Genomic DNA, 72089 nt, shown 5'->3' with positions numbered 1-72089 from the left:
GTTGATGGTTGATGGCAGGGTGGGGAAAGGAGGTAGGAGACAGATTCCTGGAAGGCATCTTCAGGCATTATTTTTGTGGGTTGACAACTCTAATTTGAATTTGTTTCCTCTTTATAGTTCATGTGACCTGAGCAAGGGGGTGAGAGAAGAAAAATAGCTCATGGCAGTCTCTGCTCTGTGAGTTGTGCACAATTCATCAAGCCCAGAGAGATGAGAGTCTAGGACTTCAGTCTCACTCCACACCTGTGCCCAGGGTCAATGGTTTAAAGCTATTATGTGTTGCTGGGCACAGTGGTTCATGCCTGTAATCCCAGCACTTTGGGAGGCCGAGCCGGGTGGATCCTGAGGTCAAGAGATCGAGACCATCCTGGTCAACAGGGTGAAACCCCATCCCTACTAAAAATACAAAAATTAGCCAGGTGTGGTTGCAGGTGCCTGTAGTCCCAGCTACTCAGGAGGCTGAGGCAGGAGAATGGCATGAACTCGGGAGGCAGAGGTTGCAGTGAGCTGAAAAAGTGCCACTGCACTCCAGCCTGGTGACAGAGTAAGACTCCGTCTCAAAAAAAAAAAAAAAAAAAAAGAGATGTTATGTGTTATGTGCGTCCGTATAAGAGACCACCTGGGCAGGCTTACTGTGAGCAACAAGGCTGTTTATTCACTCAGGTGCGAGTGAGCTGAGTCCAGAAAGGGAGTCAGCAAAGGGTGGTGTTAGTGGAACTGGTTTTATAGGTTTGGGGTAGATAGTGGAAAGTTACAGTTAGGGCAGTTTTTTCAGGCAGGGGAAGAATGTCACAAGGTGCCTAGTCAGGAGGTAGGGGGAGGTTACAAGGCATGATATCACAAAGTCGATTGATTAGTTAGGGTAGGGCAGGAACATATCACAATGGTGGAATGTTGCAAGGTTGGTTAATCAGTTAAGGCAGGAACTAGCTGTTTCTTCTTCTTTAGTGGTTCTCCTGTTGCTACAGCCTTTGTGACTCCAGGAGGCCTGTACATGTGGGTCACAGAGGTCACAATGGCTCCACCATGGTGTAGCCTGTTCAGAGGACCTTACATTGTGTTTCTGACTGGCTGTCTCACCTATTATTTCTTTTTTCTGAAATTTGTAAAATAAAGAAAAATAGCCAATCAATAGCTTATGTATTTTAATGTAAATTTTTGGTAAACCACTTTAGAACTGCCTTCTCATTTTCATAGAAATACCTGCTTGTAATGGCTGCTAATCAGAATATATATTCACAGCAATTTAAATCTATCCTTATGGAGGTGATCCTCAATATGTGACCTTGAATAAATTTGTTTCAAATTTGATTCTGAACCTTTTGATTATTTTAAGTTAACTAGGGGCTGGCCTGGAACATTCTCCTGGGTATAATAGCCCAACCATGAGCCACCTGCTCAGTGAAGGAAACGAATCAACATCAGGGCCCAGCATAGGTCAAACACACATGCAGTGGGAAGCTCTCTGGGGCCTGGCTCCTAATTGCAAAGACAGTCACACTGATGCCCCTGAATGTATGGCCAGCCTGCCCTTTCTGGACCCAACTCCCCCCACCAGCTTTTTTAAGCACACCTGACCTTTTGTTGGTCTGTTCTCTGAGGTGAAAACTCATCTTCAGGGTTGTCTCCAACAGGAGAGAAATATCAGGTTACTAAAACCTCAGGAACAGAGATTACAGATTGGTTTAAGAGTGTGCCCAGGCCGAGCATGGTGGCTCATGCCTGTAATCCCAGCACTTTGGGAGAGGTGGGCAGATCACTTGGGGTCAGGAGTTCAAGACCAGCCTGGCTGACATGGTGAAACCCCATCTCTACTAAAAATACAAAAAATTAGCTGGGTGTGGTGGCGGGTGCCTATAATCCCAACTACTTGGGAGGCTGAGGTGGGAGAATCACTGGAACTCAGGAGGTGGAGGTTGTAGTCAGCTGAGTTCGGGCCACTGCACTCCAGCCTGGAGACAGAGCAAGACTCCATCTCAAATAAAAGAGCATGCCCTTTCCTAAGGATGGTATGCATGGAAAGACAGAAAGCAATTTCAGAAGGATATCAAAAAAACTTCCCCTAATGTGTACTTTAAGTAGTCAGGCTGGGACGGAGGAGCTTTTCAATGATATGCCTCTTTTTTGAACAATTTATCTATTCATTTAAATGGTATAAGGTACTATTTTTACTTTTACAAAGGCAAGATAGCTCCTCTAACATCCCAGGAGATAAGGGGTTAAGCTGAAAGTTTTAACTCTCTATTACAGGATTGGTTTTTATGGCAACCAATCCCCATCCTGAGGCTGTCCAGAAGCCCCTGGAAAGCAGTAATCTCATTAGCATGCAAAAGACATTTCTCATATCAGACATTCCAAAGATTTTAAGGGCTGCATACAAAAAAACTGAGACAGAATATAACCACATTCTCACACTGATAGAAGCCTCCAGGCCTGGCTCAGCTCTGGCTCTCCCTGGGAAGCTTTGTTCTACCCACCTCATTTTAACTAGAGCCCACCCCCATTAGCCCTGTGCACACACATTCTTTATAGCAGCAGCATGTCCTGGCACTTCACATTCTCTGAAATGATCTTGGGGTTTGTTGTTTACTTCTTTATGTCTTTGCCCCTGGGAGCTGTGTCTAGTTTACCGCTATGTTCCTAGTGCCAATCACAGTGCTTGGTCCATGGCAGGTGCTCAAAGAGTAGTTTTTTTGTTTTTGTTTTTGACAGAGTCTTGCTCCATCACCCAACTGGAGTGCAGTGGCGCGATCTTGGCTCACTGCAACCTCCACCTCCCGGGTTCAAGCAATTCTTCTTCCTCAGTCTCCCAAGTAGCTGAGACTACAGGCATGTGCCACCACACCCAGCTAATTTTTGTATTTTTAGTAGAGACAGGGTTTCACCATGTTGGCCAGGATGATCTTGATCTCCTGACCTTGTGATCCACCTGCCTCAGCCTCCCAAAGTGCTAGGATTATAGGCGTGTGCCACCGTGTCCGGCCAAGAGTAGTTTTTTTAGTCAATGAATTATAGCACTCTCTATTCAAGAGAAGCAGAGAGGAGTAGGTCAGAGCACACCTTAGCTCAACCACTCCCTACATGGGTGGCCTTGGACAAGTCCCTGAATTTTTTTTCCTTCAGTCACTTGTCTGTGACATGGGGAATAATTAAACTTACAGAGTTTTTGCTGATGAGGATTTAATGAGCAAAAATATTTAAAATGCTTTGAAACACAGGCTGGCAAAGCAAGAGTGCTCCACACATTAGCTGTTTGCATTATCATGCCCGTGGTTGTTGGGCCTTATTTTTACTCATCATTTAGCTCTTGAATGTTTGTTCAACTCATTGCATATAAGTAAAATACATTTTGAACTGTGTTTAGTATTTCACACTGAAGTTATTTAAAATATCCATATTTAGGCAGGGCATGGTTGCTAATGCCTGTAGTTTCAGCACTTTGGGAAGCCTAGGCAGGCGGGTTGCTTGAGCTCAGGAGTTCGAGTTCAGCCTGGGAAACATGGCGAAACCTCATTTCTACAAAAAAGTACATAAAATTAGCTGGGTGTGGTATCATACACCTGTAGTGTCAGCTAATTAAGAGGCTGGGATGGGAGAATCACCTGAGCCCAGGGGGTTGAGGCTGCAGTGAGCCATGATCAAGCCACTGCACTCCAGCCTGGGTAATGGAGTGAGACCCTGTCTCAAAAAAGTAAATATAAACAGTTGATATTTATATATAATTTCTCTATGCTGCATAAATCTTATAGCACTGAGTTGTTTTTTAGATTTAGTATTTTTTAGATAATGTACATTATCTGCATTTTTCAGTGATACTTTTTGTATTTAAAAAGTGTTCTCTTTATCTGTGCAAATGAATGTATTCTCTCTTATTTTTAGCTAATAACCTCATCCACATATTTTTAAAATATTTTCTTAAATTATCTGGAAGAGTTGATACAATCTTATTTTATAATTTCTGAGGGAACATATAAGTATCTGGACACTATGTAATAAAGTAACTTTCATAATACATTTAAGTGCTTCTTTTATCAGATGCTATTCATTTTAAATCCATTCTTTTTTTATACATTCTATGAATGGATAAAGAATAGATAGATGTCATATAAAATATGTGTAGGTAAATGTAGATGCGAAAACACATCTATTGAGACGATTCCCGCTTTCAGAATCATAGAGAATGGTCACTTTTTAAACTTTTCATGTAATTAAACAACACATTTTCCATCTTTAATTGCACTGACATTCTAATACAATACATATATATACAACATATTATTTTTAATACATTTCTGGATTCCATTTATTATTTTATTAGAACTTCTGTACCTATTTTGACATGAGATTAACTTTAAAATGTATTTTGCTGTATTTGCTCAGTTATTTCAAGTAATACTAAAGAAGGAATCATGAATTTTACAAGTGTAATCAAAGACAACCAAGAAATTTTTATTTTTTCCTTCAAAAGCTAAGTGTAGTGTAGCCCCCCCACAAAGTCTAAGTTAGAGAAGAATACTAACTGCCTGTTTTTCCTTCTGTGCTCAGAGAGCATTATCTGTACTCACCAGTTTCACATTCCTTGAGGCTCAGTGAGTTTCTGCTTCACCTCCCTAGCGCAGCTGCAGTTACAAGGTTGGTAAGCATATGTTACAGAAACATGGTTTCCCAAGGATGTGGAACACATAGTATAGATAAATGTAAAAGACTGATCAACTGCCTCTGTTCTCGCTTCTGTAAGTATGCTTCCTGCATCACGTAGCTCCCGGCTGCTGACTGCTTAAAAGGTGGCTGCTTTCTTTGTCTGGGGCTCACTTTCCTGGACTCTAGTCCTACTGAGCCACGTGATCACCTTAATAAAGGCTTTCCTGAACTCTGTTCGGTCTCTCCCATCTCTGATTGTCCCACAACAATACTACATCATGGGAACACATTGCTGCCTTTCTATATTACGTTATTCATCAATTTCTAAAACCTAAAAATTATCTTATGTTGAATTTTTTATGGAAATAGAATAGTCTTCACTAAGGATATTCTATTAGTACTATAGTACTAATGCAGCTTAAAGTCAGGAAAGCTAAGCTTTTTTTTTTCTTTCTGGTCATATTATCTATACTATATGGTATTTTGTTATTTTTATTTATTTGAATTTTCTTTCTTTTTTTTTTGTTGTGTTTTGTTTTTTTGAGATGGAGTTTAGCTCTTGTTACCCAGACTGGAGTACAATGGTGCAATCTTGGCTCACTGAAACCTCCGCCTTCCAGGTTCAAGTGATTCTTCTGCCTCAGCCTCCAGAGTAGCTAGGATTACAGGCATGTGCCACCACACCCAGCTAATTTTTTCTTTTTTTTTTTTTCCTTTTTTTTTTTGAGATGGAGTCTTGCTCTGTCCCCCAGGCTGGAGTGCAGTGGCACAATTTTGGCTTACTGCAATTTCTGCCTCCCAGGTTCAAGCAATTCTCCTGCCTCACCCTCCTGAGTAGCTGAGATTACAGGTGTGTGCCACCATGCCTGGCTAATTTTGTATTTTTAGTAGAGACGGGATTTCACCATATTGGTCAGGCTGGTCTCGGAACTCCTGACCTCATGAACTGCCTGCCTTGGGCTCCCAAAGTGCTGGGATTACAGGCGTGAGCCACCGTGCCTGGCTAATGCTATTTTTATATTTTGATATAAAAATAAAACCTCTGTCTGCATGTAGTGGCTCATGCCTGTAATCCTAGCCCTGTGTGGTAGAAGTTATTAAGAAATTATTTTACGTGGATTAGAGGAAAATAGGTCCTTGGGAAGTTTTCATTGTTTAAAGTATCTCTGGAAAAGTTTCTTTTAAAGCCCCGGCTCTTAGAGCCAGGCTGGCAACTTTTGATATACAAATGCAGGCCCTTAGAAACTTGGTCCACCCAATTTGGTGATTCCCTTGTGGCCTTCTTGCCCTTGCACCAAATGTTCCTGGCAACATGGCCACCCCCACATATCTCCACGTGTGTAGAACATCCATGGCGCCCTGCCTTTGCATATTAAAAGGCTAAAGTAGGAGGGCCAGCTTTTTCAAGGGCTATGTGAATGACATGCGAGACCAGCCTATGCTACATAGGGAGAGCTTATCTCTACGAAAAGAAAAATGGGAGATTAGCTGAGCATGGTGGCACATGCCTGGGGTCTCTGCTGCTCAGAGGCTGAGGTAGCAAAAGTGCTTGAGCCTAGATTGTTGAGGCTGCAATGATCTGTGATCATGCCACTGCGCTCCACCCTGAGTGACAGAGATAGTCTCTCTCAAGAAAAAGGAAAAAAAAAAAGAAAAGAAAACCACAGAGATTAAATGATAAAATATTTGTTTAATGTTTGTAAAGCTCTAATTGCATAGCAGATTTCTAGAAGTCAGTTGCCAAGGCTAATGCCTATGTATTGAGACAGCCAAGTAAAAATGAGTCCTCAGAGAATCTCAAACCGGCCTATGCACTGGGTGGATGCGGCAGAGCTCAGGAAGTTCACACCGTCTGCAGGAGGAGTTTCCTGGCCTCTCCCGTTCCTGTATGGGGACCTGGAATTCAATCGGTGAGGTGGAGAGCTTGTTAGCAGGACCCCATCTCACTTTATTGAGTTGTTTTTTCTTTTTCCTTTTTGCCTAATAAATTCTGCTCCTCGCCCCTCTATGTGTCTGTGAACCTAATATTTCCTGGTAATTTTACAAGAAACTGTTTTTTTTCCTATAACATTTTTGGTTTCCAGACGTGGGGCTTGAGGAAGGGTGAGTACCATACAAACTCAAAAACCTTTCCTTTTATTTCTAAGCCTTTTTCTCTTCAGACCTCCTTTGAGAGTGCACACCACCCCACCCCAATGGCTGCAGGTATGTGGAGGATGGACCAGGGAATGGCAGCTTCCCCACACCACTCCCAACTAGGGCTGGAGTGCATGGTTACAGGGTGCCCGATGCCAGGCTGGCCAGCACTCCCTGCCATGCATCCATAGAGGCCTCCCCTCCCCCAGCCAAAAGATCCCACTTTATTAGAGAGCAATGAAATTTCTCTCTCTGGTAGAGAAGCCCATTTGCATAAGAATAAGACGTTCTTCCCCAGGCATCTTTTCTTTTTTTTCTACCTTGTCAGGGTTGACTTTTCTTTTTTTTTTTTTTTTGAGATAGAGTTTCACTTATGTTACCTAGGCTGGAGTGCAGTGGTGTGATCTTGGCTCACTGCAACTTCTGCTTCCCGAGTTCAAGTGATTCTCCTGCCTCAGCCTCCATGAGTAGCTGGGATACAGGTGTGCATCACCACGCCTGGCTAATTTTTGTATTTTTAGTACAGACAGACAGGGTTTTGCCATGTTGGCCAGGCTGGTCTCAAACTCCTGACCTCAGGTGAGCCACCCACCTTGGCCTCCCAAAGTGCTGGGATTACAGGCATGAGCCACGCACATAGCCAGCAGTTGACTTTTAAGCGTGTTTTCTTTTTTTTCTCTTTGGAGTACATTCTGTTGATCCAGGAATGATGAACATCACTGTTTATATCTTCTGTAGAGTTTTTATTGTAGGAAAAATTTGTGAGCTTGATCTTAAGTAGCCAATCTGGTGTGCTTTGTGTGCTGTATGGTCTGTAGCAAACTTTGCTGCAGGCCTCCATCCGGTTTTAAGTCTTTGGGAACAAGACCCATCACCACATGGTTGTCACGCACGTCTGTGTGAAGAGACCACCAAACAGGCTTTGTGTGAGCAATAAAGCGCTTTAATCATCTGGGTGCAAGCGGGCTGAGTCCGAAAAGAGAGTCAGTGAAGGGACATAGGTGTGGGGCCTCTTTATAGGATTTGGGTAGGTAGTGGAAAGTTACAGTCAAAGGGGGTTGTTCTCTGGCGGGCAGCGGCGGGGGTCACAAGGTGCTCAGTGGGGGAGCTTCTGAGCCAGGAGAAGGAATTTCACAAGGTAATGTCATCAGTTAAGGCAGGAACTGTCCATTTTCATTTCTTTTATGATTCTTCACTTGCTTCAGGCCATCTGGATGTATATGTGCAGGTCACAGGGGATATGATGGCTTAGCTTGGGCTCAGAGGCCTGACGATGATAATGTTTTGTTCTAGCCTTTGCGATTTTACAATGGTTGTCTGGGGTTTAATCCTGGCTTAGAAAATGAGTTCTTTCTGGTTTGATGTCTGTGTGACTTTTGCTTTTTGCTAATTCTTTTTTCCTTTATGAACTGCCTTCGATTCTCCTTTCTCTGAACCTCTAATAAAATTTGGAAGCCAGAAATAATGGCTGCTTGGCATGGCTAAAGTTAAGTAATAAGGGAGTTAAAAGAATTTTCTTAAAGAGCGATCAGCTTAATTAAAAGTGGACATCCAAGTTATAAGTATATTTAAAAGGCCTTGCGGATGTATCACCTGAGGTCAGGAGTTTGAGACCAGCCTGACCAATATGGTGAAACCCCATCTCTACTAAAAATACAAAAAAATTAGCCGGGTGTGGTGGCATGCACCTGTAGTCCCAGCTACTCAGGAGGCTGAGATAGGAGAATTGCTTGAATCCAGGAGGCAGAGGTTGCAGTGAGCCAAGATTGTGCCACTGCACTCCAGCCTGGGTGACACAGTGAGACTCTGTCTCAAAAAAAAAAAAAAACAAAAAAACAAAAAAAAACAAGGCCTTAATGTTTTTCTTTCTTGGATGTTGTTTTGTTGGAAGGTTTTTTTCTCAGTGGACTGAAGTATTTTTCTTGATTTTTGTCACACCTCTGAGCCCAAGCTAAGCCATCATATCCCCTGTGACCTGCATGTATATATCCAGATGGCCTGAAGCAAGTGAAGAATCACAAAAGAAGTGAAAATGGCCTGTTCCTGCCTTAACTGATGACATTACCTTGTGAAATTCCTTCTCCTGGCTCAGAACCTCCCCCATTGAGAACCTTGTGACCCCCACCCCTGACCGCCAGAGAACAACCCCCTTTGACTATAATTTTCCACTACCTACCCAAATCCTGTAAAACAGCCCCACCCCTATCTCCCTTCGCTGACTCTCTTTTTGGACTCAGCCCGCCTGTTCCCAAGTGAAATAAACAGCCTTGCTGCTCACACAAAGACTGTTTGGTGGTCTCTTTACACAGATGCACGTGACATTTGGTGCCGAAGACCCAGGATAGGAGGACTCCTTTGGGAGACCGGTCCCCTGTCCTCGCCCTCACTCCATAAGGAGATCCACCTACAACCTCGGGTCCTCAGACCAACCAGCCCAAGCAACATCTCACCAATTTCAAATTGGGTAAGCAGTCTTTTCACTCTCTTCTCCAGCCTCTCTTGCTACCCTTCAATCTCCCTGTCCTTCCAATTCCATTTCTTTTTCCTGGCTAGTAGAGACAAAGGAGACACTTTTATCCATGGACCCAAAACTCCAGCGCCGGTCACAGACTCGGGAAGACAGTCTTCCCTTGGTGTTTAATCACTGCTGGGATGCCTGCCTGATTATTCACCCACACTCCATTTGTGTCTGATCACCACTGGGATCCCTGCCTTGGTCATTCACCCACATTTCCTTAGTGGCAAGTCAATTGTGGGGATGCCTGCGTTGGCTGCTCACCCACATTGCAGCCCAGGGCTGCTCACTACCCACCCCTTGCCCGTGTCTCTACCCTCTCTTTTCTCTGGGCTTGCCTCCTTCACTATGGGCAACCTTCCACCCTCCATTCCCCTTTCTTCTCCCTTATCCTATGTTCTCAAAAACTTAAAACCTCTTCAATTCTCACCTGACCTAAAACCTAAGCCTTTTATTTTCTTCTGCAACACTGTTTGGCCCCAATACAAACTTGATAATGGTTCTAAATAGCCAGAAAGTGGTACTTTTGATTTCTCCATTTTACAAGACCTGGATGATTTTTGTCAAAAAATGGGCAAATGATCTGAGGTGCCTGACGTCCAGGCATTCTTTTACACATCGGTCCCTCCCTAGTCTCCGCTCCCAATGCAACTCATCCCAAATCCTCCTTCTTTCCCTCCCACCTGTCCCTTCAGTCCCAACCCCAAGTGTCACTGAGTCTTTTGAATCCTTTTCTACAGACCCATCTGACCTCTCCTCCCCAGACTGCTCCTTGCCAGGCCGAGTCAGGTCCTGATTCTTCCTCAGCCTCTCTTCCCCGACCCTATAATCCTTTATCACCTCCCCTCCTCACACCTGGTCTGGCTTACAGTTTTGTTTTGTGACTAGCTCTCCCCCACCTGCCCAGCAATTTCCTCTTAAAAAGGTGGCTGGAGCTAAAGGCATAGTCAAGGTTAATGCTCCTTTTTCTTTATCTGACCTCTCCCAAATCAGTTAGCGTTTAGGCTCTTTATCATCAAATATAAAAACACAGCCCAGTTCATGGCCTGTTTGGCAACAACCCTTAGACACTTTACAGCCCTAGACCCTGAAGTGTCAGAAGGCCATCTTGTTCTCAATATGCATTTTATTACCCAATCTGCTCCCAACATTAAATAAAACTCCAAAAATTATATTCTGGCCCTCAAACCCCACAACAGGACTTAATTAACCTCACCTTCAAGGTGTACGATAATAGAGAAGAGTTGCAATTACTTGCCTCTGCTGTGAGAGAAACCCCAGCCACATCTCCAGCACACAAGAACTTCAAAACGCCTAAGCCACAGCAGTCAGGTGTTCCTTCAGGACCTCCTCCCCCAGGATCTTACTTCAAGTGCTGGAAATCTCGCCACTGGGCCAAGGAATGCCCACAGCCCGGGATTCCTCCTAAGCCATGTCCCATCTGTGCGGGACCCCACTGGAAATTGGACTGTCCAATTGGCCCAAGGCTCTGACTGACTCTTTCCCATATCTTCTCGGCTTAGCAGCTGAAGACTGATGCTGCTCTGATCACCTTGGAAGCCTCCTGGACCATCATAGACACTTTGAGTAACTCTTACAGTGGAGGTTAAGTCCTTCCCCTTCTTAATCAATACGGAGGCTGCCCATTCCATATTACCTTCTTTTCAAGGCCCTGTTTCCCTTGCCTCCATAACTGTTGTGGGTATTGATGGCCAGGCTTCTAAACCTCTTAAAACTCCCCAACTCTGGTGCCAACTTGGACAATATTCTTTTATGCACTCCTTTTTAGTTATCCCCACCTGCCCAGTTCCCTTATCAGGTCTAGGCATTTTAACTAAATTATTTGCTTCCCTGACTATTCCTAGGCTACAGCCACACCTCATTGCCACCCTTTTCCCCAGTTCAAAGCCTCCTTTGCCTCCTCCCCTTGTTTCTCCCCACCTTAATCCACAAGTGTAGGACACCTCTACTCCTTCCTTGGCAACCGATCATGCACCCCTTACCATCCCGTTAAAACCTAACCACCCTTATGCCACTGAATGCCAATATCCCATCCCACAGAACTCTTTAAAAAGATTAAAGCCTGTTATCACTCACCTGTTACAGCATGGTCTTTTAAAGCCTATAAACTCTTCTTACAATTCCCCCATTTTACCTGTCCAAAAACTGGGCAAGTCTTACAAGTTAGTTCAGGATCTGCACCTTATCAACCAAATTGTTTTGCCTGTCCACTCCGTGGAGCCAAACCCGTATACTCTCCTATCCTCAATACCTCCCTCCACAACCCCTCCACAACCCGTTATTCTGTTCTGGATCTCAAACATGCTTTCTTTACTATTCCTTTGCACCCTTCATCCCAGCCTCTCTTTGCTTTCATTTGGACTGACCCTGACACCCACTGGGCTCAGCAAATTACCTGGGCTGTACTGCCGCAAGGCTTCACGGACAGCCCCCATTACTTAAGTCAAGCCCAAATTTATTCCTCATCTGTTACCTATCTCAGCATAATTCTTCATGAAAACACACAAGCTCTCCCTGCTAATCATGTCTGGCTGATCTCCTGAACCCCAACCCCTTCTATAAAACAACAACTCCTTTCCTTCTTAGGCATGGTTAGGTACTTCTGCCTTTGGATACCTAGTTTTACCATCCTGACTAAACGATTATATAAACTCAGAAAAGCAAACCTAGCTTACCCCATAGATCCTAAATCCTTTCCCCACTCCACTTTCCATTCCTTGAAAAACAGCTCCCACACTAGCTCTCCCTAACTCATCACTCCCTTTTCATTAAACACAGCTGAAGTGCAGGGCTGTGTGGTCAGAGTTCTTACAGAAGAGCTGGGACTGCGCCCTGTAGCCTTTCTGTCCAAACAACTTGACCTTACTGTTTTAGCCTAGCCCTCATGTCTGTGTGCTGTGGCTGCCGCTGCTTTAATATTTTAGAGGCCCTCAAAATCACAAACTATGCTCAACTCACTCTCTACAGTTCTCATAACTTCCAAAATCTATTTTCTTCCTTACAGCTAACACATATACTTTCTGCTCCCCAGCTCCTTCAGCTATACTCACTCTTTGTTGAGCCTCCCACAATTACCACTGTTCCTGGCCCAGACTTCAATCCAGTCTCCCACATTATTCCAGATACCACACCTGACCCCCATGACTATATCTCTCTGATCCACCTGACATTCACTCCATTTCCCCATATTTCCTTCTTTCTTGTTGCTCACTCTAATCATACTTGGTTTATCAATGGCAGTTCCACCAGGCCTACTTGCCACTCATCAGCAAAGGCAGGCTATGCTGTAGTATCTTCCACATCTATCATTGAGGCTACCACTCTGCCCCCTCCACCAGCTCTCAGCAAGTCGAACTCATTGCCTTAACTTGAACCCTCACTCTCACAAATATTGATGATGTGTCAATATTCATACTGACTCTAAATATACCTTCCATATCCTGCACCACCATGTTGTTATATGGGCTGAAAAAGGTTTCCTCGCTATGCAAGGGTCCTCCATCTTTAATGCCTCTTTAATAAAAACTCTTCTCAAGGCTGCTTTACTTCCAAAGGAAGCTGGAGTCATTCACTGCAAGGGCCATCAGAAGACATCAGATCTCATAGCTCAGAACAACGCTTATGCTGCTGAGGTAGCTAAAGAAGCAGCTAGCATTCCAACTTCTATCCTTCATGGCCAGTTTTTCTCCTTCTCATCAGTCACTCCCACCTACTCCCCCACTGAAACTTCCACCTATGAATCTCTTCCCACACAAGGCAAATGGTTCTTAGACCAAGGAAAATATGTCCATGTCCTTCCAGCCTCACAGGCCTATTCTATTCCATCATCATTTCATAACCTCTTCCATGTAGGTTACAAGCCACTAGCCCACCTCTTAGAACCTCTCATTTCCTTTCCATTGTGGAAATCTGTCCTCAAGGAAATCACCTCTCAGTGTTCCATCTGCTATTCTACTACTCCTCAGGGATTTTTCAGGTCCCCTCCCTTCCATACACATCAGGCTCAGGGATTTACCCCTGCCCAGGACTGGCAAATTGACTTTACTTACATGTCTCGAGTCAGGAAACTAAAATACCTCTTGGTCTGGGTAGACACTTTCACTGGTTAGGTAGAGGCCTTTCCCACAGGGTCTGAAAAGGCCACCATGGTCATTTCTTCCCTTCTGTAAGACATAATTCCTTGGTTTGGCCTTCCCACCTCTATACAGTCCAATAACAGACTGGCCTTTATTAGTCAAATCACCCAAGCAGTTTTTCAGGCTCTTGGTATTCAGTGGAACCTTCATACCCCTTACCGTCCTCAATCTTCAGGAAGGGTAGAACAGACTAATGGTTTTTTAAAAACACACCTCAGCAAACTCAGCCTCCAACTTAAAAAGGAGGACTCTGTCAAGGATAGAGCTCAAAAACTTGCCAGCAAAGCAAGTAATTATGCTGAACCCCCTTGGACACTCTCTGATTGGATGTCCTGGGTCCGCCCAATTCTTAGTCCTTTAATACCTATTTTTCTCCTTCTCTTATTCAGACCTTGTGTCTTCTGTTTAGTTTTTCAATTCATACAAAACTGCATCCAGGCCATCACCAATCATTAGATATGACAAATGCTCCTTCTAGCAACCCCACAATGTCACCCCTTACCACAAAATCTTCCTTCAGCTTAATCTCTCCCACTCTAGGTTCCCACGCTGCCCCTAATCCCGCTCAAAGCAGCCCTGAGAAACATCGCCCATTATCTCTCCATACCACTCCCAAAAATTTTCACTGCCCCAACACTTCAACACTATTTTATTTTTCTTATTAATATAAGAAAATATTAATAAATGTCAGGCCTCTGAGCCCATGCCTGCACATATTCATCCAGATGGCCTGAAGCAAGTGAAGAATCACAGAAGTGAAAATGGCCAGTTCCTGCCTTAACTGATGACATTACTTTGTGAAATTCCTTCTCCTGGCTCATCCTGGCTCAAAAGCTCCCCCACTGAGCACTTTGTGACCCCCCACCCCTGCTAACCAGAGAACAACCCTTTGACTGTAATTTTCCATTACCTACCCGAATCCTATAAAATGGCCCTACCCCTATCTCCCTTCACTGACTTTCTTTTCAGACTCAGCCCACCTGCACCCAGGTGATTAAAAAGCTTTATTGCTCACACAAAGCCTGTTTGGTGGTCTCTTCACATGGACGTGTGTGAAAAAAATGTACCCCACTAGTTACCCAAAGTGGGCTAATTGGTGCTGTAGTTATTTCCTTTGGGTCAGGTTTCTCATCAGTATAGTCCCTTTATAGTTTGCCAAAAAGCTGTTCTGGAAAGGGCTTTTGATTCACACCCCAAGAAAGGGTTCTTGGATCTCATGCAAGAAAGAAAGAAGTCAAGGTGAGTCCATGCAGTAAAGTGAAACCAAGTTTATTAGAGAAGTAAAGAAACAAAAAGATGGCTGCTCCATAGGCAGAGCAGCTAATAAGATTTATGTCTCTTAAATTGGCTTTGACCATAGGAGAGACTGAGACAATTCTGTAAGCCCAGCACCTAGGTGATGTGACTTTTCATCTTTTGCTTAGACCCTGTGCACAAAAGGAAGAGTGGCTTATCACTGGGCCTCACACACAGGTGACGTAACTGTCAGGCCTCTGAGCCCAAGCTAAGCCATGATATCCCCTGTGACCTGCAGGAATACATGCGGATGGCCTGAAGCAAGTGAAGAATCACAAAAGAAGTGAAAATTGCCGGTTCCTGCCTTAACTGATGACATTCCACCATTGTGATTTGTTCCTGCCCCACCTTAACTGAGCCATTAATGTTGTGAAATTCCTTCTTCTGGCTCAGAACCTCCCTCACTGAGCATCTTGTGACCCCCACCCCTGCCTGCAAGAGAAAAACCTCCTTTGACTGTAATTTTCCACTACCCACCCAAATCCTTTAAAACGGCCCCACCCCTATCTCCCTTCGCTGACTCTTTTTTTGGACTCAGCCCGCTTGCACCCAGGTGATTAAAAAGCTTTATTGCTCACACAAAGCCTGTTTGGTGGTCTCTTCACGCGGTTGCGCATGACAGTAACACATATGCTTAGGGTAATTATGATATGTTCCTGTGCCCATCACCCAGATAATGTGACTCTTCTCTTTTCCTGGGACCTTCCTACAATGGAGATTGTGACATATTGCTTGGCCCAGTATCTATGTGATGTGATTCTCCTTTCATACCAGAGACTTGCCACCTGGGGTAGTTGTGACATATAGCTGGGCCCAGCCCCTAGGTTATGTGACTCTTTTGCTTATCCTCAGCTCTACCTACAAGAAGCACTGGGAAATATCTTTGGACCCCACGATTAGGTGATGTGATTCCCCTTCCTGGGCTCTTTCCTCAGGAGGTATTGTGACATATTCATGGACCAAGTACCTAGGTAATGTAACTCTTTTCTAGTGCTTGGACTTTACCCAAGGAGAGATTGTAATGTATCACTGGACCCAGCACCTAGGTTACATGACTTTCCTCTTTTGACTGAGTCTTGCATAAATTGTGTATTGTGACAAATAACTGAGTCTGAAACCTAGGTGATGAGACTCTTCTGAATGGACCTTGTCTACAGGGGTATTATGACATATCTTTTTTTATACTGCCTAGGTGATGTGACTTTGTGTGTGTGTGTGTGTCCCAGCCCTGCCAAAAGTGGGGATCATAACATATCACTAAACTTAGCACCAAGGTGTTATGACTCTCCTTGTTTGCCTGGGCCCTGCATATATTTGGTAATATGACGTATGGCTGAGACAAACACCTAGGGCGTGAGAGCCTCCCGCCTGGGTCCTGGCCACAAGGAGCCTTTTGGCTTATCTCTGCATCCATCAACCAGGAGATGTGACTCTTCTTTTCTGTCTGGGTTCTACAAAAACAAGTGATTGTGACATATTATCAAACCCAGCAACTAGATGATGTGATTTCTCTTCCCTGCTTGAACTCTGGATATGCTGTGTATTGTGACATATGGCTGGGTCCAACATTAAGGTAATGTGACTCTCCTGAATGGTCTCTGCCCACAAGAATATTATGACATATCTTCACATTTAACACCTTGGTTATGTGAATCTTTTTATCTCCCCTCTTGAATTAGGGATTGTGACATATCGCTGAACCTAGCACCTGGGTGATGTGACTTTGTTTTATTGCCTGTGTCCTGCATTTTTTAAGTATTGTGACATGCCCCTGGCCACAACATCTAAAGAATTGGGAGGTACCTGCTTGTACTCTGCCTACGGGGGGTGGGGGGGGGCATTGTGACATATCTCTGGGCCCATCAACTGCTTCATTTGACTCTCCTCTCCTACCCATGCTTTGTCAATAGGAGAGATTGTGACATATCTCTGGAACCAGAACCTTGGTAATGTGACTCTTCTCTCCTGCTGAAGCCATGCCCACACAAGGGAAAGTGACTTATCACTGGGCCCAGCACACAGGTGATGTAATTCTTCTGCCTGGTTTTTGTACCCAGGAGCCATTGTAATCTATCTCTGGGCCCATCATTTAAATGATGTGACTGTCATTTTCTTCCTGAGCCCTATTCACAGGGAAAATAGTGACACATCTGTGGGGTTCTCACCGAAATGATGTGACTCTCCTGCCTGGGCTCGCCTCTCAAGGGAATTGTGACATATTACTGGGCCAGCCACCTAGGTGATGTGGCTCTGACAAAGGAGAAATTGTGATGTACCACTGTTCCACACCTAAGAGATTTGACTCTCCTCTTTTCATGAGCCCTGCATTTATTGTGTATTGTGACATATGGCTTGGTCCAACACCTTGGTGATGTGACTCTCTACTTCTTCCTGAGCTATGCCAAAAAAGGAGATTGTGACATATCACTGGATCCAGCACCTAGATGATGTAAATCTTTTCTTTTGCTGAGCCATGCATATTTTTGGTATTGTGACATGTCGCTGGACCCAACACCTACAGGATTGGATCAGAGGCTACTGAATAAGCCCTGCCCATAGGCAGCCTTGTGACATATGTCTGCATCTATCGCCTAAGTGATGTGACTCTTTTTCTGCCTGCAGCCTGCACATAGAGAAGATCGTGACATATCGCTCTGCCCAGTAACCAGGTGATGTGTCTTTTCTGGCAGGTCTTTTCCCACAGGGAGCATTGTGAAACATCACTGGGCTCAGCCACCAGGTTATGTGACTCTTCTGCCTGTGCCCTGCTTCCAGAAAATATTGTGACATCCCTCATACAGCATCCAGGTGATGTGACTCTTCTGCTCATTTTCTACTTACAGGTGAGATTGTGACAAATATCCTGGCCCAACTCATAGGTGCTATGATGATACCTGGAATCAGCCAATAGGGGAGATAGTGTCTCTTGTAGTGTAGATTAGGAAACAAGACCCTGGGCCTTCTCTTTGTATGAATGTCATAATGAATTACCAATCTTTAGTGTGTTCTATAAACTTTTGGGTGCCACAAAGAGTGTCTTCACAGGGCTTAGCACACAGGTGAGATTGTTTCTACAATGCACAAACTGCCAACTGTTATGATTGTCACCCTCACACATGGCAACAGCCAACTGTTGAGGTCCTGAATCTTACAGATGGATACGGTTCAAAGTTGGAATTGTTACTGTCATATATTAACATCTGGCAACAATTAAGGTGGTGACTCTTTAATAAATCCAGTGCGCAGGCGGGTGACGACTCTCCAGTCTAGACCCTGCTGACTAGAGAGTGAGGACTCTCTAATTTGAACCCTGCCAACTATGCTCACACCTGAACTTAGGGTCACAGGTATGGCCATGGGTCTATAAAAGCAGAAAGGTCTCAGAGCAGACTGTGACTTTTATGCACACTGCATAAAGCCCTCAGGCGGTGCAGCATGTGTTCCAACAGAGCCCAGCACACAGGTGAGACTGTGCCACTCATATGCACACCCAGTCAACAGTAAAGACTGTCATTCTCTCTCATGAAACAGCCAGTGATTGAGCTTCTGAATCTCAGACTCGAAGGCAGTCAAAAGTTAGAAAATTGACTATCATACCTGGATCCCATTCACAGGTGGGATGGTGAGTCTCAGATTCAACACAAGTCTGAGGCTGTGACTTCACTAAGGAGAAGCAGGTCACAGGAGGGATTAAGGGTCTCATGGACAGATTATTCTACCACTTAGATTGTGACTCCTTTACTTAGGTCCAACATACATGAGCTGCTGAATTTTTTTTTTTTTTTTAGATGGAGCCTGACTCTTTTTCCCCAGGCTGGAGTGCAGTGGCAGATCTTGGCTCACTGCAACCTCCACCCCCTGGATTCAAGCAATTCTCCTGCCTCAGCCTCCTGAGTAGAGTAGCTGGGATTACAGACACCTGGCACCACACCTGGCTAATTTTTGTATTTTTAGTAGAGACAGAGTTTCACCTCATTGGCCATCTGAGGTCAAAATCTTGACCTCAAGTGATCTGTCTGCCTTGGCCTCCCAAAGTGCTGGGATTACAGGCGTGAGCCACTGTGCCTGGCCGGCTATTGAATCTTACACCTAGAACCTAGACATATATGGGATTGTTAATCACATACCTGGATATTCCTGCAGATATGATTGTGACATAGATTCTGCCCATCACCTGAGTGATTTAACTCTACTCCCTGGGCCCAGCCCACAGCTGAAATTATAAAATTTCACCAAAACCAACAATTAGGTGATGCAGCTGCATACTCCTGCCTTAGCGTTGCCAAAAGGGAACATTGTGACATATTGCTTGGCCTTGCATCCAGGTGATGTGAGTCTCTTCTGCCTTCATGCTGCCCACAGGGGGCACTGTCACATATCACTTGGCACCACATTCAGGTTATGTGAGTCCTCTGCCTGTGCCCTGCCCATATGGGCAATTTTGACATGCTGCTGGGTCCAATACCCAGGTGATGTAACTCTCCTGCCTGGTCCTGCCTACAAGGATTTTTGTGACATATCTATGCACCAATCAACTTTGTGTTTTGATAATCCTCTTCTACCAGTTTCTGCTCAAAAGAAGGATTTTGACAAATAATTGGGACCAGCACCTAGCTGACATTACTCTAATCTTCTTTCAAGGTTCAGTTTGCAGGAGATATTGTGACATGTCGCTGGGCTAACAGACAGGTGATATTCTTCTGCCTTGGCTCTTCCAAAATAAAGCATTTTCACATAGTGCTGTGCCCAGGACCACAGTGACTGAGTCTCCTGCCTAGACTCTGCCCACAGAAAGATTGTAACATATCTCTAGACCCATCAACTATTTGATGTGAGTCTCTTCTTTTACCTTGTCTTTTCCCACAAAAGAGATTGTGATATATCTCTGGGCCCAGCACCTAGGTGATGTGACTTCTTCTGCCTGGATCATGCCCATACAAGGGAGAGTAACTTAATACTGGGCCTACTACAAACATGCTGAGATACTTTTGCCTGTTGCTTGCCCACAGGATGCGTATGCCAGATTTCTGGGCCCATCACCTAGATGATGGGACTCTCCTCTTCTTTCTGGGACCAATACACAGTGGGAATTGTGATGCATCGTTTAGCTCAGCAGCTACATGTTGTGACTCTCTTCTCATGAGAACCCTCCCACTTGGGTAATTGCAACATATAATCTAGCCTAGTTTCTAGGTTACCTGACTCTTCTCTTATTCCTGAGCCTTACACAGAATCAGCAACATCTCTGGGCTTCTCACCTAGGTGAGGTTACACTCCTCCCTGATCTCTCCCTTCAGGGAATATTTTGACATATAGCTAGACCCAAAACCTGTGTGATAAGACTCTTCTATCTCTTGGGCTCTGTCCAAGAGGAAATTGGGATGTATTGCTAGGCTCAGTACCTAAGTTATGTGACTCTTCTCTCCTGCCTGGGCCCTGCATACATTGTGTATTTTGACACATCACAGGCTCCAACACCTAGGAAATTGGCGATTTCTACCTGTGGCCTGCCCATGGGAGGCCTTGTGATGTATCTCTGCATCATGACCTAAGAGATATGACCCTTGTTTTTAGCCTCCACTTTGCCCTCAGGGAAAATTGTGACATATCACTGGGCCCAGCAACAAGGTGATGAGTTTGTTTTGCCTACACCTTGCCCACAGTAAACAGTGGAACATAGCCCTTGGCCTAGCACTAAGGTGATATTTCTTTTATCCGTGGTCCCTGGCCTCAAAAATGACTGTGACATAACCCTTTCCCAGCACTCATGTGATGTGATCATCCTGCTCACTCTCTACTGACAAATGGGATTGCAACATACATCTTGGCCTGGCTAACAGGTGCAATAATAACTCTCATAACAGTCACCGGAAGAGATACTGTCTCTTGTAGCTAAGCTTAGAGAAATGGGTAAGATCCTGAGTCTCCTTTTTGTAGAAAGGTCATAGAGAATTTCCACTCCCTCACATACTGTATAAAGCCCTCAGGTGATACAGAGAGTGTCTTCACAGTGCCCAACACACAGGTGAGATTGTTTATCTTGTGTGTACACCCCACCAATTATTAGGATTATTGCATTCATGCAAGGACACGATTTACTGGTGAGGTCTTGAACTTCATACACGGACGCAGTTTACAGTTGGAATTGTGACTGTCATATGTAAACATCCAACCACAATTGAGATGGCGACTCATTTCTAAAGCCATCTCATAGGCAGTTGAGGAATCTCCTATCTGGACCAAGTCAATTAAAGAGATGTTGAGTCTCATACATGAGCTTAGGGCCACGGGTGACAATCATGGGTTCATACTAGCATGGAGGTCTCAGAGCAAATTCTAACTCTCATGCATAGCATATACAGCCCTTGAATGGTAGAGAAAGTGTCCTTACAGCACCCGGCACACAGGTAATATTGTGACACTCTTATGCACAGGTAGCCAATAGCAAATATTGTCATCCTTTCACATGAGCACAGCCCGCTGTTGAGGCTCTGAATCTCCCAACCAGAGGCAATGGGAAGTTGAATAATTAACTCTTATATGTGGATCTGATCCATAAGTGGGTTGGTTACTCTCAGACCAAGATTCCTCACGGCTGTGAGGCTGTGGCTTCAATAAGGGGACACAGTCTTCAGGAGGGATTGGGTCTTTTGTGTACAAATCCCGTCCATTGATGAAACTGTGACTCAGGTACTTAAACCAAACCTACAGAAGGTGTTGACTCTTATACCTGAAACTGGGACATGTGTGGGATTGTTAATTTCATTTAAGGACCTTCCTGCTGGTGTGATTCTGATGTATGCTTCTGCCCAGAATCTGAGCGATTTGACTTCCCAGCCTCGGTCCAGCCCCCAGTAGGGATTATGACGTATCACTTGGCCAAGCACTTAGCTGATGTGACCTATTCTCCTGCCTTGGCTCTGCCCATAGAGGACACTGTGATGCACTGTCAGGCCCTGCACCCAGGTTATGTGATTTCTGCCTGTGCCCTGACCACATTGGCTATTTTGACATATTGCACTGTCCAACACTCAAGTGATGTTACACTTCTTCCTGTGCCCTTCCTGCAGTGGACATTATGAAATATCTCTGTGCCCATCATCCATGTATGTTGACTCTCTTCTGCATGCATTCTGCTCACAGGGGGATTGGGACATATCTGGGCTCAGCACTCTGCTGATGTGATGCTTCTCTCTCTCTCTTTTTTTTTTTTTTTTTTTTGAGATGGAGTCTTGCTCCATCACCCAGGCTGAAGTGCAGTGGCACGATCTCGGCTCACTGCAATATCTGCCTTCTGGGTTCAAGCAATTCTTCTGTCTCAGCCTCCTGAGCAGCTGGGACTACAGGCACCTGCCATCACACTTGGTGTATTTTGTATTTTTAGTAGAGACAGGGCTTCACCTTGTTGGTCAGGCTGGTCTCAAACTCCTGATCTCAGGTGATCCACCCTCCTCAGCCCCGCAAAGTGATGAGATTACAGGCATGAGCCACCGCGCCCGGCCAATGCTTCTCTTTTTCCTATGTTCTGCTCACACAAAAGATAGTGGCCCAGCACAAAAGTGATGTGAGTCTCTTGCCTGGCCCTTGCTCACAGCGGGCATTGTGAAATATCTCTGGGTCCATCAACTATTTGATGTGAGTCTCCTCTGTTACCTGGGCTTTGCCTATGGAAGACATTGTGACATATCACTGGGCCCAGAACCCAGGTGGTTTGATTTGCCTCTTCTGACTGGGCCATGCCAACAGATAAATAGTAACATCACAGGGTCCAGCGCACAGGTGCTGTGGCTCTTCTGCCTGACCCCTGCCCACAGGTGTAATTGCTACATATCTTTGGTCCCAACATGTAAATGGTGTGACTCTTTACTTTATTCTGGGACCTGTACACAGTGGGGATTATGACATATCGCTAGGCCTAGCATTTATGTGATGTGACTCTCCTGTCACGCCTAGGCCCTGCCCACTGGGATGATTATGACATTTATCTGAGTGCAGCCTCCAGGTTATATGACTCTCCTCTTTTCCATGATCCCTACTCATAACATGCATTGTGACCTATGTCAGGTTTTCTCACCTAGGTTATGTGACTTTCTTGTCTTTGCCCTTCCATCAGGGGGCATTGTGATATATTGCTAGGCCCATTATCTGGGTGATGTGACTCTCCTCACCTGCCTGTGCACCACCAAAAGGGGACATTGTGACAAATCCCTGAACCAATTTTCTACATAACGTGCCTCTTCTCTGTTGCAGGAGACATGCCCAAAAAAGGGATTGTGGCATATCTCTGAGCCCAGCACCCAAATGTTGTGACTCTCCTGCCTGAGCTGTGCCTAGAGAAAATATTATAATATGTCACTGGACCCTGCATGCAAGTGATCCAATTCTCCAGTCTGGGCCTTGCCCATAGAGGAGATTGAGGCATATTCCAGGTGAAGGATTCAGGTGATGTTACTCTCATTTTTTAACCTTTCCCACAGATAAGATTGTGAAATATGATGTGGTCCAGAACACAGATGAGATTTTTATTCTTGTATGCAATCCCATACAACAGTTACTATTGTCACTATAACACATGGACAAAGACTGCTGTTGAGGTCCTGAGTCTCATGAGTGAATGCAGTCAACAGCTGGAATTGTGACTGTCATATGTATATCTTGACATAAGTGGGATGGTGACTCATTTCTGGATTCAGCTCACAGAAATGGTGATGACTTTCAAACATGGGCCCAGCCAATAAGAGAGATGTTGACTCTGGTAGCTAGGCTTAGGGGTCTTTTACTTGTAGGAAGGTAACAGAAGATTATGACACTCACACATATTGTATAAAGCTTTTGGGCAATACAGAGTGTCATTACAAGACTGAGCACACAGGTGAGATTGTGACTCTCCTATACACACCTAGCCAACAGTTTGAATTGCCACCCTCACATGTAGACTGAGCTTACTGGTGAGGTCCTGAACCTCACACATGAACCTATTCCACCGGTTGGATGGTGGCAAATTTCTGAACCCAATTCACTTGCACAATAAACCCAGCCAATAGAAGATACGTTGATGCTTGTACTTAGGCTTAGGGCAACAGGTAATGTTTTGGGTTTTCTACTTGTATAAATGTCACAGAGGATTACTACACTCACTAATATTGTATAATGCCCTCAGGTTGTACAAAAAGTGTCATTACATAACTCAGCAAAATTTGAGATTGTGACTCTCAAATGCACACCCAGCAAACAGTAAGAATTGTCCCCCACATACATGGACAGAACCCACTTGTGAAGTCCTGAAACTCACTTACAGATGCAGTCCACAGTTGGAATTTTTAATGTCATGTGTGGATCCAGCCACAGGTGGGAGGGTGACTCATAAAACCCAACTAAGAGGCACAGCAATGACTTTCATACCTGGACCCAGACAATAGGAGAGATGTTGACTCTCATACCTAAGCTTAGGGCAATAGGCAAGATCATGAATTTATACCAGCACTAATGTCTCACAGCAGATGATGACTCTCACCCAAACAATGTAAAGCCCTCGGGTGGTACAGAGAGTGTCATAAGAGGACCCAGAACAAGCTGAGATTTTAATTCTCATATGCACTTCCAGCGCCTAGTAAAAATTGTCACCCTCCTGCATGGATACAGAAAACTGTTGAGCTTCTGAATCTCACACTCGGATGCAGTCGAAAGTTGGGATTGTAATTGTTTTACGTGGATTTTGTCTACAAGTGGATGGTGACTCTAAGACCAGGATTCAACACACCTAGAAGGCTTTGACTCTGATACCAGTCACAGAAGGCTCTGTGACTCTTCTATTTTCTCTAGGTCATGCAAATGGAGGCGGATTTTGACATATTATAAAGCCAATATAATACACAGTCTGCAGGTGGAATTGGGACTCTCATGCATGGATCCAGTTCATCATTGATACTGTGACTCATGTACTTGGATGCAACTCACAGGAGGTGTTGACGCTTTTACCTGAAGCTGGGACATGTGTAGAATTGTGAATCTTAGCCCTAGATCTTCCCACAGGTATGATTGTGACATATACTTTTGCCTAGCACCTGAGTGATTTTACTTCCCTGCCTGGGCCCAGCTCTCAGAAAAGATTGTGATGTGACTCTCTTGCTTAAGCCCTACCTACAGAGGGTATTGTGAAATTTCACTGGGCCCAGCACTTAGGTCATGTGACTCTTATTTTCAGCCTGGGCCCTGTCCACAAAGTCTTTGTGAGATATCACTGAGCCCAGCATCTCCATGATGTGACTGTACTGCCTGGGCCCTGCCCACAGTAGGTATTGTGAAATACTTCTGAACTCATTACCTAGGTGATGTAACACTCCTCCTTGCCTGCATTCTGCCACCCCCCAAAAATGAACTGTGACATACCACAGGCCCAAGCACTTAGGTGATATAACTCTCCTCTTCTGCCTGGGCTCTGGCCTCAGGGGAGATTGAAACATTGTACTGAGCCCAGATTGCAGGTGATGTGACCCTCTATCTTAGGCTCTGCCCACAGGAGGTATCATGATAGATCTCTATGGTCATAATTTAGGTGCTGTGACTCTTCTATTTTCTCTAGGTCATGCAAATGGAGGGGGATTGTTACATATCATAGGGCCAACACAAAAATAATGTAAAACTCCTGCCTGAGCCATGCCCATAGAAGGCATTGTGACATATCACCAGTCACAGCACTCAGGTGATGTAACTCTCTTTCCTGAGCCCCGCCTGCAAGGCATATTGTAACATATCTTTAGCCTAGAATTTAAAATATGTGACTCTCTTAGCTTGTTTCTTTTCCACAGGTGGGATTTTGACATATAACTGCACCCAGCACATAGGTGAAGCATCTTGTATGCTCATCCTGCCAGAAGTTATGAGTGTCACCCTCACACATGGACAGAGACTTCTGGTAAGGTCTTGAATCTTGTACATGGACACAGTCCACAGCTGGAATGTCATATGTAGATCCAGCCAAAGGTGTGATGTTGACCTATTTATAAAGTTAGCTCACAGGCACATTGATAACTCTCATACCTGGATCCAGCCAATAAAAGATATGTTGACTATTATAGCTAGGCTTGAGGAAACTGGTAGGGTCCTTGGTCTCCTACCTGTATGAGACTCACAGAAGATTATTACAGTTAATGGAAATTACATGAAGCCCTCTGGCAATGCAAAGTTTTATCACAGGCCCAGCACACAGGTGAGACTGACCCTTTAATACACAAACAAAGCTAACAGTATTGTCACCTTCACATATAAACAGAGCCCACTGGTAAGGTTCTAAATCTCACACATCAAAACAATTCACCATTGGAATTGTGACTGTGATATGTGAGTCTGCCCATAGGTGGAATGCTGACTCATTTCTGGATTCAGCTTAGAAAAATGGTGATGACTGTTTCACCTGGATTCAGCCAAATGGAGGGATGTTGGTTGACTCTTTTAACTAGGTGTGATAGTTAATACCGAGTGTCAATTTGATTGGATTGAAGGATACGACGTATCAATCTTGGGTGTGTCTGTGAGGGTGTTGCCAAAGGAGATTAACAATTGAGTCAGTGGGCTGGAAAAGGCAGACCCACCCTTAAGGGCACAATCTAATCAGCTGCCAGCATGGCTAGAATATAAGCAGGCAGAAAAATGTGAAAAGAGAGATTGGCCTAGTCTCCCAGCCTACATCTTTCTCCTGTGCTGGATGCTTCCTGCCCTTGAACACCAGATTCCAAGTTCTTCATTTTTGGGACTCGGAGTGGCTCTCCTTCATTCTCAGCCTGCAGACAGTCTACTGTGGGATCTTGTGATTGTGTGAGTTAATACTTATGTCCCTCTAGAGAACCCTGACTAATACAGATTTTGGTACCAGGAATGATTCTAGAGGAACAGAATATTAAGGATAGAGTTCTTTTTTGATTCTGGGGTTTCTGGAGTTGGCTGCTTAATATGATTAGACCCAAAAACGCTAAAGACTCTACTTCTAATAGTATGGAGAACACTGATAGCCCTTGGGATGAACAGTTTAAGAAGTTATGTAAAATAAATGCATATGACACTCATCACTCATGGGAGGCAAAGAGTTTAGTGACTCTATACATAATACCTTTGACCAGCCGGGCGCAGTGGCTCACACCTATAATCCCAGCACTTTGGGAGGCCGAGGCAGGTGGATCAAAAGGTCAGGAGTTCAAGACCAGCCTGGCCAAGATGGTGAAACCCCCATCTCTACTAAAAATACAAAAATTAGCCGGGTGTGGTGGCAGGCACCTGTAATCCCAGCTACTCCGGAGGCTGAGGCAGAGAATTGCTTGAACCCGGGAGGCGGAGGTTGTAGTGAACTGAGATCGCACCACTGCCCTCCAGCCTTGGTGACAGAGTGAGAGTCTATCTCAAAACAAAACAAAACGAAACAAAAACAAAAACAACCTTTGACCATATGTGGAGAACAAAGGAACGTAATGAAGCTGGTTGTCCTAAGTTCAGTGGACAGAGAGATGATAGAAAATAATGAACTCAGGGATTCTATCTTTTGGCTTTAGAAGCGGATACTGAGCCTCAAATCTGCTAAGATCACCCTGAGTGAGAGTCTCATCTCCTGTAGAGAAAGAGCTGAAATTGTGGAAAAACAGACACAAACTGTTATTGTGCTAGTGGCTGATCTGCAACAAAAGGTGTATGGGCAACCTCGCCAGGTGTCTACTATTAAAGTGAGGGCATTTATTGGAAAAGAATGGGACCCTGCCACTTGGAATGGGGATGTGTGGAAGGACCCTGATGAAGCCAGGGTGACTGAGTTTGCAAACTCCGATGAACCTTTTCTGTTAGAAGAAAGAGCTTCCCCATCCCCAGTAGGTAACATCCCCTTTCTGATCCCTGCTGCCTTTCCACCTTTGAAATAAACCCTGCACTGCCTGAGGCAACAGTGATGGCCTTCCCTGAGGCAGTTCCCAGGCAAAATAATGTTGATTCTTCTCAGGAGCCAACCTCAACACCCATGTTTGCTTCTTGGCATATAAGTAGACTAAAGTCCCAGTGGACCTTCAGAGGTGAGGTTGAGAGTGTGCCCCATGAGAAGGTGTACTACACTCAAAAAGAACTGCTTGAGTTTTCTAATTTATATAAATAGAAATTTGGAGAACAGGCTTGGAGATGAATGTTAAGGGTGTGGGATAATGGTGGAAGGAACATAGGGTTGAATCAGGCAGAATTTATTTATTAGGCCCCACTAAATAGGAACACTGCATTTAATGTTGCAGGTTGGGGAGTTAAACAAGTTTCTAATAGTTTCTTTGCTTGGTTAGCTGAAATATGGATTAAAAGATGGCCCACTGGCCGGGTGTGGTGGCTCATGCCTGTAATCCCAGCACTTTGGGAGGCTGAGGCAGGTGGATCACTTGAGGTCAGGAGTTCGAGACCAGCCTGACCAACATGGAGAAACCCTGTCTCTACTAAAAATACAAAATTAGCCGGGTGTGGTGGTGCATGCCTGTAATCCCAGCTACTCGGGAGGCTGAGGCAGGAGAATCGCTTGAACCTAGGAGGTGGAGGTTGCAGTGAGCCGAGATTGTGCCATTGCACTCCAGCCTGGGCAACAAGAGCAAAACTCTGTCTCAAAAAAAAAAAAAAAAATGATAGCCCACTGTGAGTGAGCTGGAAATGCCTGATGTCCCTTGGTTTAATGTAGAGGGAGGGATCAAAAGGCTTAGGGAGATTGGGATACTGGAGTGGATTGGTCACTTTAGACCTACTAATTCCAGCAGGGAAGGTCCAAAATATATACCCTTGACCATTGCCTTGCAAAATAGATTTGTGAGGGCAGCACCTGAATCTTTGAAGAGCCCTGTAATTGCTCTTCTCTGCATGTCAGGTCTAACAATGGGAACCGCAGTCACTCAGCTAAAAAATGTAAATACAATGGGAATAATTGGATCCTGAGGTGGCAGGGGCCAAGTGGTGGCACCGACCATCAAAGGCAAGGTGGGCATAGCTACTGTAATGGACAGCAGAGGCAAAATGGCAATCAGGATAGTCTGACTTGTGTAGAGTTCTGGCATTGGCTGATTCATCACGATGTTCCTAGAAGTAAAATTGACAGGAAACCTACTGCATTCCTACTTAATTTATACAAGCAGAAAAATTCTAGGTTGAATGGGCAGAAGACTAATTTGAAATATAAAAACAGAGAATCATGGCCCCTCAATCAATTTCCAGACTTGAGCCAGTTTACAGACCCAGAACCCCTTGAATAAAGGGGAGGCTGGATTCTCTTGAAGAGCGAGCCCACTACACTACCAACAATTTATCCAGTGAATCTTTCTCCCATCTTTCCCCAAGTAGATCTCTGGCCTTTTATGGGGGTAACTGTGCACTGGGAAAAGGGAAATGACTGGATATTTTGGGGACTACTAAACACTGGCTCTGAGCTGACATTGATTCCTGGGGACCCAAAACATCACTGTGGTCCTCCAGTTAAAATAGGGGCTTATGGAGGTCAGGTACTTAATAGAGATTTAGCACAGGTGCAACTTAGAGTTGGTCCAGTGAGTCCCAAGGCTCATTTTGTGGTCATTTCCCCAGTGCCCGAATGCATAATTGGCATAGACATACTTAGCAGATGGCAGAATTCCCAAATTGGCTTGCTGACTAGTAGGGTGAGGGCTATTATGGTGGGAAAAGCCAAATGGAAGCCATTAGATCTGCCTCTACCTAGGAAAATAGTAAATTAAAACCAATATTGTATCCATGGAGGGAGTGCAGAGATTAGTGCCACCATCACGGACTTAAAAGATGCAGAGGCGGTGATTCCTACCACATCCCCGTTCAACTCTTTCGTTTGGCCTGTACAGAAGACAGATGGATTTTGGAGAATGACAGTGGATTATTGTAAGCTTAACCAAGTGATGACTCCAGTTGCAGCTGCTGTACCAGATATGGTTTTGTTGCTTGAGCAAATTAACGCATCTCCTCGTACCTGGTATGCAGACATTGACTTAGCAATTGCCCTTTTCTCCATTGCTGTCCATAGGCCCACCAGAAGCAATTTGCTTTCAGCTGGCAAAGTCAGCAATATACCTTTACTGTTCTACCTCGAGGATATATCAACTCTCTGGCTTTGTTGTCATAATCTTATTCAAAGAGACCTCTGTCGCTTTTTGCTTTTGCAAATATTACAGTGGTCCATTACATTGATGACATTATGCTGATTGAATCCAATGAGCAAGAAATAGCAAACACACTGGACTTATTTATGAGACATTTACATTCTAGAGGATGGAAAATAAAACTGACTAAAATTTAGGGACCTTCTACCTCAGTAAAATTTCTAGGGGTCCAGTGGTCTAGGGCCTGTCAAGATATTCCTTCTAAGGTAAAAGGTAAGTTGAGATCCAGGGATGGAGTTGTGAAACTCTCCTAAAGCCCAAGATTGAGGTATGTTCTTTTCAGGAGACAGGCTTCTAGTAAGGTGGCAAACTACAGGACATCTCTTCTTGGCTACAGACCAAAAAATAGCTAACCCAACTTGCTCCCACTGAGAATTCTGAACTTACCTTATAACCATTCCAAACTCCTCCCAGCCACAGCCTGGGAGAGCTCCTGCTCTTCCAGAGACCTGGAGGAAGACTCCCATTTGTAGCCATACAGTTTAATGTTTTACTTCTAGTTCCAAGCCACAGTTCATGGCCAATTCTGCCTTGGTAGAATCCCACACAGTGACCTGGGAAGACCCTCTCTAGTACTCGGTGAAAGGCATCCTCATCCACATCCTGATGTAAGCCCCACCATATGCAGACCTAACTGCAACAACTTCCCCTAGTGTCTGCTCTACAGATGAAAGTACTGAAGGATATTCAGTCTGTCCAATAATAAAATGGGAATTACAACTACCCAAGCCTTTTTTAACAAGCCAACTAAAGGTAAACCGTATGTAGAACCAGCAGCCTTGTGACCAACCTACCACCTCTGTCTATTACAAATGAAGAGGGCATCCTATAAATACGGGATCTTTACCTCTTGTAACCACTTTATATAAACTTGAAGAGGTTTTCGTTCAATGAAATTTACAAAAACCAATGCAATGCAAAACTATATTGTCCCCATTGTCAATGCTTCCATTTTAACATAACCCTGGAAGTATGTAGCAGAAGAGTTAGGCAAAAAAAAAAATTGTTTAAAGCCACTGAAATTGATGACAAGTAAGTAAAGAGTTGATGTTTGCAGATCATATGATATTATATATTAAAAAAACCATAAATGGTACATTTAAGGCCAGGCGCAGTGGCCCACACCTGTAATCCCAACACTCTGGGAGGCCAAGGAGGGCAGATCACCTGAGGTCAGGAGTTCGAAACCAGCCTGGCCAATATGGTAAAACCTTGTTTCTACTAAAAACAGAACAATTAGCCATGCATGGTGGTGGATGCCTACAGTCCTAGCTACTCAAGAGTCTGGGGCAGGAGAATCACTTGAACCTGGGAGGCAGAAGTTGCAGCGAGCCAAGATCATGCCACTGCATTCCAGCTTGGGCGACAGAGCAAGACTCTGTCTCAAAGAAAAAAATATATTTTAGCCTAAAATATTAACTCTATGCTTCAGAAATACAAATTTTCTTGTTTCACCTAAGTTGTCCCTTAAGAAATGCAATGAGATAAACAACAACACAAAAACAGTGGGAGACTTATACTTTACTTACAGCATTAGACAGGCCATCAGGAGAGAAAGTGAAACAAACAAAAATCAATGGGCTTAAACTATACCTTAGAACAAATGGACTTAACAGATATTTACAGAATATTCCACCCAGAAACTGCAGAATATACATTCTTTTCATCAGCAAACAAAACATTCTTCAAGATAGACCATATGATAAGTCACAAGACAAGTCTGAATTTTTTTTTATTTTTTATTTTTTTTTGTGTGTGTGTGACAGAGTCTTGCTCTGTCACCAAGGCTGGAGTGCAATGGTGCAATTTTAGCTCACAGCAACCTCTTCCTCCCAGGTTCAAGGGATTATCCTGCCTCAGCCTTCTGGGTAGCTGGGATTACACGCATGTGCCACCATGCGTCCCTAATTTTTGTATTTTTAGTAGAGATGGGGTTTCACCATGCTGGCCAGGCTGGTTTTGAACTTCTGACCTCAAGTTATCTGCCTGCCTTGGCCTCCCAAAGTACTGGGATTAAAGCGTGAGCCACCATGCCCAGCCCCTGAATAAATTTAAGAATATCAAAATTTTATCAAGTACTGTCTTAGGCCACAGTGGAATAAAATTAGAAATCAATTCCAATAGGAACACTCAAAACCATACAAATACATGAAAATTAAATAAACTGCTCCTGAATGATTATTGGGTCCACAATGAAATCAAGATGGAAATTAAATAATTCTCTAAACTGAATAATAGTGACACAACATATTAAAACTGCTGGGATACAGCAAAAGCGGTACTAAGAGGAAAGTTCATAGTATGAAATACATACATCAAAAAGTGCAAAAAACCACAATAAACAACCTAAGATTACACCTCAAGGAACAAGAGAAACAAGAACAAACCAAACCCAGCAGAAAAAAAAAAATAACAAAGATCAGAGCAGAACTAAATAAAATTGAAATTTAAAAAATACAAAAGATGAAACAATAAGCTAGTCATTTGAAAAGATAAACCAAACTGATAGACTATTAGTGAGATTAGCCCAGAAAAGCAGAAGGTCCAAATTTGCTCAATTAGAAATAAAAGATCATTCAAAGCTACTATGAATACCTTTACATGCTCAAACTAGAAAACCTAGAGGAGTTCGATAAATTCCTGAAAATATACAACCCTCCTAAATTAAACCAGGAAGAAATAAAAACCCTGAAGAGACCAATAACAAGTAGCAAGATTAAACTAATAATAAAAAATTGCTGGCTGGGTGCAGTGGCTCATGCCTGTAATCCTAGCACTTTGGTAGGATGAGGTGCGTGGATCACTTGAGGTCAGGTGTTTGAGATCAGCCTGATCAACATGGCAAAACCCATCTCTACTTAAAATACAAAAATTAGCCAGGTCACAAGCTGGCCTGTAATCCCAGCTACTTGGGAGGCTGAGTCAGGAGAAGCACTTAAACCCAGAAGTTAGAGGTTGCAGTGAGTCAAGATTGCACCATTACATTCCAGCCTGGGTGACAGAGCAAGACTCAAGAAAAAAAAAAAAACAAAAAACAAACTGCCAACAAAAAAAGTCCAGGACAAGGTGGATTCGTAGCTCAATTCTATCCGACGTTTAAAGAATTGGGACCAGTCCTACTGAAACTATTCCAAAAGAGAGAGAAAAATGCAATCCTTCCTAAGTCATTCTGTGAAGCCAATATCACTCTAATACCAAGATCAGGAAAAGACATAATAAAAGAAAACTACACACCAATGTTCCTGATGAATGCAAAAATCTTCGATAAAATACTAGCTAACCCAACACAGCAGCATATTAATAAGATAGTACACCATAATCGAGAACATTTTATGCCAGGGATGCAGAGATGATTTAACATAGGTAAGTCAATACGTGTTATACATCAAATAAACAGAATTGAAACCAAAAATTATATGATTATCTCAAAATACACAGAAAAATCATTTGGCAAAATCCAGCATCCCTTTACGATTAAAATCCTCAGCAAAATCGGGATAGAGGGAACATATTTTAAGGTCATAAAAGCCATCTATGACAGGCTGGGCACGGTGGCTTATGCCTGTAATCCCAGCACTTTGGGAGGCCGAGGTGGGCAAATCGCCTGAGGTCAGGAGTTTGAGATCAGCCTGGCCAACATGGTGAAACCTGGTCTGTACAAAACTACAAAAGTTAGCCAGGCATGATGGTGGGTGCCTGTTATCCCAGTCACTGGGGAGGCTGAGGTGGGAGAATCTCTTGAGTCCGGGAGGCAGAAATTGCAGTGAGTGGAGATCGTGCCAGTGCACTCCAGCCTGGGCGACAGAGCAAGACTCCGTCTGAAAAAAAAAAAAGAAAAAAGAAAAAAAAAGCTGTCTATGATAAACAGCCAACATTACACTGAACGGGAAAAAGTTGAAAGGATTTTTTCTGAGAACTGGAACAAGACAATAATGCCCACTCTCACTGCTTCTATTCAACATAGTAATGGAAGTCTTGGCCAGAGCAATCAGAGTAAAGCAAAAAATAAACAGCATCTAAATTGGTAAAGAGGAAGTCAAATTGTCACTGTTTACCAATGATATAATTGTATAGCTGGGAAACCCTAAATACTCATCTAAAAAGCTTTTAGGGCCAGGTGCAGTGGCTCAAGCCTGTAATCCCAGCACTTGGGGAGGTGGAGGCAGGTGGATCATCTGAGGTCAGGAGTTCAAGACCAGCCTAGCCAACATGGTAAAACCCTGTCTCTACTAAGAATACAAAAATTAGCCAGGCGCAGTGGCAAGAGGCTGTAATTCCAGCTACTAGGGAAGCTGAAACAGGAGAATCACTTGAACCCAGGAGGCAGAGGTTGCAGTGAGCCGAGATAATGCTACTGCACTCCAGCCTGGGCAACAGAATAAGACCTTGTCTCAAAAAGAAAAAAGAAAAAAAAAGCTTTTCGATCTGATACATAAATTCAGTAAAATTTCAGGATACAAAATCAATGTGCACAAGTTAGTGGCACTGGTGTACGCTAACAGTGACCAAACTAAGAATTAAGAACTCAACTCATTTTAAAATAGCTGCAAAAAAAAAAAAAAAAATTAGGAACATGTCTAACCAAGGTGGTGAAAGATCTCTATGAGAAAAACTACAAAACGCTGCTAAAAGAAATCATAGACAACAAAAACAAATGGAAACATATTTCATGCTTATGGATGGGTAGCAATCCTACTGTGACAATGATCAACCTACCAAAAACAATCTACAAATTCAATGTAATTTCCATTAAAATAACATTATCATTCTTCACAGAACTAAAAATATCCTAAAATTTATGTAAAATAAAAAGAGAGCTTCCAAAGTCAAAGCAAGACTAAGAAAAAAAAAAACCAACAAAACCAAAAAACACACACACAAAAATCTGAAGGCATTACATTATATGACTTCAAACTATACTACAAGGCTATAGTTACCAAAACAGCATTGTATGGGTATAAAAATAGACATGTAGACCAATGAAACAGAATAGCGAAACCAGAAATGAACCCAAATATTTACAGCCAACTGATCTTTGACAAAGTAAACAAAGATACAAAGTGGGGAAAGAACACCCTATTCAATAAATGCTGGCATAATTGGGAAGCCACATATTGAAGAATAAAACTGGATCTTCGGCTGGGCACAGTGGCTCATACCTGTTATCCTAGCACTTAGGGAGGTCGAGGTGGGTGGATCACGAGGTCAGGAGTTCAAGACCAGCCTGGCCAAGATGGTGAAACCCTGTCTCTACTAAAAATACAAAAAAAATTTAGCCGGGTGTGGTGGCAGGTGCCTGTAATCCCAGCTACTTGGGAGGCTGAGGCAGATAATTGCTTGAACCCGGGAGTCAGAGATCATGCCACTGCACCCCAGCCTGGGAACAGAGTGAGACTCCATCTCCAAAAAAAAAAAAAAAAAAAAGAATCTTCATCTCTCACCTTACAAAAAAATCAACTCAAGATGGATCAAATACTTTAATCTAAGACCTGAAACTACCCGAATTCTAAAGCATTAGAAAAACTCTTCCAGACATTGACTTGGGCAAAGAGTGCACGAACAAGAACCCCAAAGCAAATGCAACAAAAACAAAGACAGATGGGACTTAAACAATTCTCAAAAGAAGATATACAAATAGCCAACAAACATAGAAAAAAAAATGCTGAATACCACTAATGATTAATGATCAGGGAAATGCAAATCAAAACCACAATGTGATACCACCTTACTCTCACAAGAATGACCATAATTGGCTGGTCATGGTGGCTCATGCCTGTAATCCCAGCACCTTGGGAGACCGAGACTGGTGGATCACCTGAGGTCAGGAGTTCCAGACCGGCTTGGCCAACATGGTAAAACCCCGCCTCTACTAAAAATACAAAAATTAGCAGGGCACGATGGCATGTGTCTGTAATCCCTGCTACTCGGGAGGCTGAGGCTGGAGAATCGCTTGAACCCAGGAGGTGGAGGTTGCAGTGAGCCGAGATCGACAGAGCGAGACTCCATCAAAAACAAACACACAAACAAACAAACAAACAAACAGAAAAGACCATAATCAAAACATCAAAAACTAGGGCAGGCATGGTGGCTCATGCCTGTAATTACAGCAAACTCCGTCTCAAAAAAAAAAGAAAAGAAAAAAGAGATAAAACCCCAAATATTGTATGTCCTCACTTATAAGTGGGAGCTAAGCTATGAAGATGCAAAGGCATAAAAATTACAAAATGGGGCCAGGCGCGGTGGCTCACGCTTGTAATCTCAGCACTTTGGGAGGCCGAGGCAAGTGAAACTCTGTCTCAAAAAAAAAAAAAAATTAAAAATTAAAAAGAATTACATAATGGACTCTGGGCACTCAGTGGGAAGGGTGGGAGAGGGGATGAGGGATGAAAGAGTACACATTGGGTACAGCGCACTCTACTCGGGAGACTGGTGCACCGAAATCTCAGAAATCACCACAAAAGAACTTATCCATGTAACCAAATACTACCTGTACCCCAAAAATTTTGAAATATAATAATTTAAGACAAAAATAAAAACCCCCAAACTCTCATAAGTTTAAGTTTATATGCTTTGGCTTTTTTTTTTTTTTTTTAGAAAGGGTCTCACTCTGTCACCCAGAATGGAGTGCAGTGGCTTGATCAGGGCTCACTGCAGACACAACCTCCTGGGCTCAGGCAATCCTCCTACTTCAGCCCCTGAATAGCTGCTACTACAAGTTCAGGCCACCATGCTAAATTAGCTGGGTGTGGTGGCAGGCGCCTGTAATCCAGCTACTCGGGAGGCTGAGGCAGGAGAATCGCTTGAACCTAAGAGGGGGAGGTTGCAGTGAGCTGAGATCATGCCATTGCACTGTAGCCTGGCCAGCAGAGCAAGACTCTCAAATAAAATAAAATAAAGGTTGTTTAAAGTTAAAAAAAAAAGTCTAATAAAATCGAAAGAGTTAAAAAATTATAAGCGTTTATAAGGCCGGGCGCCGTGGCTCACGCTTGTAATCCCAGCACTTTGGGAGGCCAAGGTGGGCAGATTGTCTGTCAGTAGTTTCAGACCAGCCTGGCCTCAACGTGGTGAAACCCTGTCTCTACTAAAAAAACAAAAATTAGCCGGGCGTGGTGGCGGGCGCCTGTAATCCCAGCTTCTGGGGAGGCTGAGGGAGAATTACTTGCACCTGGGAGGCGGAGCTTTCAGTTAGCCGAGATCCTGCCACTGCACTCCAGCCTGGGCGGCAGAGGGAGACTGTCTCAAAAAGATAAACAAATAAAAAAAGAGATTATAAAATATATATGAAATTCTAGAGCGTTCAAAAATGACAAATTTGATGGATTTATTTATAAGATTTTACTAAAATTAGGGTTTTTTGTTTTGTTTTTTGAGATGGCGTTTCACTCTTGTTGCCCAGGCTGGAGTGCAATGGCCTGATCTTGGCTCACTGCAACCTCCACCTCCTGGGTTCAAATGATTCTCCTGCTTCAGCCTCCTGAGTAGCTGGGATTACAGGCGCCCACCACCACGCCCAACTAATTTTTGTATTTTTAGTAGAGAAGGAGTTTCACCAGGTCGACCAGGCTAGTCTTGAACTTCTGACCTCAGGTGATCCCCCCGCCTCCGCCTCCCAAACTGATGGGATTAAAGGCGTAAGCCATCACGCCCGGCCTTTGCGGCAGACTGGGCTGGCACTCTTTCTTCAGTCAGCCCAGCATCTGATAACATCTTCCGTCACTCAGGGCCTGAAGGGGCGGGGCCTTAAACATTATCCAATCAGGGACGCTGGACTGGGACCGTCCAATCAGGCACGCAGCTGGAGCGGACAGGGCGGCTTCCGGGATGTGGTAGGACCGTTGGCTCTCGCTGCACGCGGAGGTCAAGGTGTCGTCCTTACTGCTGTGTGTCGTCCGCTCCTAAAGGCCCAGCTTCTATGGCCCTGTGACCTGCAGGTATTGGGAGATTCACAACTAAGTCTCCAGGACCCCCGGAAGCCTAGAAATGGTGAGTCAGCCGGGTCCGACATCCCGAGAGAGTGGCAGCCTCTGGTTGGAACCGGTGGGAAGTGGCTGTGGCGGGACTCAGGCCTCCTCTCAGTCAGCTCCACAATCTGTGCCCCGAGTTATCCTTGCCTAGCTCGACCTCAGTCCGCTTCAGGCATAAGATGGCGGCTGCGCTGACACCCGGTCCCCGGGCGTCCTGTCTTTTCCCTGCGCTGTGATTGTGCCCTGGCCTGGAGCCCTCTTGGGGCAGCTCTGCAGCCGCAGTGCGGAGTCTCTCTCAGATGTGCAGGGAGCATGGGAGGGTCGTCACAGGAGAATCCTGACTCGGCGTGTGGGTTCAAGAATGGAAAGAGCTTTGGTCCGTGAGGTTCCCAGCCCCTGTTTTCTCCTATTAAAAATTTGTGGAAGTCACCGCACAAATATTAAATAATTTAACCAAAGAGTGATTCCAAAATTGTAGAGCACCCAGCTATGGGTTGTAGTTTATGGTCTATTGAAGGGGTTTGACGGAAGAGTTTTATAAGGTGCCTAATGAAGAAAACCAAATTCGATAATTGGTTAGGTACAGTTACGTAGTTTCTTAATTCGAACTATCAAGATGGAAATTTCTTGGTTATGTAATCAGAGGTTAATTGGCAGTTTATAGTTTGTTAAGCCTGAATTTTTTTCCCCAATATAGTAATTTACAAAAAATGCATTTGAATTAGTTTTTTTGAGACAAAGTCTCACTCTGTCGCCCTGGCTGGAGTGCAATGGCGCCGTCTGGGCTCACTGCAATCTCCGCCTCCCAGGTTCAAGCGATTCTCCTGCCTTAGCCTCCCAGGTAGCTGGGATTGCAGGCATGCGCCACCACGCCCCGTTAACTTTGTATTTTTAATAGCGACGGGGTTTCACCATGTTGGTCAGGCTGGTCTTGAACTCCTGATTTCAAGTGATCCACCCGCCTCGGCCTCCCAAAGTGCTGGGATTACAAGTGTAAGCCACCGCGCCTGGCCGAATTAGATTTTTTAAAAGTAGAAATTAGGAACTACAGCCTCCTCAGTCTAACTGCCAGCCACTTAATTATTTTCACACCCCACAGGGAACTGCTGTTTCCTTGCATTTTTCACATGTGTCCCAAGTAGGGCCTCAAGTCCATCCCCCATCCCCTATTTCTCCGGCCTGACTCTGGCTTGCAGTAAAATACTTGATTTTCACTTCCTTCTGACATTCCCAAATGCCAATTTCCCCTCCCTTATTCATATTATCAACAAATAGTTTAGTGTACATTTTGATACCTATTTTAATCATTTTTTGACAAAGCATTTGATGGCACATTTAAAAAGATTTGTTTTCTGTTTGTAAATATTTTTTCTTCTGTTTTCCGTAGACACAGATATCAGAATGTTTTTGGGTCAAGGTTTCCCTTTGGAAACTTTATAGGGAGATGTGTCCTCAGCCACCCTTCAGTTTTTTCTTGGACTTGAGATTCAGTACTGTCTGGGGAAAAACCAAGATACCCGCCATGGCTATATCTGTGAGAGTGTCTAGTGAATATCAGCTCCTGGGTCATTTTCTCCCATAAGACAACCTGAGATATGAAGCGTAGCCTCTCAAGAGAGCAGGTGAATGCACTGTGGCTGAGTCATCTTCTGGTGTGCTGTTTTTTTGGAAAGCTACCCCCTTGAGATATTAATATTGTCTTTACCCAACCCAGCTTCCATTTCTTGGAGACACATTGCTGTTCAGACAATCAGATGCTGGTATTGAAGGGGAAACCAAAATAATTTTTGCCCCTGCATTCTCTTAGGGGACAGAAAAATAGTGAAATAAAAATGGTAAAAGGTTTGTGAAATAAAATAGCACTCCAAAGACAAAAAAAACTGACCCCAGTGAGATGGTGCAAAAACTCGCAAAGTAAAATATACCTGGGGCACTCACTGGGGCATAGTTCAGAGTCTCCTGAGAGAATGATTATTGAGCACTTAAGTGAACAGGATGGGGTGGGAGAATCTCTCAAGTAATTGGATGGCCTGACTTGACACATGAGTCAGACATATCTGTACCTTGACATGATTAAATGCATTGTTCACTTATTTTGACCTCAGGGTTTTTTTTGTTTTTTGTTTTCTGTTTTTTTTTTTTTGACAGTGTTTTCCTCTGTCGCCCAGGCTGTAGTGCAGTGGTGCAATCTTGGCTCACTGCAACCTCTGCATCACGAGTTCAAGTGATTCTCATGCCTCAGCCTCCCAAGTAGGTGGGACTACAGGTGCCCACCACCACACCTGGCTACTTTTTGTATTTTTAGTAGAGATGGGGGTTTGCCATGTTGACCAGGCTGTTTGAGCTCAAAATTCTGACCTCAAGTAATCTGCCCACCTTGGCCTCCCAAAGTGCTGGGATTGCAGGTGTGAGCCACTGTGCCCGGCTGACCTCAGTTTTTTAACTGTAAATTGCATTTTATTAGTAGGGCTTGAAAGGTAAGAAAATATTTACAAAGAGCATAAAAAGGTGAGTTTCAGAAAATAATATCTGTATATTTTATTTGTTGAAAATTCTCATTCACCTTTTTCTTTCTCAGAGTGAATTTAGGAGTTTTCTCTGGTGGTTTTTTTTTTTTTTTTTTTTTTTTTTTTTTTTGAGGCAGAGTCTTGCTCTGTCACCCAGGCTGGAGTGCAATGGTGGGATCTCGGCTCACTGCAAGCTCTGTCTCCAGGGTTTACGCCATTCTCCTGCTTCAGTCTCCTGAGTAGCTGGGACTGCAGGCGTCCGCTACCACACCCAGCTAATTTTTTTGTATTTTTAGTAGAGACGGGGTTTCGCCATGTTAGCCATGTTAGCCAGGGTGGTCTCGATCTCCTGACCTCATGATCCACCTGCCTTGGCCCCACAAAGTGCTGGGATTACAGGCGTAAGCCACCATGCCTGGCCTTCAGGTGTGTTTTTTATGGCTGAATGATTTCAAACAGAATTCCATCTAGCTTTTAGAATGTTAGCTACCAAGGAAAAAAAATAAGAAAAATTTTTCTTCCATTTCGGCTGTAGAGAATTAATGTATTTCCACAAGAAAATGTGGTAGATAATTGGTGAGTTACATAGATTCATGAAAACATCAGTTTCTTTTTTTGCAGGGTAAACTTGCTAAAGTAAATATCTTTGTTCTATATCCTGTTATTTCAATTTCTGAGTTTAATGCTAAATTTTATGTGATGAAACTTGGTACCTCCTAGAAGTGTTCCCATGTAACTGTTTACCACATGATTTTTAATACAAAAAATAAAATAATACTTTATTGTCCAAAAGAAATAAATACATTTGCTTTTCTTACTGAGGTACAAAATGTAAGCACCTTAAAATTTTCTTATATGTTTTTGAATCATTTTGCTGGATTTTTCAAACACTTATTTTCAAAAACTAAGTGAATGACTCTGACATGGTAATTAAAGCTTGAGCCCAATGACTGCGAGCGAAGGTTAATTTTGAGCTAGCAAACGGAGGTTATTAAAGGCCCAGTTAGTTCCTTCTGGAAAGCCTTTCCTGCAGATGTCCCAGCCTGCTTACCACAGCCATGGAAGAAGCCTCTATAGTGAGAGAAGCTACAGAGCCTTGGAAAGCTGGGGCCCCATAGGCAGATGCAGTTAAGGTTAAGATAGAAGGGGTTTGGGAGTGTCTTACTGAAGATAAAATTGTTACTTTTTTGAGGCAGTTTTGAGAGGTTTTAAAATAAACCAGTTAGATGTATATATATAAAAAAAAAGAATTCCAAAGGAGTATTGCAACAGGAGGAAGTACCAACTATAAGATCTTTAAGGATTGCAAAGATTAGGTAGAAAGGGGCTTTTTTTCCTAGGGAAAAGCAAATAAGATTAGAAAAAAGGTGAGGGGAATGTTTAAATGAAGGGTGAAATAATCAGATTTTAGATCAGACAATGTTTTACCCTAAAGTCCGTGTGTTCTTAGGAGAGACATAAAATGAGGTTGTATGGTGGCTCAGACTGAGCATAGCTCAGAGTTCAGGAGCCTGTGGGAAGAAAATAAACAAGTGAATTTTGATTAAGAAGTATTTTATGTTGACCACTGAAGACAAACTCAGCTGCTTTTTTAATGAGAAAAAGGAGAAAATATGCAGAGTGTTTTCCTGGCTGTGTATTACGTAAGTAAAGAGAGTACCATCTAAGTCATAATGGGAAGGGTGTTTCTTTTCATAAAGTGTTACTGGAGAACACAGAGGATAGAGAATTTTATTAATCACAGCTATTATCTATATACTTCATCTTTTCCCACCTCTTTTCTTGGTTCTATACTTTTCTTCCATTTGACTTTTTGGGGGTTGTATATTTTATTTGAAACCTGTAAATATAACTACAGTGTTCAGCTGAGTTCTGTGAGTAGCTCTATCAGATTATTGAATTTCAGAAATGTTATGGGAGTCCCCAATTTTTAAACAGTAAGTCAGAAGCATAGATGAGCCCATGAAGTTTGTGACTGGCATCTGCAGGGAGGACAATGTTGTGGGACTGAGCCCTGAATCAGGGTCTGTGCTAACTCTCAACCTCTCAGGCTCAAGCAATCCTCTTCTACTTAAGCTTCCCAAGTAGCTAAGACTAAAGGCTTGTGCCACCATGCCTAGCTAATTTTTCTTTATGTATTTTTTTTTTTTTTTTTTTTTTTTATAGATGGGATTTTGCTATGTTGTCCATGCCGGTCTCAAACTCCTGAGCTCAGGCAATCCACCTGGCTCGGCCCCCAAAGTGCTGGATTACAGGCATGTGCCATCATGCCCAACCATACCATATTTTCTTTATCCAGTCTACCATTGATAGGCATTTAGGTTGATTCCATGTCTTTGCTGTTGTGAATAGTGCTGCAATGAATGTGATTGTGCATGTGTCTTTAAGATAGAATAATTTATATATTTTTAGGTATATACCCAATTGTGAGGTTACTGGGTCAAATGGTAATTTTGTTTTTAGTTTAGTGAGGAATCAACACACTGCTTTTCACAATGGTTGAATTATAATAATGACCATTCTCACTGGTTTGAGATGATTTCTTGTTGTGGTTTTTCTTTTGCATTTCTCTAATGATCAGTGATGAGCATTTTTTTATATGCTTGTTAGCCACATTTGTCTCCTTTGAAGAATTTTTTCATTTCTTCTAGATTTTTTTTTATGTGCATAGCAGACTTCAGTATATTTTTGTGAGGTTAGTGGTAATGTCTCTTTCTCATTTCTAATTGTGTTTATTCGTATCTTCATTAATCTAGCTAGTAGTTTATTTCCTTTTTTTTTTTTAAATAGATTTAATGCCAGGATTTCTTGATATTTTGTAGTTTTTCATGTCTAAATCTCCTTCAGTTCAGATCCGATTTTGGTTATTTCTTGCCTTTGCTAGCTTAGGGGCTGATTTGCTTTTACTGCTCTCAGTCTTTTATTTATGATATCAGGTTGTTAAACTGAGATCTAACTTTCTGATGTGAGGATTTAATGCTATGAATTTTTCTTTTAACACTGCCTTAGCTGTATTGCAGGGATTCTGGTATTTTGTATTTTTGTTCTTATTTGTTTCAAAACACTTCTTGGTTTCTGCTTTAATTTCATTATTTACCAAAAAGTTATTCAAGTGTAGGTGTAGGCCGTTTAATTTTTATTTAATTGTATGGTTTCCAGTTGTTTTATTGGTATTGAATTATATTTTTGTTAAGCTGTAGTCCGTGTGTGTGATTTGTGTCACTTTGGGATTTTTGAATTTGCTGAGAATTGTTTTATTTCTGATTGTGTGGTCAATTTTAGAGTATGTGCCACGTGGTGATGAGAAGAATGTATATTATGGTATTTTTAGATGAAGAGTTCTGTAGATGTGTATTAGGACTATTTGGTCAAGTGTTGAGTTCAGGTCCTAATATTGTTGTTAATTTTCTTCTTCAATGATCTGCCCATTAGTGCTTGTCAGATGTATTCTCTGATTATTACTGTGTCCGATTCTAAGTCTCTTCATAGGTCTCTAAGAACTTGCTTTATTCATGTGAACCCATGGGTTTCTTAATAACATCTTTCTCTCTTCTGCTTTTCCCCCCATAAACATCCTTTCAAGTGCACACACTGTGCAAAATTCAGAGATCCAAGAGTTCAAGAACTTGTCCAGAGACCTGGCTGTTGTAAGAGAAAATATAAATTAGCAATAAGAGGCTTTATTCTCATATGTGAAAATAAGGGAGGATAACTTGTTAATTTTTTTAAAAAAGTTTAGATTATATGTATATATTTCTTCTGCTTTTTGAAGTATATGTAAATCATATTAACAATGAAACAAACCTTTTGTCATTCTTTTTGACTCAGAATTGTCTTTATCTGGGACCTGAGATTCATTGCTTTCTTTTTGTCTTGGCAAAAGGTTATATTTTTTTATCTTTCTTTAGTCTTTAAACTAGACACAGATTTTTGTTCAGAGTAAACTTCATTTCAAGAGCATAAAAAAGTTGAGCACAAAGATCAGAATAAATTTAGCAATGCAGAATAATATAGACTAAAAGATACTGAGTAAGTTCTTTGGCAGAAACCTGATTATCCAAGGTGATTATTTGCAGGCTGACATACTTACACTGCAAAAGCCAGAAGAGTTCAGTGTATCAACTGAACAGTGGAGTCTGTTGTACTTGGGTTACTTCAGTACAGTTAGTATAGTTATGTGTAGTGTTTGTAGACAACCTGCATTCATATAAATTAAACAGTATTTTCTACAATAGTATGAATATAAGGCCACAATATTTACTTTGATTGAATTCCTTAGTTATTTTAATATTGTTATTCATACTTTTGAAATACAGTGTTTCAACTGAATTACAGTTCAGATAATTTTTTAAAATATTACATACCTTATGACTAGTACATAAAATTATTCATACTTATATATTTATATCTGATATCCAAAAAAATTTACCATTAAATCGTTACAGTAGATATTAGTCTGACATGCTATTAATTTATCCAGTGGGAATAATTATAGGTAAGCATAATTTTAGTGTCTTATATTTTACCAAATTGGTATGCTGCTATTACAGGACAAATAAAGACAGATGATATGGCTACCCAAAAACCATAATAGCTCTCCAGTTAGCTATGTTGCAAGCTGTAATATATTCTACTATATTAACACAGATATCAATTTTTTATAAAAAAGTGCTACTGGAAGTTGTCAGATATATTCCAATATAGATCTCACGTTCAATGGTTAGGAAATAAGAGAGCAGCAGAGATGGAAGATAAATCTTTTAAAATTCTGCTGAGAGCTGGGTGCAGTGGCTCATGCCTCTAATCCCAGGACTTTGGGAGGCCAAGGTGGGTGGATCACCTGAGGTCAGGAGTCTGAGACCAGCCTGGACAACATAGTGAAACCTTGTCTCTACAGAAAATACAAAATTAGTTGGGTGTGGTGGCGCGTGCCTATAGTCCCAGCTATTTGTGAGGCTCAGACAGGAGAATCACTTGAACCCAGGAGGCAGAGGTTGCAGTGAGCCAAGATCACGCCATTGCACTCCAGCCTAGGCAACAAGAATGAAACTCCATCTCAAAAAAAAAAAAAAAAAATTCTGCTGAGAATATGTCCCCTTTATTCAATAATGCTCCTGTTTCTCTTGCTGAGAGTAGCTATGCACTTGGGTGTTTGGAGAGAAATTCTTAGGGAGATATTTTCTGGCTGACTTGATCAATCTTATATCCAATCTCAGTTTTTTCTTAAGACACTTTTAACTTTTCTTTCAATATAATCTTTCTCAGAATGAGAGCTGTTTTTCTCTCAAATGCATTGTGTGTCTGTTTCAGAACCCTATTAGTCCCATGGTGTCTGTGAAAGACGTGGGCTGTCACAGTAAGAACTCTCAGAGCTATCTCTGTGTGGACTCATGCCGAAACCCAGCAGTATTTTTTTCATGCCGCCATTATAAATAAAAACTGAGGCTGAAACAGTGCTCCCTTTTCTATTATTGTGAAGGTGCAATTCTACCCAGGAGGCCTGCAGGCTCTCCTCCTGCTGCTCAGGCTTCACTGTCTGATGTGGCACTGGAGTGCTGCTGTGGCAATTGGGGTTCACCTAAGATGTGAGTTTCCAGCTGTGAGCCCTGTGCTGTGGGCTGTGCCTCAGTGGCAGATGGTAGGGGTCAAGAGAGTACACTAGCCACTAGGAGAGGGAAACAGGAGTACTCAAGCCCAGTGCTCAGGGAGTAGAGACCTATTGCTTTAAAACGTAAAGAGCCAAAAAGATAGCACCCGAATCAACAATTTTTGTAGAAGAGTCAAAGCCTACCTTCAGCAGGCACTGGGGTTCAAGTTGCAAAACTACCTCCAGTCATGAAGATGTGAAAAGTTTATTTTGTCATTGATTATAACCAATTAGCATATAGGGATGGCCTTCCCAACTACCAGATGAATTTAGGATGAACTATGTATGACATGGTGCTGTAAATTCTACTTGTAGATGAATTATGGTCACTGTCTTTCTGTCTTTGCAATCTCTTGAGCAAATTGACTGTAATGCATGTCACATTCACATGTAATTGTGTAATAAAACAGTTTTCTTTCTGTTCTGTTACTGTGCAGTTCCTCTGGGGCTGAAGAAAATTTTGCTTTTAATTATATTTTCCAAATCCTGTCTAGAATTACCAGACATAATGTAAACACATAAGGTGCCAACTAAGCTTTACTCTAGATGGGCCTTTTCAGCTTCCAGTCAGTTCACAATTGTGCTGCGAAGTGCATGCTGTCCCCTAAATATGCAGGTGGAATTGTGCGTCTGCCTACTTGGTATCTATCATGTCTAGAGTCACTTTTAGAGAGGCTAGACCAGATTTCTACAAACTTCATTGGTCAGATATTAACCATTTTACCTCTTTCAGTGACTCTTGTGTCCTCAGACCTGAAACTGATTCAGTGACCATGGGGCCCAATCAGAGTAAAATATGTGCATTGAGCAGACCTGTAGACATGAGAATCCACTTCTCCCTCCCTCCTCACGCTAAAATGCCCACAAATGTTCAGGTAACACTTGCTGCTACTTTACCCATGCAGGACCTGAATTTGCAGCTCCAAATTCTAAATCTAGGTCTTGAGAATTGAGAAGAAAAAAAAAGTTTTTGTCTGAGGAATGCAAGTCCTTTTAGTTATCAGACTCAGAGAGGCATTAAAATGAGAGCACAATCATGTTTTTCTCCCTTTTTTTCAGCTATGTATCTCTTGAAACTGTTCACTATTGCCACAAGTAGCTATAAATTAAACTAGTAATTTCACACTGGACACTGTATTCCATATCCTTAACCTTAACGATGTATATCCAATTAATTATTAAAGTTATTTCTTTACATAAATAAGAATTTCTCGCAACCAATTTTGTATCAGCTCACTCACTGTTCCTTTTTTTTTTTGCCTTTGCAAATCCACTTGTAAGTGCTGCTAATGAAAGTGTAGATTCCAGGCAACTTGAATATTTGGTCTCAAGTTAAAATACTTAAGCTTGACCCAAATAAACTGTCTGCTTATGTTCATGTTGTGTCAGCTTTTTTAAGGTAAAATATTATTTAGAATGTTCTAGAGCAGCCTCTATGAGGGAATCTCTCCTTTGATTTCACTCTACTTGCTGTAACACCCAAAAATGCAGAGTGAGGTTGATTTCACCTAGAATCTGCAAATAAGACCTGGCCTCTGCTGGGATTTACAAGGCAGGGCCAGACTTTGGATTGAGAATTTACAGAAAACCAACAGGAGGCATTTTCTGCATTGTGAGATATCAACATAGACATTTTAAATTCCTCTTTTGAGAGTGTGGCTTTTTGACCTTTTCACATCTTCTTCATTAATCTGCCCCAGTTATGTGAGAGGCTCCAGGAGTAAATAGAATCTGATGGCAGAATCTGTAAGTGTAAACAAGCATCTTAAGGCCACAAAGTATCCAGAGCCATGACCATAACTATACCTACCTGTAAAATGTGATACTGGAGTAAAGTATTCTTGTCCTTCTACTTACCCACCAGCTAGCAAATCAGGACAGCTAGCAAATCAGGATGGATGACCCAGGTTCGGGAGTTCAACCAAGGCAGTTCCATTCTTTATTTAGAATCATCCCGAGTCTTCTCTGCCTGGCTTATCAGTGGACCATCAGCCCAGGGTCATGGGGAACCCTCTCACAATCACCTCTGAATCTTTGAGACATTTGAGAATGTCCAGAACAGAATTGTGTCAGGCTGATAAGAGTGACAAATTCTGCTTCTGTCCCATTGTGAGAGAAATGAGTCATCTTGTGTTTGTTTCTCCCCTTATACAAGAAGTATCTTTGGTTGGTACCCAGAAGAGAGTTTTTCAAGTTCCCTGTACTTGGGTAAAAAATCAGGAGGTCTCGAGGCTCAGACAGATAAACTAATTGGGCTCAAACAGATAAACTAATTGCTTCCATTTCATATAGTCATAAAAAGAAAATAGATGAAGCAGGTGGGGTGCAGTGGCTCATACCTGTAATCCCAGCACTCTGGGAAGCCAAGGTGGGTGGATCACCTGAGGTCAGGAGTTCAAGACCAGCCTGGCCAACATAGTGAAATCCTGTCGCTACTAAAAATACAAAAATTAGCCGGGTGTGGTGGCTCATGCCTATAGTCCTGGTTACTTGGGAGGCTGAGGCAGGAGAATTGCTTGAACCTGGGAAGCGGAGGCTGCAGTGAGCCGAGATCACACCATTGCACTCCAGCCTGGGCAACAAAGTGAGACTCAGTCTCAAAAAAAAGGAAAAAGAAAAGAAAAATAGATGAAGCAGTCATGGTTCCTACCATCCTGGCAGTTTTAGTCTAGACTAGCAACTGGAAATATGGTTGAATTATACATCATATGGTGGGTACAATAAATAGATGTGTGCAAAAACTTGGGCTTTATTTGGGCCACTTTATATTGTGGCTTCTGATGTCTACAACTGAACTTAGAAGAGTCGTCATTGTTATTTGTATTTATTTTACCCTGCTAAGAATACTTATTTTTCTTCTAAAAAATTATTCTAGAAAACCTTAAGGGATTTTTTAAATTGCTCATTAGCATATAATATAAAATTCACAGGACAGTGATAAAAAAGATTAAAATTATACAAACTCAGATTTAAGTTTACTTAAGTAAGCTTTAACAAAAGGAACTGACAATACCCCCCAGTGGCATAGAGAACAGAATTGTACATTGGCTGTACGCTCTGCCCCAGCCCTGTTCATATTCACCCTTTTTGGAGGCCTTATTTATGTCTGGCTCTACCCCGGAGTCTTGCCTCACAGAACTGATTAGAGGAAATCAGAGTTTTGAGTCATGAATCCTGTTGCCTTTTTAGAGCTGGTGCTCAACATTTTCTGAAACCCAAAAGCAGATAACGGGAAATATAAAGTATGTATTGTAGGATCTTTTCAAATTTTTTATTAAAACCAGTGCTTGCAGAAACATTATTTAGCAACTGTTTTCTTTTCCTGCAGATCTAGTAGTTGATTCACAAGTCACAAGAAAGTAAATATAAACACAATAAAAATTTATCTAAATTGCATTAAACTCTTTCCATCTGTATCCCTTTCATCTGTCTATATTTACCTTTTCTATGCATTTTTTGAAAAAATCAGTGACAGATAAACAGAAATAGAAATAAAAATGCTGGGTCCTTTAAAGTGTTGGAATTACTGAACACTTAGTATCAACTCACAGGGTGTTATTAGGATTAAATCACATAATGTGCTATCACAGCACTCTGTAACATCACATAATACCTGCTTAATAAAAATTACATTAGTACATGTGCACATGTTGTTTTCCAAATGCAGACTTACTCAGAAATTGCTGCTTTCTGTTTTCTCTGTAAACTTTAGTCAGCAAAGAATATAATACTTTAGGATGAAGAATGTTTGTCTTCATTTGTACCAGAAGTGTTTGTGTTGTGACAAGAGTGCTGGGTGTAAGGGACTCTGTGTTGTGCCTCATTTTTCTAACTAATGGTAATAATAAGCCCAGTGGGAGCAACATCATTATTGACAGTGCACTTGTTTAAAAGACCCACTTGTGGACCCTTTCCATACCTGCAGAATTACATTTCATAGAGTGGGGAGAAAATTACCAAGTGATTTATAAGCTCGTTAGAGCTTGAGAGGAAATGCTTAGTCTTAGTTAAGGGGTTATCAGCCCAGGCCGCTAAATAGTATCACCTGGCCATTTTGCAGAACTCTTTTTACTTGTGCCCTTTCCATGGATTCTGTTTATTGTTCTTGTGGAAGCATCCATGTTGTTTTAATTAAGTGGCTCATGTGACTCTAAGGTGAGGCCAGAATCAAGTATGAGGAATTCATAATACATTCATGAGAGTTAAGTTCCATCTTTGCATTAAAGGGTGCTCCAAGAACCTGTTCTGTTTGGATTTGGTAGGGGCAGGACAGCGTGGCCCATATTTCCATTACTGTGGCAGAAATTGCTGGTGCCTGTGTCAGGGGATGGCTCCCGAGGACAAAATAAAGAAAAGCATATTTTTATCTCTGGAGCTACTCATTGTTTCTTCATCTCTTGTGCTATAAAGGACAGAATTGGGTGGAGTTTTTCTGTCTTGGTCCTTCTGCCTGTGGATGTGGTGACAGCAGGTAGACCTGTGGTGCTGACTCTTTTAAAGGCATCTTCTCAAGATGCAGGTGTAATTTGTCCAGAGAATTTTATCTGAGAAAGAATCCTAGAAAAGGAGGAGAAAGAGAAAAAAATGGCCTTTTTTTTTCAGCTAAATGTGTCTCAGATCAAGATCTGTGTCCACTCTGCTTCCTCCAGGAAACATACATTTAGTACTTGCAAACCTGTACTTCTCTACTTGTGTTTTTCCTCCCTAATAAGTTTGTCTTAACTACTTTAAAAAGTTCTTACAATAGTCAAAGTCTCTGAAAAATATTTTTTTTTCTATATACCAGAGCCTTCTCTACATTATGGCTTCTTATATGCCGTGCAGAAATCTCACTATGATTTTATAATCTGCAATATTTAAAATGTCCCTTTGTGCCTGTTGAACATGGGAAGGTGTAGATACTCAAAATTCCTATTGGGGAAAACCTGGGGTTTTTAGTGAAGGCAGAGAACATGTAATGTTGAGGTTTCATCTGTGTTCCTTATTATGTCTATGCAGTACAGGATTAAGAAACCACTCATTGAAGCAGTATAGTATTTATTACCCAGGAAATTCTAAAAAAATTTATAGGAGATAACTGCTCTCTACAGTGCTAAAGAAAGACTATTTAAAATCACTATTAAAAATTACAGAACATGGGAGATATCTGTATCTTGAACTTTCCATTAAACTAATGTTTCCTTATGGTTAAATTCAGACTATAATTTACCTTTTGGGGGGTAATATCTCAGTAGTAATGCTGTATCCTTCTGGGTGCATCAGGACATTATAAAAATTTGTTCTAGTGTAGTTGATGTTAATAAATCACTTGGTTGATAAGCTCTCCGACACATTTTTTCACTATAGAATTATTTTTCTCTTCATCGTTAAGTATCTTTATGCAGCTGATGTGAACAAACCAACACATTTAATCTGGCAGCTGCCCTTCTTTCTTAGGTTTCCTTTGCATTTGTCTGTTTTTGGGAAATGAAGATGAGAATCTTTGTTTACAAACCAGAAAAACTGAGAAAAACACAGGCTCATTCAATTACTGGATATTTGACAAAATAGTCTTTTTGGGCCAAAACCATTGGCATACTGATGAGCTTTTTAAAAATTCAGCAACTCAGACTTTATCCCTGATGTTCTGAAAAAAAAAAAAATAATAATCTGCGTTAACGGGATCTCCAGCTTATTGTACACATTAAAATTTGAGTGATACCTTCTAACTCAACATGTCTATTCCATCTGAACAATATACACAACTATGTCTTTTCCATCTGAAAAATACAAACAATTAATTCTTTTTTTTTTTTTTTTTTTGAGATGGAGTTTCACTCTTGTTGCCCAGGCTGGAGGGCAATGGCATGATCTCGGCTCACCGCAACGTCCGCCTCCTGGGTTCAAGCAATTCTCCTGCCTCAGCCTCCCAAGTAGCTAGAATTACAAGCACACACCACCACACCCAGCTAATTTTGTATTTTTAGTACAGACGTGGTTTCTCCATGTTGGTCAGGCTGGTCTAAAACTCCCGACCTCAGGTGATCTGCCCGCCTTGGCCTCCCAAAGTGCTGGGATTACAGGCGTGAGCCACCACGCCTGGCACACAATTAATTCTGTTTGATGTAAATATAGCACTCAAAATTGTACATGTTAGTGTTTATGCCCTCAAGTTTATACTTCATTATCTAGAAAAATACTATATATACACTGATGTTATGGATCTTATACCACTTTCTTTTCTCAGAGTTAGAGAATACATTAGAGAATATTGTTGTGTTGAAAACTATTTTATTGAATGATTTCAGTCACTCTTGTAAGTCAGAATGAGCTCTTTTTACTCTTTCCATTTTACCTTGAGTCAAATTAAAAATTCTGCCCATGACCACTTGGTAAATATGTGTGTTTGTGTGTGTTTTCCAGGGATCGTTGACATTTCGGGATGTGGCCATACAATTCTCTCTGGAGGAGTGGCAATGCCTGGACACTGCACAGCAGAATTTATATAGGAATGTGATGTTAGAGAACTACAGAAACCTGGTCTTCCTGGGTGAGAATAACTTTAATACGCAATTCCTAGTATACACTATAGGTTTCATTTTGCTGTGGACTTTATTGGCCTGGACAAAGGAGGATGAATGCAGGAATAAAGACAGACAAAAGAGTATATTTGGAAGACGGCACCAGGGGGCTCTTTGCTTCTAGTGAACAAGGGCCCTGAGCTTCTATAGCCCTTCATATTTATTGAGTAAAGGAGATAGGGAGAAGGGGGAGGTTGTGGTCAGCTGCTTGACTTAGTACAACCCTGCATGACTGTATTCTTTAAACAGTACTCTGCAGATGTTCCAGTAGATAACCTCAAGAAGCATGGCACCAGGGGGTGACTGTCCTTAGTGTACCTTGTGGCGGCAGGAGCAGAAGCGAATTTGCCCACATTCTGCATTCATGATAAACAGTTTGCTGTTTGATCATATAGCCTCCAGTGGAATGCTGAGTTGGTCACAACCCTCAGCCTTTCGGCTCCCAACATGATTTCTCTTTTGTATAATTTCTTTTTGGTAATTTATGCTTTCAGATTTCTGTTTTCAAGAAAATCATAGGGATTTTTCCATAGAGAAAAAAATTTCAAGATGTTTCATCTTGACCTTAACTTACCACATTCTTGAGCTGATCTCTGTCCTTCACTTTAGATTAATGGTAATTTCAAAATTTTACTGGCATAAAATACTGGTGCTCACACCTTAAAATCTAATTTCCACCGCCAATTTTTAATTCAGTAGTACCAGGTGACAAAATTAAGAACTTACAAAATTAGAGTGTTTTCTAAATATTTAGAAATTTCTGTTGTAATTTAGTATTTTGGGATAAATGTATTAGAATATTCTATTACATCCTCTTTACTGAGCACATTACTAAGTTGTTAATTGGAGAATATGAGCAAGATGCATGTTACTCATTTTTAATAAAACAGGTATTGCTGCCCCTAAGCCAGACCTGATCATTTTTCTGGAGCAAGGAAAAGAGCCCTGGAATATGAAGAGACATGAGTTGGTGAAAGAACCGCCAGGTAGGTGAGAATGAATACAGACAACATGGATGAGAGGTCCAAAGTCAAGGAGAAAGCCAGTCCTTAAAGTGATATGGGAAGCTGTGTTCCAAAAGAAATAGTTTCTGGAAAGCCTAATTTTTATTTTTATTTTTTAATTTTCTCTCACACAGTGGCATCTTCTGTCTTATGCTTTTTAAATTTCTAAGAATTATTTTTTCCCTTCAGTAATCTTCCTTCAAGTTTACAGTGACAGCCAAAGTACTGTTCATGGCATACAAGAGAGTGCACAATCTGAGTTTGTTTTTGTTTTTGTGGACACAGATATTTCCATAATTTTAAGGTACTCCATGTTAAACTATCTTTTAAGTTCTCTTTTTCCATCATCTCTGAAAATGTGAGAGTAGTGGTTTCTGTATCATTGGGTGTTTTTTGTTCATTTTTCTGTACATTTCATTGTGTTTTTATTACTATAGTCTTGAAATATAGTTTGAAATTATAAAGTATGTTGTCATGCTTTTTTCTTTTTCCTCAAGATTTCCTTGGCTATTCACAGTTTCTTGTAGTTTCATGTAAATTTTATGATTGTATTTTTCATTACTGTGAAAAAAAACCACTGGAATATTGATAGAGAGTTTATTGAATCTAGAGACCACTTTGGATAATATGGCATTTTAACATTTATTCTTTGAATCGATAGACAAAATATATTTCAATTTATTTGTGTTCTCTCATTTTTCATTGATAAATCTTTCACTTGAAAAGTTTTTCAGCTCCTCAGTTAAATTTGTTCTCGGATATTTATTATTTTAGTGCTATTGTAAATAAGATTGTTTTCTTCCTCTATTTTATCAGATAGTTTAAGTGTATGGAATCATAACTTGTATGTTAATTTTATATTTTGCTAATTTACTGAGTGTATTTTAAAAGGTTTTAATGTACTGTTTATGGTTTTTTTTAATAGAGAACATTGCATGATCTACAAGCAGCAATGTTTTACTTATTTGTCTTCAATTTCAATGACTTTAAAATTTTTTTGACTAATTTTTCTTCCACATACGTCAAGTGCTGTGTTAAAATAGAAGCATTGACAATGGGCACAATATACTTTTCCATTGGTGTCTCAATTTGAAGGCGCAAACACCTCTTAAAGTTTTTATAAACTGGTTTCAGAGGGTAAAAATCTTTTGTTGGGCCTCCAGCGTGATAGAATGCCCTCTGGGTTTGTAGTAGAGTGGGGTTGTAGCTTGGTCACAAGGCTGCTGGCTCTGCACTAGGGTTGGCTTATTACAAGGGGCTTGGGTAGTTGTAATTCCCATTTTATTTTTGGACAGAGTAAATATCCTTCAGGACTTTGCTCAGTAGGGTAGACACTAGGGCCGGTTTCTGCAGTCAGGTCTGCATATGATGGGCTTTATATTAGGATGTGGATTAGTATGGCTTTCACTGAGTACCAGAGAGGATTTCTGAGGTCACTGTGGATTTCTACATAGGCAGAACTGGCCATGAACTGTGGCTTAGGAAGCTGGAACTGAGTCTTGGAACTGCTATTGGGACCAAGGTCTGCAGGCCTGCCAGCATTGCTCTAAATGGGTATCTCTCTCCAGGCCTCTGGAAGACCCAAGACCTCTCACAGACTGTGGCTGGGAGGAGTTTGGGATGATTACAGAGTAAGTTCAAAATTCTCAGTGGGACCAAGTTGGGTGGGACATTTTCTGGTCTGTAGTCAAGAGCAGGGGTCCTGTAGTTTGCCACCTGAATGAAAGCTTGCCTTCTGAAAAGGGTGCTCCTCAATCTTGGGCTTTAGCAAAGTTTCGCAATTGCCTCCCTGGATCTCAAAGCTCTCTTAAAGGCACTTATTTTTGAGATGGGGTCTCACTGCATAACCCAGGTTGGTCTTAAAATTTTGGCCTGAAGCAATTCTTCAACCTTACTGTACCATGTAGCTGTCATTACAGATATTAACCATGATGCCTGGTTCTCTCATTAAGACATTTTTGTCATGGATGACTGACAGACTTTCTTGCTGTTGGGGGTTAAGCAAATAGGGCACCTTTTTCTTTTTATCTGCTTCTAAGAGTGTAAATGCTTTATAGCTATATATCTCATATAATCTTTGTCTTTTTGCAGCTGACTCATTTCATTTTGCGTAATGTTATCAAGATTTATCTTTATAATTGGTAGAACATTTTCTGCTTTTTGAAAACTGAGTGATATTCCAGTATTTTTATATTTCAGATTATATTTACTGAATGATTTGGTGACAGAAATTTGCATTGCCTTTACCTATTAGCTTACAGTAATAATTATTGCTGTGTAAATGACTCCTTATATGACCATACATGTTAAAGTATGTATATGTGTTGCATTCTATTTCATTAGTCTAATTTTTCATCCTTATACCAGATTGTTTTAATTCTGTAGCTTGGAATGTCTTGAAATCAGGAACTTTAATGCCTGCAACATTGCTTTATTATTATTATTATTATTTTAAGATTGTTGGGAACTTTATTGTCTTTTGAAATTCTATATACTTTTGGGGTTACTGTTTCTATTTCTTCAAAAATGCAATGAGAAATTTGAAAAACATTTCATTAAATTTGTAGATTACATTGACCAGGATGAACATCTTTACAATGTTAACTATTACAACCTTTGCATAAGAGCATGCTTGAGTGTTTTGTTAAATTCCTATGTGTGTGTATCTGTGTGTGTGTGTGTGTGTGTGTGTATATATTTTGAGATGGAGTCTCGCTCTATCTCCAGGCTGGAGTGCAGTGGCACAATCTTGGCTCACTGCAACCTCCGCCTCCTGGGTTCAAGCGATTCCTTTGCCTCAGCCTCCTGAGTAGCTGGGACTACAGGTGCATGCCACCAAGCCTGGCTAGTTTTTCACATTTTAGTAGAGACAGGGTTTCACTATGTTGGCCAGAATGGTCTCTATCTCCTGACCTCAGGTGATCCACCCACCTCGGCCTCCCAAAGTGCTGGGATTACAGGCGTGAGCCACCCATGCCTGGCATATTTTTTTTCAATTTTTTTCTATTATTGTTGTATACTTGCATTTGAGTTTAGTCATAGAAAATAATTCATAAAATTTCAGCTTTAAAAAATTTGGTGAGACTTCTTTTTTGGCCTAAGAGGTGGTCTATAAAGAAATATGTTGTATGAGCTATTGAGAAGGGTGTATATCCCGATGTTGAGGAGTGCTGTCTATACCTCTGTCAGAAATAGTTGTTTTATACCACCTTTAAGTAGTCCGTTTCCTTGTTCATATTCTGTTTTGATTTTTTTTATTATACTTTAAATGCTGGGGTACATGTGCAGAACGTGCAGGTTTGTTATGTAGGTATGCACGTGCCATGGTGGTTTGCTGTACCCATCAACCCGTTATCTACATTAGGTATTTCTCCTAATGTTATTCATCCCCTAGCCTCCCACTCCCCGACAGGCCCTGGTGTGTGATGTTCCCCTTCCTGTGTCCCTGTGTTGTCATTGTTCAACTCCCACTTATGAGTGACAACATGCTAGTTTGATTTTCTGTTCTTGTGTTACTTTGCTGAGAATGATGGTTTCCAGCTTTATCCATGTCTCTGCAAAGGACATGGACTCATCCTTTTTTATGGCTGCATACTATTCCGTGGTATATATGTGCCACATTTTCTTTATCCAGTCTATTACTGATGGGCATTTGGGTTCGTTCCAAATCTTTGCTATTGTGAATAGTGCTGCAATAAACATATGCATGCATGTGTCTTTATAGTAGAATGATTTATAATTTTGGGCATATATACCCAGTAATGGGATTGCTGGATCAAATGGTATTTCTAGTTCTAGATCCTTGAGGAATCGTCACATTGTCTTCCACAATGGCTGAACTAATTTACACTCCCACCAACAGTGTAAAAGCATTCCTACTTCTCCACATCTTCTCCAGCATCTGTTGTTACCTGACTTTTTAATGATCACCATTCTAACTGGCATGAAATGGTACTCATTGTGGTTTTCATTTGCATTTCTCTAATGACCAGTGATGATGAGCTTTTTTTCATGTTTGTTGGCCACATAAATGTCTTTTTTTGAGAAGTATCTGTTCATATCCTTTGCCCACTTTTTGATGGGGTGTTTTTTTTTTTTTTCTTGTAAATTTGTTTAAGTTCTTTATAGATCCTGGATATTAGTCCTTTGTCAGATGGATAGATTGCAAAATTTTTCTCCCATCCTGTAGGTTGCCTGTTCACTCTGATGATAGTTTGTTTTGCTGTGCAGAAGCTCTTTAGTTTAATTAGGTCCCGTTTGTCAATTTGGCTTTTGCTGCCATTGCTGTTGGTGATTTAGTCATGAAGTCTTTGCCCATGCCTGTGTCCTGAATGGCATTGTCTAGGTTTTCTTCTAGGGTTTTTATGGTTTGGGGTGTTACATTTAAGTCTGTAATCCATCTTGAGTTAATTTTTATATAAGGTGTAAGGAAGGGGTCCAGTTCAGTTTTCTGAGTATGGCTAGCCAGTTTTTTCAACACCATTTATTAAATAGGGAATCCTTTCCCCATTGCTTGTTTTTTTCAGATTTCTCAAAGATCAGATGGCTGTAGATCTGTGTTGTTATTTCTGAGGCCTCTGTTCTGTTCCATTGGTCTATATATCTGTTTTGATACCAGTACCATACTGTTTTTGTTACTGTAGCTTTGTAGTATAGTTCGATACTACAAGTCAGGTAACGTGATGCCTCCAGCTTTGTTCTTTTTGCTTAGGATTGGCTATATGAGCTTTTTTTTGGTTCCATATTAAATTTAGTTTTTTCAAAATCTGTAAAGAAAGTTAATGGTAGCTTGATGGAATAGTGTTGAATCTATAAATTACTTTGGGCCATATGGCCATTTTCACAATATTGATTCTTCCTATCCATGAGCATGGAATGTTCTTCCATTTGTTTGTGTCCTCTCTTATTTTCTTTTTTTTTTTTTTTTTTTTTTTTTTTTTTTTTGAGACGGAGTCTGGCTCTGTCGCCCAGGCTGGAGTGCAGTGGCACAATCTCGGCTCACTGCAACCTCCGCCTCCCAGGTTCATGCCATTCTCCTGCCTCAGCCTCCCGAGTAGCTGGGACTACAGGCGCCCGCCACCACGCCCGGCTAATTTTTTGTATTTTTAGTAGAGACGGGGTTTCACCATGTTAGCCAGGATGGTCTCGATCTCCTGACCTCGTGATCCGCCCGCCTGGGCCTCCCAAAGTGCTGGGACTACAGGCGTGAGCCACTGCGCCCGGCCCTCTCTTATTTTCTTGAGCAGTGGTTTGTAGTTCTCCTTGAAGAGGTCCTTCACATCCCTTGGAAGTTGTATTCCTAGGTATTTTATTCTCTTTGTAGCAATTGTGAATGGGAGCTCAGTCATGATTTGGCTCTCTCTCTATTATCGGTGTATAGGAATGCTTGTGATTTTTGCACACTGATTTTGTGTCCTGAGACTTTGCTGAAGTTGCTTATCAGCTTAAAGAGATTTTGGGCTGAGACAATGGGGTTTTCTAAATCATGTCATCTGCAGATAGAGAAAATGTGACTTCCTCTTTTCCTATTTGAATACCTTTTATTTCTTTTTCTTGCCTGATTGCCCTCACCAGAACTTCCAATACTATGTTGAATGGGAGTGGTGAGGGAGGGCATCCTTGTCTTGTGCCGGTTTTCAAAGGGAGTGCTTCTGGTTTTTGGCCATTCAGTATGACATTGTCTGTGGGTTTGTCATAAATAGCTCTTATTATTTTGAGATACGTTCCATCAATACCTAGTTTATTGAGAGTTTTTAGCATGAAGGGGTATTGAATTTTGTCGAAGGCCTTTTCTGCATCTATTGAGATAATCATGTGGTTTTTATCATTGGTTCCTGTTTATGTGATGGATTACGTTTATTGATTTGCATATGTTGAACCAGCCTTGCATCCCAGGGATGAAGCCAACTTGATCGTGGTGGATAAGCTTTTTGATGTGCTGCTGGATTCAGTTTGCAAGTATTTTATTGAGGATTTTTGCATCCATGTTCATCAGGGATATTGGACTGAAATTTTTCTGTTGTTGTTGTGTCTCTGCCAGGTTTTTGTATCAGGATGATGCTGGCCTGATACAAAGTTAGGGAGGCTTCCCTCCTTTTGTATTGTTTGGAATAGTTTCAGAAAGAATAGGATCAGCTCTTCTTTGTACCTCTGGTAGAATTCAGCTGTGAATCCATCAGGTCCTGGACATTTTTTATTGATGGGCTAATAATTACTGCCTAAATTTTAGAACTTGTTATTGGCCTATTCAGGGATCTGACTTCTTCCTGATTTAGACTTGGAAGGGTGCATGTGTCCAGGAATTTATTCATTTCTTCTAGATTTTCTAGTTTATTTGCTTAGAGGTGTTTATAGTATTCTCTGATGGTAGTTTGTATTTCTGTGGAATCAGTGCTGATGTCCCCTTTATTATTTTTGATTGTGTCTATTTGATTCTCTCCTTTCTTCTTTATTAGACTGGCTAGCAGTCTATCTATTTGTTGATCTTTTCAAAAAATCAGCCCCTGGATTCATTGAATTTTTTTTTTTGAAGGGTATTTTGTGTCTCTCTCTCCTTCTGTTCTGCTCTGTTCTTAGTTATTTGTTATCTTCTGCTAGGGTTTGAATTTATTTGTTCTTGCTTCTCCAGTTCTTTTAATTGTGATTTTAGCATGTCTATTTTAGATCTTTCCTGCTTTCTCTCGTGGGCATTTAGTGCTATGAATTTTCCTCTAGACACTGCTTTGTCTGTGTCCCAGAGATTCTGGTATGTTGTGTCTTTGTTCTCATTGGTTTCAAAGAACTTTTTTATTTCTGCTTTCATTTTGTTATTTACCCTGTAGTCATTCAGGAGCAGGTTGTTCAGCTTCCATGTTGTGTGGTTTTGGGTGAGTTTCTTAATCCTGAGTTCTAATTTGATTGCACTGAGAGACTGTTATGATTTCCATTCTTTTACATTTGCTGAGGAGTGTTTTACTTCCAATTATGTGGTCAGTTTTAGAATAAGTGCGATGTGGTGTTGAGAAGAATGTATATTCTGTTGATTTGGGGTAAAGAGTTCTGTAGATGTCTGTTAGGTCTGCTTGGTCCAGAGCTGAGTTCACATCCTGAATATCATTGTTAGTGTTCTGTCTCATTGATGGGGCTAATATTGACAGTGGGGTGTTAAAGTCTCCCACTATTATAGTGTGGGAATCTAAGTCTCTTTGTAGATCCCTAAGAACTTGCTTTATGATTCTAGGTGCTCCTGTATTGGGTGCATACATATTTAGGATAGTTAGCTCTTCTTGTTGCATTGACCCCTTTACCATTATGTAATGCCCATCTTTGTCTCTTTTGATCTTTGTTGGTTTAAAGTCTGTTTTATCAGAGACTAGGATTGCAACCCCTGTTTTTTTTGTTTGTTTGTTTCTTTTTTTTTTTTTTTTTGCTTTCCATTTGCTTGGTAACTATTCCTCCATCCATTTATTTTGAGTCTATGTATGTCTTTGCACATGAGATGGGTCTCTTGAATACAGCACTTAGATGGATCTTGACTCTATTCAATTTGCCAGTCTGTGTCTTTTAATTGGGGGCATTTAGCCTATTTACATTTAAGGTTAATGTTGTTATGTGTGAATTTCATCCTGTGATTATGATGCTAGCTGGTTATTTTGCCCATTAGTTAATGCAGTTTCTTCATAGTGTTGATGGTCTTTACAATTTGGTATGTTTTTGCAGTGGCTGGTACCAGTCGTTCCTTTGTATGTTTAGTGCTTCCTTCAGGAGCTCTTGTAAGGCAGGCCTGCTGGTGACAAAATCTCAGCATTTGCTTGTCTGTAAAGGATTTTATTTCTCCTTCACTTATGAAGCTTAGTTTGGCTGGATATTAAATTCTGGGTTGAAATTCCTTTCTTTAAGAATGTTGAATATTGGCTCCCAGTCTCTTCTGGCTTGTAGGGTTTCTGCAGAGAGATCCACTTTTAGTCTGATGGGCTTCTATTTGTGGGTATCTCGACCTTTCTCTCTGGCTGCCCTCAACATTTTTTCTTCATTTCAACCTTGGTGAATCTGACAATTATGTGTCTTGGGGTTGCTCTTCTCGAGTAGTATCTTTGTGGTGTTCTCTGTATTTCCTGACTTTGAATGTTGGCCTGTCTTGCTAGGTTGGGGATGTTCTCCTGGATGATATCCTGAAGAGTGTTTTCCAACTTGGTTCCCTTCTCCCCATCACTTTCAGGTACCTCGATCAAACGTAGATTTGGTCTTTTCACATAGTCCCATATTTCTTGGAGGCTTTGTTCATTTCTTTTTATTCTTTTTTTCTCTAATATTGTCTTCTTGCTTTATTTCATTAAGTTGATCTTCAGTCTCTGATATCCTTTCTTCCACTTTATCGATTCAGCTATTGATACTTGTGCATGTATCACGAAGTTCTCATGCTGTGTTTTTCATCTCCATCAGGTCATTTATGTTCTTCTCTAAACTGGTTCTTCCTGTTAGCAATTCGTCTAACCTTTTTTCAAGGTTCTTAGCTTCCTGGCATTGGGTTAGAGCATGCTCCTTTAGCTCGGAGGAGTTTGTTATTACCCACCCACCTCTGAAGACTACTTCTGTCAATTTGTCTAACTCATTCTCTGTTCAGTTTTGTTTGTTTGCTGGTGAGGAGTTGTGATCCTTTGTAGGAGAAAAGGCATTCTGGTTTTTGGAATTTTCAGCCTTTTTACGCTGGCTTCTCCCCATCTTTATGGATTTATCTACCTTTGGTCTTTGATGTTGATGACCTTCAGATGGGGTCTCTGAGTAAACATCCTTTTTGTAGATGTTGCTTCTGTTCCTTTCTGTTTGTTAGTTTTTCTTTTAACAGTCAGGCCCCTCTGCTGCAGATGTGCTGGAGTTTGCTGGAGGTCCACTCCAGACCCTGTTTTCCTGGGTATCACCAGCTGAGGCTACAGAACAGCAAAGATTGCTGCCCAATTCATTCCTCTGGAAGCTTCGTCCCACAGGCCACCCGCCAGATGCCAGCCAGAGCTCTCCTGTATGAGGTGTCTGTCAGCTTCTACTGGGAGGTGTCTCCCAATTAGGAGACATGGGTGTCAGGGACCCACTTGAGGTGGCAGTCTGACCCTTAGCAGAGCTCAAACGCTAGGTGTTGTTTTTTTACGTTACGTTATTTTCAGTGGTAAGAACTGCTTTCAGCATCTTTCCTATGGAAGACATATGCAGTGCCAATATACTTTTTGTGAATTTGATTATTTTGAAAGGTTTTTTTCCTATTAGGACAGATTTGCTGATTTGGTATTATTCTCACTTGATAGCTATTTTTTTTTTTTTTTTTTTTTTAGGACTTTGACTATCTCACACAGTTCTCTTCTGGCCTGTAAATCTTTTGTTGACAATTCACTGGTTATCTCATAAGACTATGTTTGCAAATCACTTTTATCTTGCAGCTCCTAAGATTCTTTTTGTCTGTAACTGTTCAAATTGTGATTATAAATATGTTTTTGTTATAAATGTATTTGTGTGTATCCTAATTTGCTTTTTGATCTTGTTTTTTATTTTTACATTATTTTATCTTAATTTTAGAATCAGTTATTTTTGTATTTTTTATCACCACAATGTAGATATTTTTGTTCTTATCCTCATTTTTCTGATTTTCTGTAGTCTTTTGTGTTCCTATTTCACTCAGAGTATTATTCAATCTTTAAAATTAGTATATACATTTTTAATGGTTTCTTTATAAAAATTTTATAATATTTTTGATGGGATTATATTGCCCTATTTTGTATAGATTGTAATCTTTGAGATTTGGACATTTAAAAATTTATAATATAGCTTTGTCCTGGTGTAGTCAGAAAACAATGGTCTTGGCTAGAGATTATGTGGGTCTCTCAAACATCTTCTTCAGATTTGTCTTGTCTGAAATTTTGTGCTTACCTTTAGTTAAAAGAGATTATGTTTCTTCTGAAAAGTAGTTACTTGGTACACCTTTTCTCTCTTTGCAGCACTGCAGTGCTCTGCTGCATTGTATTTATCTTTGGTCTCAACACACTCAAACTGTCATTTCTAAGTATACCACCATATCTTTCAGCACTTTATGTCATGGGAGACAGAAACCAGTGTGTGGAAAGGCCCGTAGAAGACAGAAATTAAATTGTATGTGCCAATATTTTACATGCCTTTAGAAAAAAAAACAGAAGTTGACAATTTACTTCTGAAGGGACTAGGTAATATTGAGGAGCAGAAAGAGTTGATTGGGTAAATTTAACAAACTTTTCTTTTTTTCTATGTGGCTCTTTGCATTGGGCTTAATTCAGACACTGTACACACTTAACTCATGTATAAATTATCCACATATGTATTTTGGTCTGTATGCTTTTATTACATTTATATGTCTGTGAAGAATTAGGGCCTGTGTCATACTGCAGTGTCATCTTGCTTATGTAGTTTGAATAATTTTATAGGTTAAATTTGGAAACTATATTTATCTAATAAGTGGACTAATTTGTTATTTTTATTTCTTTTCAGTTATATGTTCTCATTTTGCTCAAGACCTTTGGCCAGAGCAGGGCAGAGAAGATTCTTTCCAAAAAGTGATATTGAGAAGATATGACAAATGTGGACATGAGAATTTACAGTTAAAAATTGGTTGTACCAATGTGGATGAGTGTAAGGTGCACAAAAAAGGTTATAATAAGCTTAACCAGAGTTTGACAACTACACAAAGCAAAGTATTTCAATGTGGCAAATATGCAAACATCTTTCATAAATGTTCAAATTCAAAAAGACATAAGATAAGGCATACTGGAAAGAAACTTTTGAAATGTAAAGAATATGTCAGATCATTTTGCATGCTTTCACACCTATCTCAACATAAAAGAATTTATACTAGAGAGAATTCCTACAAAAGTGAAGAACATGGCAAAGCCTTTAACTGGTCCTCAGCCCTTACTTATTATAAGAGAATTCATACTGGAGAGAAACCCTACAAATGTGAAGAATGTGGCAAAGCCTTTAGTAAGTTCTCAATCCTTACTAAGCATAAGGCAATTCATACTGGAGAGAAACATTACAAATGTGAAGAATGTGGCAAAGCCTTCACCTGGTCCTCAAGCCTTATTGAACATAAGAGAAGTCATGCTGGAGAGAAACCCTACAAATGTGAAGAATGTGGCAAAGCCTTTAGTAAGGCCTCAACCCTTACTGCACATAAGACAATTCATGCTGGAGAGAAACCCTATAAATGTGAAGAATGTGGCAAAGCTTTCAACCGGTCCTCAAACCTTATGGAACATAAGAGAATTCATACTGGAGAGAAGCCCTGCAAATGTGAAGAATGTGGCAAAGCCTTTGGTAACTTCTCAACCCTTACTAAACATAAGGTAATTCATACTGGAGAGAAACCCTACAAATGTGAAGAATGTGACAAAGCCTTCAGCTGGCCCTCAAGCCTTACTGAACACAAGAGAATTCATGCTGGAGACAAACCTTACAAATGTGAAGAATGTGGCAAAACCTTTAAGTGGTCCTCAACACTTACTAAACATAAGATAATTCATACTGGAGAGAAACCCTACAAATGTGAAGAATGTGGCAAAGCCTTTACTACATTTTCAAGCCTTACTAAACATAAAGTAATTCATACTGGAGAGAAACACTACAAATGTGAAGAATGTGGCAAAGTCTTCAGCTGGTCCTCAAGCCTTACTACACATAAGGCAATTCATGCTGGAGAGAAACTCTACAAATGTGAAGAATGTGGCAAAGCCTTTAAGTGGTCCTCAAACCTTATGGAACATAAGAGAATTCATACTGGAGAGAAACCCTACAAATGTGAAGAATGTGGCAAAGCCTTCAGTAAGGTTGCAAACCTTACTAAACATAAGGTAATTCATACTGGAGAGAAACCATACAAATGTGAAGAATGTGGCAAAGCCTTCATCTGGTCCTCAAGACTTAGTGAACATAAGAGAATTCATACTGGAGAGAAACCCTACAAATGTGAAGAATGTGGCAAAGCCTTTAGCTGGGTCTCAGTCCTTAACAAACATAAGAAAATTCATGCTGGAAAGAAATTCTACAAATGTGAAGAATGTGGTAAAAACTTCAACCAATCCTCACACCTTACTACTCATAAGAGAATTCATACTGGAGGAAAAACCCTACAAATGTGAAAAATGTGGCAAAGCTTTCAATTAGTTCTCAACCCTTACTGAACATAAGGGTATTTATACAGGAGGGAAACCCTACAAATGTGAAGAATGTGGCAAATTTTTTAACTTCCTCAATCCTTACTAAACATAAGGTAATTCATACTGGAGGGAATTCCTACAATTGTGCGGATGTGGCAAAGCCTTTAATCAGTCCTTAAGGCTTACTACGTACAAGACAACTCATACTGGAGAGAAACCATGCACGTGTGAAGAATGTGGGAAAGCCTCTAACAGATCCTCAATTCTTAACAGACATAAGCTAATTCATACTAGAGAGAAACTGCAAACCTGAAAGATGTGACAGTGCTTTTGGCAACACCTGAAACTTTTCTGAATATAAAAGAAATCATACTGGTGAGAAATCCTAGAAATGTGAAGAATGTGACAAAGCCTTTAAATGGCTGTCACACTTGATTGTAGGTAAGATAACTCATACTGTAGAAAACTACTAGAATAAACAATGTGGCAAAACATTTAACCAATGCTCATGCCTAATTGCAAAGGAAAGCATTTGCACTAGCCTGGGCAACAGAGGGAGACTGTCTGGGGGAAAAAATGTGAATGTCATTAATATCTTCTCACATCTTATTCAGCATCAGAGAGTTCATACTAAATAAAAGCATTAAAAGTGCAATTGCTGTCAATAGATCTTTCAGAAAATATAAGCCCTTAAAGTACAGAAGAATATTTATTTTGAGGAAACACATTATAAATATAAGGAGGGTTGTAGTACCTTTACGTGTATCACAGGTTTTATTGTACACATTTTGTACTACAGGAAAACCCTGAGGTAGTTGTTCCAACTTTGCTCAACATCAGGGAATTTATATTGAAGAATAACCCTGCAAATTTCATGAATTTGGAAAAACATTTTTTCAAAAACTACAGATTATAAAACACGAAAGTTTATACTAAAATATATGTTTGCAGATGAAGTAAATATTAAAAAATTTTAATCCAAAATTAAGTAAATATCAGAGAATTCACAGTAGAAATATCTGTCTCAAACTTCAGACATTAATCAGATTGCTGAGTATAGGAAAAAATCCAAAACTAAAGTTGGTAAAAAGAAAAATTATTTGTATGTAACTTTAAAAGAAGTAGATCTTTGAAGAGTCATAATTTCATTTAAAGTAGACTTTTGTCTTGAAAATACAGATTTTTTTTGTCAGACACAGTGGCTTACATCTGTAAGGCCAACACTTTGGGATGCCGAGGTGGGTAGATCACCTGAGTTCAAGACCAGCCTGGCCAACTTGGTGAAACCTCATGTCTACTAAAAAGAAATAAAAAAAATTAGCGAAGCATGGTGGTGCACATCTGTAGTCCCGGCTACTTGGGAGGCTGAGGCATGAGAATCACTTGAACCTGGGAGCCAGAGGTTGCAGTAAGCTGAGATGTTGCTACTGCATTGCAGCCTGGGTGACAGAGCAAGACTCTGTCTCAAAAGAAAAAAAAAAAAACAGCTTATTTGGAAACTGAATAATGATGGAATTCAACTCTTAAATTACTTCATGCTATTTCTTCATTTCTGTTGTATTCACATGTAAAAAAAAGTGATCAATTCTGCATCAAAGATTTGGGAGACTATTAGGCGGTCGTTGTTTATTACCTTATGGATGACGAAGGACATTGAAATGTAAGATGCATGATGAAAATTTAAGTAGAAAGGCTGTTTGTGGTTAACTTACAGAATTGAGTGATGTAGGGCATTCCGAGTAATATTCTTTTTTTTTTTTTTGAGAGGGAATCTCACTCTGTTGCCCAGGCTGGAGTGCAATGGCATAATCTCGGCTCACTATAAGCTCCTCCTCCCAGGTTCAAGCTATGCTCCTGTCTCCACCTCCCAAGTAGCTGAGATTACAGTTGCCCCTGATCACATCCAGCTAATATTTCTATTTTAGTAAAACAAGGTTTCACCATGTTGGCCAGGCTGTTCTTGAACTCTTGACCTCAAGTGATCTGCCTGCCTTGGCTTCTGAAAGTGCTGTGATTATAGGTGTGAACCACTGTGCCCAGCCCTAAGTAATATTCTAATGCGTTATTATGAGAGAAAATCATTCTTATAGTTAAAATTAAATCAAAATAATTAGTATGTCATTTTACTAATTGTACTTTTATGTGATAAAACTTTTTTTTAAAGTTTTGGATTGTGTTAATTTTTCAATTCAACATTTATAATGTTAAATACTGTTATACATTCAATAAAGTGTTATTATGCCACTAATTTTAACCTATTCCACCTTACTCAAGGGTATATTTAAAAGATGGTTACAATACACTATTTGGTAACATAATAGACTAACATCTCTAGTATTCTTCTTTTTTAGTGGCTTTAAACTACGAATAAGTTAAAGAATATGGTTCCTGTAGGTTAAATTTTTTTTACATTTAAATTTATTTTTCTTAGTTTTTGTGTTTACATAATATGTGTATATATTTATGCCATATATGGCATATTTTAATACAGTCATACAATATATAATGATCACATTGTAATAAATAAGGTACCTATAACCTCTGGCTTTTATGTTTTGTATTACAAACAATTCAGTTCTACAGTCTTAGTTATTCTAAGTTGTACAGTTAAATTATTATTGGCTACATGGTTATTTTTATGGTCGTCATAAATTATATACAAACGTAAATAAAATCAATATATTTCTGAGTCCTGAATAATTTTCAAAAATTTTTAATGTATTTTTTGAACACGTGGCCTCTGCCTGAGAGCACACAATAGAGTTTTAGTTTTGACTTACATAGAGTTAAATATACACATCTATTAGTCTAAAGATATAACAGGTTTAAGGAGTAAGGGTGTTTGAATGTAAGTTTGTAACTGTTTTCAGAAGAAAAGAGCAATATTGAAACAAAACAAAGCATTTTAATAAGATGTCTAATTTACTAGAAAACAAAAATCCTCAAAAATGCTAAAAGCAAATGTATATACTCTGCTTTGTATTCAGTTTATTACACTATCTTACAGCTTATCATTTAGAATCTTTCCATGCAAATTTTCTTTTTTTACTTGCATCATACTCATGCTATACCCATAATCTTTTTTTTTTTTTGAGACCAAGTTTCGTTCTTGTTGCCCAGGCTCAAGTGCAATAGCGTGGTCTCGGCTCACTGCAACCTCCGCCTCCTGGGCTCAAGCAATTCTCCTGCCTCAGCCTCCTGAGTAACTGGGATTACAGGCATGTGCCACCACACCCAGCTAATTTTTGCATTTTTAGTAGAGATGGGGTTTCACTATGTTGGCCAGGCTGGTCTCGAACTCCTGACATCAGGTGATCCACCCATCGCAGCCTCCCAAAGTGCTAGGATTACAGGCGTGAGCCACCACACCCGGCCTAGACCCACAATCTTTTTGTTTCTTATTTTTTTGTTTTATAGTTTATGAAATATTTATCTGAGCTGATTTGAGTTATAAGAATATTTTTTATAAAATTTAATCATGCACACAAAATTATTTTTAGATATAATTCCACAATTTGTGTATCGTTACATTTTATTTAGTTAAAACATTCCATTAGCTTCTATGGGAGAACCCTATATAAGCTAACTTTTCTTAAGTTATTGTTCCCTTTTTATAAGTGACATAAGTAAATTTTATTTATTGAGTCAATTTGTTTCAGTAAGTACTAGGGAAGCTTCATAAGTCATGTGGATGCTTTTATATATAAATGTAGCAAACATGACGGTGCTCAGTGTGTAATAGATATATATCACAATCACACCTGCAGAAAGGTTAAGTGATAAGATTTACAATCCCACACATGTCCCAGCTCTTTGTATCAGAGTGAACTCCTCCTGTGAACTGGGTCTCAGTAAGGGTGTCACAAAGTCAAAGGTGGACTGGATTTGTGCATGACAGCCGCAATCACACCTGCAGACTGCATCTCGGTAGAGGAGTCACAGCCTCCAGGTGTGCTGCCTCCTGGTCTGAGGTCATCATCTCAGCTGTGGACCACATCCACCTATGAGAGTCACAATTCCAACTTTTGACTGCTTCTGGTTGTGAGATTCAGAATCTCAACAGTGGGCTGTGTCCATGTAGAAGGTTGACAATCCTTACTCTGCCTGTGTGCATATCAGAGTCACAGTCTCACCTGTGTGCCAGACCCTGTTATGACCCTCTCAGGACCAATGGGGGACTTTGTACAATATGTATAGTGTCATAATCCTCTGCTACCCTTATGCAAGCAGGAGACCCAGAACATTATGTGCTCCCCTAAACCTAGTTAACAGAGTCAACATCTCTCCATTTAGCTGAGTCCAGGTGAAAGAGCCATCACTGTTTTCTAAGCTGGATCCAGAAGTGAGTCATCATCTCACCTGTGATCAGTCACAATCCCAACTGTGAACTGTGTCAGTTTGTGAAATTTAGGACCTCACCAGTGGGCTCTGTTTATATGTGAGGGTGATGGTACTGTCAGCGGTGTCTGCAATCTTGCCTGTGTGCTGGGCCCTGTAATGAATCTCTATACCACCAGAGGGATTTATACAATATGCATGAGTGTCATAATCTTCTGTGACTTTCATACAGGTAGGAGACCCAGGACCCTATTAGTTTCCTTAAGCCTAGCTATAAGAGTCAGCATCTCTTTTATTGGTTGGGTCAAGATATGAGAGTTCTCACTGTGCCTGTGAGCTAACTCCATAAACAGGTCAACATCACACCTGTGGCTGGATCTACACATGACAGTCAAAATTCCAACTGTGGACTATGTCTGTGTACAAGATTCAGGACCTCACCAGAGTTCTCTGTCCATATGAGACAATGACACTCATAACTGTTGGCTGGACGAGCATACAAAAGTCACAATTTCACCTGTGTGCTGGGTGCAGTTATATGTGAAATTCCCACCTGTGGAAAAGAAACCAGCTAGGAGAGTCACATTTTTTTATTATTATTATTATACTTTAAGTTTTAGGGTACATGTGCACAATGTGCAGATTTATTACATATGTATACATGTGCCATGTTGGTGTGCTGCACCCATTAACTCGTCATTTAGCATTAGGTGTATCTTCTAATGCTATCCCTCCCCCAGCCTCCCACCCCACAACAGTCCCCGGTGTGTGATGTTCCCCTTCCTGTGTCCATGTGTTCTCATTGTTCAATTCCCACCTATGAGTGAGAACATGCAGTGTTTGGTTTTTTGTCCTTGCGATAGTTTGCTGAGAATTATGTTTCCAGCTTCATCCATGTCCCTACAAAGGACATGAACTCATCATTTTTAATGGCTGCATAGTATTCCATGGTGTGTATATGCCACATTTTCTTAATCCAGTCTATCATTGTTGGACATTTGGGTTGGTTCCAAGTCTTTGCTATTGTGAATAATGCCACAATAAACATACGTGTGCATGTGTCTTTATAGCAGCATGATTTATAATCCTTTACTGGCCATCAGAGAAATGCAAATCAAAACCACAATGAGATACCATCTCACACCAGTTAGAATGGTGATCATTAAAAAGTCAGGAAACAACAGGTGCTGGAGAGGATGTGGAGAAATAGGAACACTTTTACACTGTTGGTGGGACTGTAAACTAGTTCAACCATTGTGGAAGTCAGTGTGGTGATTCCTCAGGGATCTAGAACTAGAAATACCATTTGAGAGTCACATATTTTAAGTGCTGGGCTAAAGATATGTTACAGTATCCCCTATGGGCAGGGCCCAGGAAGGAGAGTTAAATTACCTGTGTGCTGTGACCAGTGATATGTCACAATGCCTTCTATGGGAATGGCCTAGGCAGGAGTTTTTAATTACCCTTATGCTGGTCCAAATCCCCCTCAATCGGCATGACCTAGAGAGAATAGAAAAGTCACAATCCCCCTCAACTGGCATGGCCTAGAGAGAATAGAAGAGTCACAACACCTAAATTATGGCCACAGAGATAAATCACAATACCTCCTGTGGGCAGGGCCTAGGATAGAGGGTCACATGACCTGCACTCTGGGCTCAGTAAAATGAGTCAATCTCCCCTATGGCCAGGTCCCAGGCAGAAGAATAGAATCATAGCACCTAAGTGGTATGTCACAGTCCATTTTGAGGGGGCAGAATGCAGGCAAAAGGGGAGAGTTACATCACCTAGGTAATGAGTTCAGAGGTATGTCACAATACCTACTGTGGGCAGGGCACAGGCCATACAGTCACATCACGGAGGTGCTGGGCTCAGTGATATCTCACAATGGCTCTGTGGGCAGGGCCCTGGCTGAAAATAAGAGTCACATGACCTAAGTGCTGAGCCCAGTGATATTCTACAGCACCCTCTGTGGGTAGGGCTCAAGCATGAGAGTCACATCACCTAGGTGTTT

At 41.2% G+C, this 72089-nt stretch overlaps 1 protein-coding gene across 3 annotated transcripts; it reads left to right on the top strand.

Annotated features, from left to right (window-relative positions):
* The first annotated feature begins 16673 nt into the window (after nucleotides 1-16673).
* LOC101153126 (zinc finger protein 728) lies at nucleotides 16674-70537 on the top strand. Of its 3 annotated transcripts, XM_063701179.1 has the most exons (9): nucleotides 16674-16767; nucleotides 17436-17588; nucleotides 22996-23187; nucleotides 24568-24777; nucleotides 25328-25447; nucleotides 25554-25660; nucleotides 52430-52556; nucleotides 53478-53573; nucleotides 64077-70537. In XM_063701179.1, the coding sequence occupies exons 5-9, from the start codon at nucleotides 25402-25404 to the stop codon at nucleotides 65720-65722; spliced, it is 2022 nt and encodes a 673-aa protein (XP_063557249.1). In that variant the 5' UTR covers nucleotides 16674-16767; nucleotides 17436-17588; nucleotides 22996-23187; nucleotides 24568-24777; nucleotides 25328-25401; the 3' UTR covers nucleotides 65723-70537. The 3 variants fall into 3 exon arrangements, 2 of the variants coding, with proteins under 2 accessions (XP_063557249.1, XP_055228300.1); XR_010131923.1 differs by lacking the exons at nucleotides 16674-16767; nucleotides 17436-17588; nucleotides 22996-23187; ... (1 more) ...; nucleotides 25328-25447; nucleotides 25554-25660 and adding an exon at nucleotides 37691-37892 and having other exon boundaries at nucleotides 64077-66978; nucleotides 67694-70537; XM_055372325.2 differs by lacking the exons at nucleotides 16674-16767; nucleotides 17436-17588; nucleotides 22996-23187; ... (1 more) ...; nucleotides 25328-25447; nucleotides 25554-25660 and adding an exon at nucleotides 37691-37892.
* The last annotated feature ends 1552 nt before the right edge of the window (nucleotides 70538-72089 follow it).

This window comes from Gorilla gorilla, chromosome 20, assembly GCF_029281585.2.
Source record: "Gorilla gorilla gorilla isolate KB3781 chromosome 20, NHGRI_mGorGor1-v2.1_pri, whole genome shotgun sequence".
Lineage (NCBI taxonomy): Eukaryota > Metazoa > Chordata > Mammalia > Primates > Hominidae > Gorilla > Gorilla gorilla.
Note: the sequence above shows the minus strand (reverse complement) of the source record. Positions and strands in the feature narration are given on the sequence as shown.

What these genes read in the sequence shown, in the direction of transcription:
- LOC101153126 (XM_063701179.1), top strand. Translation starts at nt 25,402, where the DNA reads ATGCCCATAGAAGGCATTGTGACATATCACCAGTCACAGCACTCAG. An exon ending in CACATGGACAGAGACTTCTG is followed by an intron (nt 25,661 to 52,429) that starts GTAAGGTCTTGA and finishes TGTGTTTTCCAG; the next exon opens with GGATCGTTGACATTTCGGGA. An exon ending in CAGAAACCTGGTCTTCCTGG is followed by an intron (nt 52,557 to 53,477) that starts GTGAGAATAACT and finishes TTAATAAAACAG; the next exon opens with GTATTGCTGCCCCTAAGCCA.